Source organism: Physella acuta, unplaced genomic scaffold, assembly GCF_028476545.2.
Source record: "Physella acuta isolate Inbredline_101_S28 unplaced genomic scaffold, ASM2847654v3 ptg000674l, whole genome shotgun sequence".
NCBI classification, from domain to species: domain Eukaryota; kingdom Metazoa; phylum Mollusca; class Gastropoda; family Physidae; genus Physella; species Physella acuta.
In genome coordinates this window covers 339,646-411,734 of record NW_026732193.1, presented here as the reverse complement: position 1 = coordinate 411,734, position 72,089 = coordinate 339,646, and the positions used below count along the sequence as shown (strand labels likewise).

The 72,089-nt window shown below is 34.7% G+C and overlaps 2 protein-coding genes across 7 annotated transcripts; one reads left to right on the top strand and one right to left on the bottom strand.

Annotated features, from left to right (window-relative positions):
- The first annotated feature begins 11,644 nt into the window (after positions 1–11,644).
- Positions 11,645–25,131, top strand: LOC131949102 (uncharacterized). Its single transcript, XM_059310862.1, has 13 exons — positions 11,645–11,678; positions 12,214–12,249; positions 12,488–12,556; positions 13,620–13,629; positions 16,727–16,752; positions 17,019–17,031; positions 17,145–17,176; positions 17,865–17,892; positions 18,103–18,125; positions 19,052–19,091; positions 19,564–19,592; positions 19,857–19,885; positions 23,998–25,131. The coding sequence occupies exons 1-13, from the start codon at positions 11,645–11,647 to the stop codon at positions 24,055–24,057; spliced, it is 429 nt and encodes a 142-aa protein (XP_059166845.1). The 3' UTR covers positions 24,058–25,131.
- Positions 25,132–29,763: 4,632 nt separating this feature from the next.
- LOC131949125 (lysosomal protective protein) lies at positions 29,764–51,140 on the bottom strand. Of its 6 annotated transcripts, none has more exons than XM_059310890.1 (15): positions 50,943–51,140; positions 48,945–49,056; positions 48,523–48,573; positions 43,673–43,759; positions 40,254–40,409; positions 39,523–39,614; positions 36,964–37,066; positions 36,574–36,747; positions 35,808–35,950; positions 35,060–35,129; positions 33,924–34,010; positions 32,117–32,188; positions 31,388–31,420; positions 30,161–30,204; positions 29,764–30,109 (listed from the first exon to the last, which is right to left on the bottom strand). In XM_059310890.1, exons 1-15 carry the CDS (start codon positions 51,101–51,103, stop codon positions 30,070–30,072), a joined length of 1,425 nt encoding a protein of 474 aa, XP_059166873.1. In that variant the 5' UTR covers positions 51,104–51,140; the 3' UTR covers positions 29,764–30,069. The 6 variants fall into 6 exon arrangements, with proteins under 6 accessions (XP_059166873.1, XP_059166874.1, XP_059166870.1 ...); XM_059310891.1 differs by lacking the exon at positions 31,388–31,420 and adding an exon at positions 31,342–31,374; XM_059310887.1 differs by lacking the exon at positions 31,388–31,420 and having other exon boundaries at positions 29,765–30,109; positions 32,084–32,188.
- Between the last annotated feature and the right edge of the window lie 20,949 nt (positions 51,141–72,089).

Below are 72,089 nucleotides of genomic sequence, written 5' to 3'. Positions count from 1 at the left end.
ATGTTGAAAACAATCTTTATAATAAGTATGCTGGTGGTTGCTGTGTCTGCTCAAGTTGAAGGTAACATTCTGGTTTTTATAACATTACTGATTTACACTAACTCAGCTGTTGTTTTCCTCTGCCAATTTTATTTTCTCAGAATTTTACATAGTTGTAAATTTGTAATTAGAAGGGACATTCATTGTTATTTTAGAGTAACAGATTTTTTTTTTAAATTTAAGATATTAGCAATATAATATTAACCTATTAATTAGCATAATGGGGTATAGCATGGCCTAGTGGAAGAGATCTAGACTGCTAACCCAAAAGTCTTGAGTTCGAATACGGGTCCCTGTCAGTAGAACATCATGTAGGAAAAGTAAAGACATCTGGGCACAGTGCTGACATCACAATCCCTTCATATGCCAAAGTCACAGAAACAGGTGAACTCTACTTCACTTGCCACATAGAATGTCATGTTTAAAGGGGAACTTTAATTAATGAAGGTACTATTTAATTGTGCGAGACTTCTTTGTTTTGCAATAAAACACTTTAAGTCTGGTCCAAAAATAAAATTCTATTTTCTTTCATTGTCTGGTCACATTAATTAAATTGTATAATGAAAAAATTATAAAATTGTGTGTGCCTTTGTAAGATGACTTTGTTTTTAAATAATATCAATAGTGTTTTGCATGTCATTTAAACTGCACTTTTTTTTCTACAGAAACGTGTGATCTCACGTTTGAGAGTGTTCAGAATAATACTGATTTTGTTGTTGATGATGTCAAGGTGGTTGCTTGCAGAAGTACTGGATGTGAATCTCTGTCAGGTTATGAAAATATCTATCAAGTTGTAAAAAAGCCTGCCAACAAAACTTCTCAGATGGATGGTGTTTCATATTGCATGAAATTTGTATGTTTATCACGTCCTATAGAAGTGTGTATAAAAAGTAACAACACCATATTAAAGTGCACAAATGTTACAGGTAAAATTTTACTATTTTCACTTATACTTGATGCAACAGTATTTTAAATAATACTACTTAATCATATTATTATTCTAGCAATATTCTAACTGGTAGAAGGGTAGCCTATCTAATTTATATGTATATGTATCCCTTCTATAAAAATGTCCCCCTCTCAGACCTAAAGATCTGTAGGGCTTATGGAGTACAGTTCAAATATTCTTTGACCTCAGCATATGAAAAGATGGTCTTCTCAGCATTATGCCCATCCGCTTTTACTTTTCTTATCGCGAGTCAGGTACTTGGGTGGACATAGGATGTCCAACTGTCGTGAGTCAGGTACCTGAGTGGACACAGGATGTCCAACTGTCGTGATCTTGGACTGAGATCCAAACTCAAGACTTTCAGACTAGCAGTCAAGCACTTCACCATATTGTCCCATAAACCTTATATTAATTATAACACTATTAATTGTAACTAAACAGATTTGTATTCTATATTTATGATTATTGTCTTTCAGATGTAGCTTTATTAAGGTTTTGTACAATTGGTTAGAAATTGGTTGAGAATGTTTTTTTTTTATTATTTTTTTTTTGCTAAAACTATACATTTTTTTAATAAATGGACAAATGGGGCAAAATGTATTTTCTGTATTCTAACATGTTATATTATGTTCTTTATTACTGTTGGCTATTTGAAAGAAATTTGTGAAATCTGTTTAGTTTTGCATATATACATTCCTGTATTGAGCCTATATCCATGAACACACACACACCCAGACACATGCACACACATGTACATACACTCACACAGTGGCACCGCTAGGTCAGGCAGCAACTCATGGTGTCACCCCCTAAATGGAGTCACCTGGTGTGATCTGCTCTCCTCGCCCCCGCCTTGCGACGCCACTGCACTCACACATATATATAAGTTTGTAAAGCATTATCAAAAATGAAATGAGGAATTGGGCCATTAATAATAATAGTCCATTTCTCCCCCTTCTAACACTCCCCTTAGTTCAATAGACAACTTGAAGTATCTCGACAAAATAATTTTTTGTCGATGGTTTGTTTCTCCCACTAGATGAATATTTTTCACTCTCCACTTTCATTAAAGTTATTATTTTTTGTTATAATTTACATGTTACATTATTTCACCTTATAAATATTAATATAAATTTGAAATACGTCCAAATTGTTTTTGTTATTGAATTTTTACTCTGATTTTAAAATATTTTATTTATATTGTTTCTCCATAGATAAGAATATAACAGAAATGTAAGTATTTTTTATGTGATTGAAATTTTCTTATTATCAGTGGCGTAGCTAGGATTTTTGGGTCCCTATGAACATTTTTTATCAGACTATAATGGTGTAATAATAAGGGTGGCTTTTAATCGACCTTCCCCCCACCTTCCCCCACCACCCCCCCCCCCCCCCGAACGAATGCCACTGCTTATATGAACGGACTGGGGGCCTTTTGGCATTTTTTTATCATTCTACATTAGAAAGAACCCTGGATTTCCATTTTCTTTTTTAAAATTATTTCTATAAAATAAATGATAAATCTTCCAATATGAAAGTTTTTTAAAGAAGGAAAAGGGCTCCAATGTTAATTAAACCCCTGTGCCTTGTTTATACTAGCCTTATGGTAGCTTTGCAATGTTTTTATGTCAGATCAAAATATAGATCTAATATTTAATTTTTTAAATAGCAAAAACTGTTTAATTTTTAAAATAATATTTTAGTTTTATTAACATTTTTTTTCAGAGGAGAACATAACAATCTGTACACACATAAAACTGGTAGGTTTTCTATAGAATTTTTATATGCCCAAATCTGGTATGTAGATATGTGATTTTAAAATACTTTTAATATTGTTGCTTGACCTATTTTTTATTTAGATGCCATAAAAATGTGCTTTAATTGGCTCAGTTTTGTTCTCATTTTAAAACTAAATTTTGTATTAATTTCTACATTTCTTTAATGGATAAATTGTGTTTAAAAAATCTGCACTGATTAATATTTTGCTTGAAATTTGATGTTAGTTATTTTAGGATCGCTAGAAAATAATTAATCAGTGGTGTAGCGCAAAAAAAATGGCAAATGGTTAATTAACTACTTAAACAAAATATTGCAAATTTTAGAAACTACCCTGTGTTAGTTACCTATGATCTTCAAACATATATTATGCAATTATAATTTATATCATGGTTCTTAATCCTTTCCCCGACAACATATTTGATACCCTGTCCCCGGAAACTGGATGGATAACACCCAGACACTATTTTATAGTGGGAAATACGATTTCTTCTGATTCCCGGCAACTGGGTGGATTACACCCAAAGACTTTCTTATAGTAAATTCTTTTCTTTGTTCATTGTGGGGTGGGTAACAATACTGACACAGTTGAGGTATTCAGGGCATTGTGGCCATGGGGAACACAAGACATGTTGTTGTCAATGGGAAAGCTGTAATATGATACTAGTGGTTGATGGGATTCTCAAGCAAGAGTTAACCTGTGGGTGGACACATGTAGTGATTTATACTCTTTGCTGGAGCTCGGACGTGCAGTTAAAGACAGAACTGTAGTTTAGAATTACAATAGGTTAATGAAATGCAGGGGTAAGATTGCCTGTGGGAGGACAACTATGGTAATTTGCACTCTTTTAGGGACCTCTGGAATGTAGATAGAGACAGTCATGCAGTTTAGAGTAGCTTGACATTTTAATCAGACATTAACTTAATTAGGGGTAGGAATCCAGACAAAAAGGCAAACAACACTGTAATGCTGCTTGAAAGTTGATACTGGGCAATTAATTGATCAAACTGGGAGTGAGGTGGATGTTCTACAGGTTGTGACCCTTAGAGTAAGGTTTATAAATAGTCATAAACGTTTTTGAGAACACAACAGAAACAAGTCTTGAACGCTTTTGTCTAAACTCAAGTGCTAATGATAAAGGCATATATTTGCCAGTTTTAGTGTAACAGGGGAAAATGACCAACAAGTTTTGAGTCTGAACTATCAGTATCAGAGGTAGAAGATGAAGAATGTCAGCCATTAGTATCTGAGGTAGAAGATGAAGAATGTCAGCCATTAGTATCTGAGGTAGAAGATGAAGAGTGGCATCCATCATTACCTGAAGACAATGCTGGTTCAATTACATGCAGCTCTGATGATGAGGTCTACCCAGTATACTGCATTTCAGCTATCAATAATGTGGTTACTGATTAGATCATAGGCATGTAGAAAAATAACAGACTGTCAGAAGTAGAATATGAAAAGGTCAAAAAAGGACACACTTGACTGTTCTTATTTTCATTTTAAAGTTACGTTTGTTGTTTACTTAAGTAGTGCATTGGCAAATACCATATACCTCTACTGAATACAACCAGAATGACTGCATCATTGTTCAGTAGCATTTCTGGTCTAGCATTCACACCACCAAAACTAGGAGCTTCCCAGGAGTAGATATGGGAAGCTTAGTCATGATGATTAAATTTTCTTTTAAAAATGTCAAGAACCAGGAGTAGACTAGAATAAGATTCAATCTTGAAAAGTCAATCAGGCCATAAAAATACATGACAAGTGCCAAAGAAGCATGGATCAAAACTATGAAAAAGTTGAGGATAGCCTTAAAATGAATAATAGCAAGAAAACATTCCAAGTAGTATACGACCTGTAACGTTAACCTATCTATCAGCCAAATAGAAGGAGAACGTCCCCGGATTCTTTTTTCGGGGTCATATGCAAATGCCTTACGGCCTAAGTGGATGAACACTTAACACAATGACCACTAGGGCTCGAATTTAATGTCTAGGGAAGCTAGTGATACTATTGTAATTAACACTCATCCAATCTACATACGACCTTTTAATCAGCGAACTCAGAAGTGGCAGAACACAAGGTTGAACTAAATAAAATATTTAATGTATAAAATATCAAAAACCAACTTACACAATGTAGGAAAAAACACTATCACAGATTTCTACACTGTCTAAAGAACAGCTACAGGCCACACAACACTGCTGTAGTTTCTAGAATTACTGAGCGACAAGTAATATTAAACTAGAAGACTAAATCACTTTAAGAAAGCAAGGCACACACAGGTCTTAAGTACTCTCACGTTCAAATGGTCAGAGTCTATAGCCGGACAATATGGACGGCTGCCTGACTAAGGTAAAACTGCCTCGTAGACTGCCAGGTCAAGATAAACTGCCTCGTGTTGCGAGTGTGCAGTGCAATTATAGACTTCTGTGACAGGGGAGGTTATCCTCAACTCATGTCGCCATTGGTTGGGATAATCATCTGATCAGAATCATTCAATCAGATTTTAATGGAAAATTTCTATGTCTCAAACACCTTAATAAGTCAGTGGAAAAACCCCAGGTGTTACACCATCATTCCATATAAGGAATTATACAATGTCAAAATAAAAATGACTCGACCTAAGTAGGTCACATCCCCTCCCTTTTTGGAAGTGACAGATAGGTTCCACAAAAACATACATAGGGAACCAATCTGTCAATGAAATAACAAAAATGTTTTACAAATGTAGGCAATCAAAATCATAATACCAGATGAAAATATCCCTGAACATAAAAGGGAAGTAACTCCAACTTTTACAATTGGTGAAAGGGGAGTAACCCTTCAAAAAGTAATTATACATCAAAATCCCTCAGAAAAGGGTATTACAATATTTCCATGTGGATATTAAAAGTGGTAAACCCGCCAGGGTAAGACCTTTATTTCAATGACTAGCTACAATATCAATGGAGTCATATGAGACATATTATTAAAAAAGATTACATATAATCAAAAACCACCTTTAATTAAGGTTCACCTGAAAATAAACAAAATATTCAACAGGATTGGAATTTTGAAAAAAATTCAAAACTCACACCACTCATTTTCATATGAGTGACACTCAAACAAAACCTGTTTATGGTCCTAATGAACCACAAAGCATGTCACATGATCAATGTGTGTAACAAGATTTTACATCCTTGACAAACAATCAGCCACAACATTATCACTACCCTTAATGTGTGAAATTTCTAGATTAAAATTTTGGAAATATAAGCACCATCTCAATATTCTTTGATTTGTCTGTCCTAACTTAGAGGTAAATTTCAGGGGATCATGGTCAGAAAACACTCTGACTGGAGTGGTTGAAGAAGAGACATAGACTTCAAAATGTTGTAATGATAAAACCAAAGCTAAAGCTTCTTTTTCAATAGTAGAATAATTCTTTTGGTTCTCATTTAACTTCCTGGAAAAAAAGGCAATGGGATGGTCAATTCCCATGTTGTCTTCTTGAAATAGGACTGAGCCAATGGCTAAGTTGCTAGCATCAATGGCAAGTTTAAAGGGCATGCTAAAATTTGGTGCAGCCATAACAGGAGCATTTGATAAAAATGACTTAATGGTTAAAAAAGCTTCTTGACATTTATTGGACCATTCAAATTCAACACCCTTTTTCAATAATGCAGTAAGAGGTTCAGCAATAGCTGAAAAGTTTTGACAGAACCGCCTATAGTAACCAGCCATCCCAAGGAACTTTTTGATCTCTTTACAATTTTTGGGAGGTGGCAACTTTACAATAGCATCTACTTTAGCTTCAATGGGCCGAACTTGGTTCGTTCCCACTTGATAACCCAAATAGGTAATTGAAGCTTTACAGAAATCACTTTTATGTAAGTTTACAGTAAAATTCACTTCAGACAATTTTCTAAAAAGGTTAGTCAATTGAACAATATGTTCTTCAAAAGTATTAGAAAATACAACTATATCATCTATGTAGGCCTCACATTGGTCTATGTCAGCAATGACAGAGTTAATGACCCTCTGGAAAGTTTGACCAGCATTTCGCATACCAAAGGGCATACGTTTGTATCTATAAAAACCATTAGGGGTTACAAAAGCAGATATTTCTTTTGCACGGTCAGATAATGGGATTTGCCAGTATCCTGAAAGTAAATCAATTTTGGAAATTATCTTAGCCTGCCCAACTTTATCAATAACGTCTTCTATCCGAGGTAATGGATAGGAATCAGCTTTGGTGAGCGCATTCACCTTCCTAAAGTCGGTCACAAACCTGAAAGATCCACCGTCTTTCGGGACTAGGAGACATGGGGAACTCCAGTTGCTGAAACTGGGCTCAATGATATCATTCTTGAGCATATAATCAATTTCATCTTTTATCAAAGCAGCTTTTTCCGGGTTAACTCTATAGGGGTGTTGTTTAATGGGTTTTGCGTCACCTACGACTACATCATGAGGTGGAACCTTCGCTTCTTTGGGGACATCCCCAAAAATAGAGGGAAATGTCTCAAATAACTGAGACAATCTATGGCTTTCCTCTGTGGACAAATGCATAAGGTGGACATTCAAATTATCTAAAAAGGACGAATTTACCAATTTTGGGGGTTTCAATTTATCATGTATCACATCATCAGAAACATTTGAACATACAGGTAAAGTAATTTTAGCTGTGGAATGAAAATTGTTACAATTATCATAATACTTTTTCAGTGAGTTGACATGATACACTGTCTGTTTCTTTCTTCTGTCGGGCGTATTGACAACATAGTTCAAATCACTTAATTTTGAATGCACAGTAAAGGGTCCACAATCTCTCAAGGATAACGCATTGTTCAGATTAGGTACTAGCACAAGAACTTTGTCGCCTGGATTGAATGTTCGTTTACAAGAACTCTTATCATACAGTCCTTTCATTCTCACTTGGGCCTTTCTTAAGTTCTTGTGAGCCATTTCGCACACGGCTTTCAGTCGAACGTGAAAATCGTCGAAGTTTTCCACTGGATGATCACTGGTACCTGTCCAACGTTCGTGTATCAGCTTCAGGGGGCCACGGACAGAATGTCCAAACACAAGTTGAAAAGGCGAGTAGCCTAAAGAGTCCTGGACACAGTCCCTCGCGGCGAAAATAATCCAAGGAACAGACTCATCCCATTGGGTGTTACTGTTAGCGAATGTCCTTAGCATGGTTTTGAGGGTTTGGTGGAACCTCTCAAGTACGCCTTGAGACTGAGGGTGGTAGGCTGAGCTGGTGATGTGGGTAACGCCTAGCTTGGCTAGCGCTTCCTGAAAATGGTGACTGGTGAAGTTGCTGCCTTGATCTGTTTGCACGATTCTAGGTAATCCAAAGGTAGTGAAGAACCGGGTCATGGCTCTGACTACAGTCTTTGCCTTAATGTTCCGTAAGGGAATCGCCTCGGGAAAACGGGTACTTGAACACATAAAGGTAAGTAGGTACTCGTTGCCCGTCTTGGTTTTAGGCAAGGGACCTACACAGTCCATGACGATTTTAGAAAAAGGTTCTTCTAATACAGGAATCGGACTCAAAGGGGCCTTAGGAATTGTCTGGTTTGGCTTTCCGGCCAACTGACAGTTCGTGCAACTTCTACAGTAACGCGACACATCTTTTCTCATTTTGGGCCAAAAGAACAGTTCTTTGATCTTCGCCGTCGTTTTAGTGACACCTGGGTGCGCTGACATTGGATGGTCATGTGCCAGCTTAAGTATTTCATGCCGATAAGGTGGAGGGATCCACAGCTGGTTTTTACCCAACCATGGTTCGGCCGGTGAGGCAATCACTGGTATAGCGCGACGAAAGAAGAGGCCGTTCTCGGAGAAATATTCTCCATCGTCAGATGATAGAGATTTTTCGACCGTTGCTTTGAGTTCCGCGTCGACTTGTTGAGCTTTAATGATGTCTTCCTGAGATATCCTCAGGGGTAAGCCCAGACTTGTGTTCTCTGGAAGCATAGACTCCAGTTTGGGAGTCGAATTTCTTGACGATGATGGTAGATGTGGTTCAGACGTTGTGTCAGCCAATTGTTTGGTCTGGCTTCTTGTCACCGCACATGCAGGATACAGTTCATTATCATTATCTGGAACTGTTGACAAAGGGTCTGAAACCGTACAGGGGTATACTTTGCTTCCCGCGAGGTCATTCCCTAGAAGTAGGTGTACTCCTGGGACAGGAATACTATCTATCACACCTAAAATGACCTCACCTTCGACGAGATGATGTTTCAGGGCAAACTTGTGTAGAGGGACGACAGTAGATTTTGTCCCCACTCCCTGGATAATGGAAATCCTTCCGGTGTTCGTCTCAGGTGTAATGTCCATTGAACTTTTCAAAAGAAGTGAATGTGACGCTCCTGTGTCTCTTAGGACGGTGATATTCCGCTGAGACAACGGATCACCTGGTTTGCTAATGATGGCTTCGGCAATAAAAGATGAAAAGTCAACTTTTCTCGATCCCTCGAGATCGGTAGACTCGGAAGAAACTGGATGGTGGCGAGAACAGTCAAAATGTGACTGCACATAATGTATGGAGACTTGACTACCTTCTTGCGGACACTTAGGGTTAGAGTCCTTTTGAATTCTAGAGTTCATAGTTGAACTGGCTGCTTGAGGGGATAGAGCATAGTGCGCGGAAGTACGCACCACCTCTCTGTTATATTGACGACGTTTGTAACAGTCTTTGACAAGATGACCAGGTCTTTTGCAGAACTGGCATACTGCTCGACGATGGAGAGTTGATCTTGGTTTCTCTCTGGACTGTGATGCCTTCAAACGTTGGCCAACAGAATGATTGCTGCCAAAAAGGGGAAGAACGGGGTTGAGGCGGTTTCCTGACACTGGTGGTTTCTTATGCACCAACATATATGTGTCAGCCGACTCAGCAGCCTTCTGGATATCGGTTATCTTGTTATCCAGTATGTGTAGTCGTATCTCTTCAGGCAGGGACGATAGGAATTCTTCCCTTAGGATAAGTGACCTGAGTTTCTCAAACTCAGAAACTTCCTCCGAGTGTAGCCACCTTGAAAATATTTTCTCCTTTTCAAAGAGAAATTCCACATATGATTGTGTGGGTAACTTGCGGAGTGTTCGGAATTTTGTCCGATAGGCCTCGGGCGTCAGTGCGTAGGCCTTTAAAATGGCAGTCTTGACCAAACTATAGTTATTTTGAACGTCGTGAGAGAGTGCCTGGTATGTTTTTGCAGCTTTCCCAGTAAGGACAGAGCTCAATAAAGCAGTAATGGAAGATTCGGGCCATTCACATGTCTTCGCTAAACTCTCAAATGAGTTAAAGAAAACGACCAAATCTGTTTCATCAAATTTAGGAACTAATTTCCCAAATTTGGCAATCACTTGCCCTACCGACAACTTTTTTGGATCTACCAGAGAAGTAACATCACTAACTTGACCAAATTCTGATTCCAACCTCCTCCTATCTAAAGCAATTTTAACTTCCAACTCCTGTTCTTTTAATGCCTTCTCTAAAGCAACTTTCTCCTCGCGGAGTAACACACCAGCTAACAAACTTTCATCAAATACCCCTTCATTAATGAAATGAACAACAATTTTATCTCTCAACACCTCTGACTTCTGCGTAACAGAATAATCCAATTTCAATTCCTTAACTACACTAACCAAAACTTTTCTACTCAACTTTTCGACCTCTTCAAAAGTAGGATTGGCCAAAAAAGACTCCATAACACTAACTTTCAAATCACAACAAGCCTAGGTTCACTAACTTAACACACAGCGTTGGGCCGTGTACTTGACCTCTTCAATCTAGGACAACACGTCTGGCTATTGACCTAGATAACTCTATGCTTGCGCGCGTTGTAAGGACACTGCGCTACTGGATATAAAAACAACTAAATCCAACTAACCTTAGTATTCAACTGATATAACCAACAACTGGAACGACAGATTAAATCCCGGACGAGCCCCCACTTTGTAACGTTAACCTATCTATCAGCCAAATAGAAGGAGAACGTCCCCGGATTCTTTTTTCGGGGTCATATGCAAATGCCTTACGGCCTAAGTGGATGAACACTTAACACAATGACCACTAGGGCTCGAATTTAATGTCTAGGGAAGCTAGTGATACTATTGTAATTAACACTCATCCAATCTACATACGACCTTTTAATCAGCGAACTCAGAAGTGGCAGAACACAAGGTTGAACTAAATAAAATATTTAATGTATAAAATATCAAAAACCAACTTACACAATGTAGGAAAAAACACTATCACAGATTTCTACACTGTCTAAAGAACAGCTACAGGCCACACAACACTGCTGTAGTTTCTAGAATTACTGAGCGACAAGTAATATTAAACTAGAAGACTAAATCACTTTAAGAAAGCAAGGCACACACAGGTCTTAAGTACTCTCACGTTCAAATGGTCAGAGTCTATAGCCGGACAATATGGACGGCTGCCTGACTAAGGTAAAACTGCCTCGTAGACTGCCAGGTCAAGATAAACTGCCTCGTGTTGCGAGTGTGCAGTGCAATTATAGACTTCTGTGACAGGGGAGGTTATCCTCAACTCATGTCGCCATTGGTTGGGATAATCATCTGATCAGAATCATTCAATCAGATTTTAATGGAAAATTTCTATGTCTCAAACACCTTAATAAGTCAGTGGAAAAACCCCAGGTGTTACACCATCATTCCATATAAGGAATTATACAATGTCAAAATAAAAATGACTCGACCTAAGTAGAAAACATTCCAAGTAGTATACGACCTGACAACCTCAAAGCAAGGGTGAACCACTAATATACAGGACCAAAATAAAAAGTGCCTAACTGAAGAGCGCTGAAGTGGACTCCGCCTGGAAAGCAAAAGATAGGAAGACCACTAGGAACATGGGGAGAGAGGAAGAAGAAGTGCAGGCTACTGGCAAGACCTGGCATGAATTAAAGTGGCTCGCCCAGGACAGGGTGGAATGGCGGAGATTTGTTGCTGCCCTATACTCCACAGGGAGTGACGAGGATTAAGAAGAAGAACTGAAGAGCACGTCATCATAAAAAGGTGGACCCAGTATTGTTCAGAGTTGTACTAATTTAAAGAAATTTTATTTCAAGAATTTGTTTTGTTTAAGTTTAAGAAATTAATTTGGGTTACTGTAAAGAAAATATTTTCAATATTGGTTTGAGGATATTTAATGAAATTTTGCTAAGGAGTTGTGTTTGCTAATATTTAGGATCAGAATATAGTTTTAGTAATGCTCTTTTCAAATGTCATTTTTTAGGGGTCATTATATGCTTTTAAATTATTATTTTTCTAAAATGATTGCATGTTTATACTCATTTACTTTTTTTTATCACTGGAGCAAAGCTTAGTACATATAACTAATTGAATTTATAAACCATGTTTTATAGCATGTTAATAATTTGCATATAAAATATAACTAAATGTGGCCTTCTTTATGCAGCCAAAAATGTTTGCCCCACCTCATCAAATCAATCAAGTGAGTAAAATTTACAATCAACTATTTTTAAGGGGGTACTTGTGGTTTAACCACAACTGTGTCTTCTGCATTTTAGAACATCATTCTTGCACTACACTATTAGTCTACCACAACAAAGCAATTCCATATTCAACGTACTCTCTCCACACATACTATGTATTCTGTCTCACATATTTGTATTGATGTCATGACCATCATTGTATTTAATTTATTTAGAAAATGTATCTTTTTTTAACAGGTCTAATTGGTGGTGTTGTTGCTGCTTGTGCCATTATAGTTTCAATACTAGTAATAATAGTAATTGTCTGTAAGTATCTTTTCATGATAAAATCTATTCTGTACGATTTCTAGCTTTAAACGTTTTTAAATTAAAATAAAATTTCAGTAAATATCCTTATTTACTTCTTACAAAATTGATTGAATTTTGACAAAAAAATGTTTAACTAGCCTACATGCAGTTTTATAAAAAATACTGAAATTCAAAAACATTTTTAGTCTAAATTTTTTTAAAGTTTTATAATTTATGTATTTATCAGTGTACATTTTTATGTTAAAAAGTTTTAAACATTAATGTAAATTTATTAACCAAACTGGCAGTTTTTATTTTGTGATACATCAACATTAAAAAATACTAGGTATACCATTTTTTATGCTAGTTGCTTAAACACCACATAATTTATGGGAAAAAAATAAATAAAGCTAGATAATTTGATTAAAAACACTTTGGTTAAACCTCAGGAATGGTCTACACTATAGTTTGATGACGAGCGTTTAAAAAGAAATATAACAATTTTTATTATATTAATGCAAACAATTAGAAATGTATTTGCATGTCTTCATCTAATGTTGTTTGGAGACAGTTAATATTATATCAAATTATGTTGCTACAACTTTTGAAATAATACTTTTATTTGTGCAATTGATCTGGTTCTGGTAGTTTCAAAGTAGTACGTCTTTTACTTGTTGCATAATGCAATTAGGTTAAATCTGTTATTTTGCTATTCTGCTAAACTAACAGAATTAGCATCAAATGCAATGTTTCGTATGGGTGATATCAGAAATAAGAGAGGACTAGTGAAAGAATGTCTTTAAATCAAGTTTTTTTTAAAGAGTGTCTAATTTAAAATTCTTGGGAAAATTAGAATGCATTTTCCAAATGTAGTTGACAGTTAACAAAATTTCTTTCTTTTTAAATTTGCTGTGGTATTGACATGTATTAGTCTACAGCTAGTTTTTAAAACAAAAAAAAATAATAAAAATTATGAAACTAATTTCAAACCAAAATTCCAGCTTTATTTAAAAGTGTTACTTTTTTTACAGTGTATATGTATTCTCCAGAAACTAATACTGTGTTTTTTTTTCTTATTCAGACAAAAAAAGGTAAGTAACAGAAAATCAATAACACATTTTAACTGTAACTAAATATCATTACAAATACTAAACTAGATATTCAGCCAGTTGACGGGAAAATAAAACAGGAGTAAGGCTGATTATGTTTCTTATTTCTTCTTTCTTTCTGCCCTGACCTTACATGTTTAACAAGTAAATGATCCTTAATTATACTTAATAACATTGACATCATTGTATTTGAAGGGTTTGTTTATATGCCATAGGCCTACAGTATGTAGTGCCAATCTTACATTTTGAAAAAATATTTTTACATTCCAAGAGTTTCAATTTATAATGAATCCATAATCTAAGCTTAAACAACTGTAACTTATCTTATGGAAACTCAACTTGATTGCAAGACACATTATTTTGATATTTTTCAATTTATTATGATTATTTTGGCTCAGATGTTTAGTTTTTTGAAGCGAAATTTCCAAAACACCCTATCTAAGTTCATCACATGAACTAAAAAGTTAAAGTTGCAGTTAAGCTTTTAACTGTTACATTTTCTAAAATATATCCATCCTGAAAAAGATTAGAAGTTATTAAATTGCAAATAGTGAAAATAGATCATAATAGTTTAATTAAAGTTGAAAAAATAATCACATTGGTTTATTGAAATTGTAAAATGTAAAAAATAACTTGTTTATGAGGAAAAAAATGCTATTGATAAAACAAATATAAAAAACCTTCATGGTTACAAGTTTAAATGCACTAATTATTGTTTTCTTTCATACATTTTTTGTTGCTAAAATATGTAAATGATCTCATGAGCGACCAAACCTTTTATGAAAGAAAGCAGATTGATTTTATTTTCTTATTTTCAGAGCATTCAAAAGTTTGTTGTTACTAAAGTTTTTTTTTTACATTTGTTTTATTTTCTACTTTTTAGTGATTTCTAATTTATGACATCAATACGACTACAGATATTTGCCTTAAAACAGCATCAGTAGCTTGCAATATCTAAAAGACGATTGTCTGCCCTATATATTTTAAAGATGACAACAAGTTCTAAATCATGTACCTCCTGTTTAGTTTAAAATATTTTAAAAACTTTATTATCTGCACCTTAGCCTTGGTTAGATCAACCGGCTCAACGATTGTAAACTTTCTAGTGAACCACAGCTCACTAGACTGGTAGGGTGATCACGTCTAGCTAGTTGATATAAGTTATCTCCCCTTCTGTTATTGAATATAGTAATCTATTGAGTGGTTTAAAGTTGTTATCTCCCCTTAGTTTTGAAATCTTTTATAAATTTTTAATGACTAATAAAATATCTAATTAAATAAAATATAAAAGATATACCTGTATTGACATCAAAGTGGAATGTATCTGGAAAGTTTGAACAAAATTGCTGCATTAGAAGTGTTTCTTGCAGACTTTTTTCTGGGGGGGGGGGGGGGGAGGGGGGAAGGGGACAGGGGACACTGTTAAAAGTATATATTCTCTATATAAATTCCATTTCGTTCAGGGGGCGGTTAACCTTCTTAGACATGATTTTTAATTACTTAAACTTTCTTAGAAAAAAGAATTGCGCACTAAGTGAATGCCAAATAAAATGTGTATAATAGTGGAGAAAATTATTAGTACTTTATAAATTCGCATGCATATTTTGAGACATCAGAAATAGCATAAATTACTACTTTCGGTCAATGGAAGTTACTCAAAATTTTACAGAAGGCAGAGAATTAGATCTTTTACTAACATGTGAAATTTCATTTATCTTTCTTAGACAGGACACAAGTTATGGGCTTTTTAAAAATTGAAAGTAGAATAAGTTCCATTTCCAGATATTGGAAATCGTTGAAAAGTTGATACAGAACTACAAATTTGATATAATACTTATATATGAAATTTTATCAATCTAGCTGTAAAGGTACCCAAGTTATCGTGTTCAAAGGCACACACACACAGACATACGGACAAAATTGCAAAACTATGTTTTTCCGACTCAATGAGGTGTAAAACTCGAGACTTCTTAAAATCTCAATTTTTTTTTGCACGATACAATACTTCATCTATACTCAGTATCAGAGAAAGTAAAAATAAAGAGAAAGTGACTATACAGTTGACAGAAGGATGGAAGATAGGGCATAAAGTAGCACCAAGGGCACTCACCTTCCCCGCTTATATTATAGAAATGAGTACAAACCCAAAGATAGATTATAAGCTGCTGATTCATTTCACACATTTTTTTACATTAGTCAAATCCACGAAGAATACAGTTCATTTCAGTAATCAAAGATCAGCTGTTTGATATAGCACTTATACTTTAAAGTGCGTGAATACACAACATAAAAATCACAGCAATAATATTGGATACATTTTAATTTCTAACAGTCAAAACACATAGCTTCCCCTTGCATTTATCAAAGCAGCATTTCAAACATCCCATTTGCAAAGCTAGGCAGTATGTCTAGTACATGCATATATATATGTATATATAAGTATAAGTGTAAATATATATAAAATATAAATATATATTAAAAAAATTACGGGGGTGGGGTGGGGGTGACACCTTTAAGTGCCGCACCGGGTGACACCCAACTTTGCTACTTCACTTATCCTATTGTCAGTTTTTTATGCTCTCTAATCTTACATTGTAAAATTGATTTTAAGAAAAATTATGTAAAGCCGGTTACCATTTTCTTAAGCTCTTAAAATTTCAGCCAAACAGTATCGCCTTCCACTCAGTTTCTTCCAGGCATCTCTTCGGGGGGGGGGGGGGGGGGAGGAGGAGGTACTACTAAAAGTGTCTGATCTCACCTTTAAAGTTGAGAGAAATGTAACTTTTAACTACAGAGAATTAGTCACGTCATTTGTTAACAACACTAACAAGAAGAATAGTACATTATACACAAATATAATTGATTTCTTTTTTAAGTGTTAAGCTATTTATCTACTCACCAGTTTGATGTATATCCTTTCTATTTACATTAGCCACTAAGCATCTGGACTGCAGCATAGCAGTTCGGCTTGCTACAGCTTTATTTTTTTGTTAAGAAAACCTTTCTTAAAACAACTTACTGTAGTCTATTTTGATTCAATGGCTCATTGTAACTTTTGGAAATAAATTTCTCATTACAGAGAAAGAGATTTGTTAAGACAACTTAGTAAGTTGCTTTTTAGAATATTGTTATAACTTTTCAATAATGTACCATTAATATAATTTTGTCTTGATTTAACAATTACTTTTTGTTTCATAATTTTAAAAAGTAAATTATTGGTGTTTTTTTTTTATATAGTTTATACCTAAAAGCACACATTTTCGTATTTTTTGTCCTAAATGTGGTTCAGATAGTTTTGGTTTCATAATTTAGATTTATTTCTTTAACAAAAAAGCAGCAAAATAATTAACTTTACTTTTATTTTATAATAGGTGCAGCTAACCAGTAAGTATTTTGTTTTTCCAGTATGTCTTTTAAAATATCTTAGACTAAAACTTTTAAAATAACTTCAATTTAAAAAGTAAATTAAATTTTAATATTTTATTTGTTATTTACAGAGCAAACATTGATCAGCATCAAAAGTTTCAAGGTAAGATTTCTAAAAAAAAAATTGGATTAGTCAGATACATCTACATGATATATTTGTACTGCAACTTCTAAAAATAATCTTAACTGAATACATATTTAAACTTATCTAACACAAATGCCTCTTCTTAACAGCCGATAATCTGCCATTTTGTTTGAATTGTTTGCATCTTTGGACAATAAGTAATAAGGTCAAAAGCATAACAATACAAGAAATCCTAAATGTTAGGCATTTATATTCTGTTAACTATATATACATGGTGTAAGAGTTTGTGAAAATCATAATTGGCCTGGATATCTATATTAAATTTAAATAATGGAAAGTAATTTAAAAAAACCACATGAAATGATGACATTTTAGTTAGGTGCAGGCAGAGGGGTATCCATGCTATCCTTCTAATGGACAAAAGAGTTTTCAAAAAAGACATTGGAAGCTGCTGAATTATGCACAGTCAAAGTTAAGAAAATAGAAGGCTCAAAATCTTTACATTCTCATGCGACTTGTTTTTACATTGATTGTGCAACAGTGTAATAAAAACCCTTAAGAGTCAGTGACCCACTTTTTATATTTGGAATAAATGTATCGCCAGCTAACACTTGTTTTATTTTGCTTAAGTCAAAAACCATGACTACCCAGTGTCTTAATTCGACAATATTCTCAAATGTGTAAAAATATTTTTTTTTAATTGCAGAATATGAATCTAAAAAAGCAACACGCAAGTGAGTAATTTTTAAAATGTTTTGAATTCTTGTATTAAATAATTAGTATAAAATTTAAAAAGAAACATAACACTTAAGAGAGAAAAGTTTAATTTTCTAAATTATCTTAGATTAATTTTTTACATGATATTAATCACATGAATAATAGTGCAAGTGATTACTCTTGCTATATCTATAGCACAACAATGTATCTGTATCTATTTTTGACAGCACAACAATTGAAATAGCCGAAGGTAAGTTTGGAAATATTTAAACCTATTTTAAAATTATTAAATTTAAAGCCCTCTTTATATACAAATGTGTAATAAAGTGTTTAATTATTTGCAAGTAAATGAAATTTTGTCATTAATAATATTAGTACAGTTGTCAAAGTTACAAAATAAAATGCTCTGAATAGGTTCATAAAAAAAGTTTCTATCAGAAAACAAAAAGTAACTCATAACATGCAAGGTTACTTATACTTAACTCTTTATATTCCAGAGTCGTTTCCACCTTATTATTTCCGTGACCCAATTTTTTATACAGCCCTCACTTACTTAGACAATTATAGCTCCTATGTTTTTTCTAACCAGATTTATGTATTATACATCAAAATGAACAGAAATGAAATTTCTATAGTAGTAAATGAAGATAATTGTGAGTTATATTTAAGAATGTAAGTTGATTACATGTTAAATGACTTGTTAAAGAAACAAACACTAGCGGTGTCAAGCCGTACCTTGCGGCTCACTGGCAGCCTACGGTGAAGCTGGCCCAAACCGCATCTTGCTGCTCATGGGACAGATTGAGTTAAGAGAGTGCTGTCATGTTTGATCTGTAAACACCTACAATGATATGAGCAATCATTTATTACAGTATACTAATTTCAACTTCTGTTGCATTAGACTTTGTAAGGTTGCAAACTCCTTGTTATCATTTCTAACTATACATTAGGTGTGGAGTATATTTTCATTTACTAATAATAAATTGAGGGATTAATCAGTTTTGTCTTTCTAATTTAAAGATGATATTCAATTAAATCCTTGAGATTGTTCCAAACATATTTCATTTATGTCTCATGTGAGCAATATATTTATGTTCTGTTGACATTTAATTTAACACATGAAATTTAAACTATCTTGCTGATTAATTATAATTGTTCATTACTTTTAACTTTTAGAGGATGAGAGTACTTCTGGTTCAAAGGCAATTAGACCTATGTAAGTTATCCCTTTGTTCTTTTTTTTTAATGTATTTAATACACATAAAATTGTAAGTTGATAAACATCATTACAGGTTTTCCAAATGGTACACATACAAAATTTATACTAAAAATGAAGACAACTTAAGATTAGAAATTTAAATGCATTCTTAAATATTTTTTAATATAATAACTTATAATTAATGATAAAACAATTGAAGTGCTTAATAAACAAGTATAAATCCTGATATTATTAAAGAAAATATTATATTTTAGCTTTTCATTTTAACAAAACATACTATTCTAGATAAAATAATGTTTTATTAAATTAGTATAGACAATTTTTATTTCTTGTTGAACCTATAGTGCTAGTTGTGGATACCATAACTTGAGAGAAATTGGATTGTCTTAAATAGATACTTAGGAGTAATTATACATTTCTTTTGCTTTTATGGACATAAACGAGTTAATTTCTACTTATCTATTTACAGGAGCTCATATAAAGAGTCTACAATATCTGGTAAGTATTATGTCTACTTTAGGAAGTTTTTCAGTGTCAAAATGAATATTAAAGCCTGTAAATACAAATCTGCATAAAATTAACATAAAATATAATTTAAAAAAAAACCCATTAAAACTGAAAACATTTGCTTTAAGCAAAATTGTGTCAGTAATGTATAAATAGTTATTATTTAATGCTTTAGGTAAATTTAAACTTTTGACAGGTAATCTGTTGTGTGATTAAACATACTACTAACCAATTTTTTTCTCTCTCTCAAAATAGAAACTGATTGCCGAACAGGCCTACTCCCAGTAAGTAATATTTACAAATATTTTTGGAGGTCCAAAGATACAATGTCATCAATCTGGTTATCTATCCATCCATCCATCCCATCCCATCAATCCATCTCATCCAGGGGATGGCATGGTCTAGCAGTAGATTACGTGCCCGCTAACCCAAAAGTCATGAGTTCGGATCTTGTGCTTGCAGTCGTAGGTTGTCCTTAGACAGAACTGCTCTAATGTCCAAACCAGTTGGTGTAATGCATTGGGGGAGGAAGAAAATTTTTCGCGGAAACCCACATGTCTATCGGCTGGGAACATGGGTGAGATAAATGCTCAATCTTAACCCTGTTTCTAGTTGGCCTGGCTTATGAGCAATAGCTTGAGCCAGTAATGACCGTATACGAGAAGAGAAGATTTTTGTATCGATCTATCCATCTATTTATTTATTTATATATATGTTTATAAATATATGAACATAGCACCTGAATAAAATTATACAGAGATATAGTAAGTGGGTAGAAATTAAAACTCCTAAGAAAATAAATTAAATTAAAATAAAACTTCAAGTCAAAAAAAATTTTATAATGTAAACTAGACCAAAATAGTATGGTATTTATCGGTAATTATTAAGAGCACAGTAATTAAGACATTTTTAAAAACAGCACTAATTACCTGCTTAGGGGTCCAAATAGTACCACCGGTGAAGCAAAAAAGTACTAAAGGGTATGGAGGTAATATGTTTAGCACTAATCTGTTGGTTTGTGTACATCTATATGTCATTGTATAACCCTGCTGGTCACAAAATGATTAATTCTTCTGACATAATTGTCAAGCTTAATGTTGTAAATAACATACTTTTGGCTCTAGTGCATTTTTTCCAGGATATAGACAAAAAAGCCAGAATATGTCAGAAAAGCCATGAAGAACATCTAGCTTGAAGTGTGAGGCCCTGCCAATGCATGTAGGCTTAGCCTACTGCTTATTCAAAGCATGGTGTTTTTATCTTATAAAACTGATAGAGTTGACCAATCTTAGCCCACAATTATTTCAGTTTTAATAATAGTTAACCAAAAAGTTAACGCTAATCTGTATCATATCATTTCTTCATAATAATGACAAACTCCATCTCTATGAAACTGAACTACTTTTTAAGATCTTCGATCTGTGTACTTTTCTGTCTTCTGAAAGCAAAGATGCAAAAATCAATTTAAGATAGAAAAATGTGTGTGTATAAATTTAGTAGAAGCTTAACAATGTTAAATAGTTCTGAAGAAAAAAAAGATAATTGAAAATGGAGGTACTGGTATTTTAAAAACTATGTCTAAAGCTAGTCTAATGCTATATCTACCTGGTTGGTTAGTTAGTATCATGGTAATTTTTTCCAGATAAGCTTTAGCTAACTTTGACTACAAACTGATATTTGTTTCACAATTTTAGAAAGAGAGCCAAACACTACATCAATCAGTGACAAAACATAAAATTTACTTGATTAATGCTTTTCTTTTTATGATTGATTCCACAATTTCTTTTGTCAGCCCATAGATTTCATCATTCATAATAATTTCAAAATGGTACCATGATTTTCTGTTGGTTAGGTAAATTGAAATGATTGTCGTACGAATAGCAAACAATTATAAATATATGTGTACATAAATAAATAAATAAATAAATAAATAAATAAATAAATAAATATATATATATATATATATATATATATATATATATATATATATATATATATATATATATATATATATATATATATATATGAGTGTGTATATATATGAATGTGTGTGTATATATATATATGTATATTTTATATATATACTAGCCATCCCGGGCTGTGCCCTGCACTGGCCTCTGTGAAAAACCTATCTGTAAAGGACTGTGACTTGTATTAAGCAGTAAATACCCGCCATTGCCCTGGTTTAGGAAATATATTATTTTTCCATTTAAATGTCTGTATCCAAATGCTAATGCAAACACAAACACGGTCACAACTACAAACATAATGCAAACACAAATGCAAGCACAAACCAAATCACAAAATAAACACAAAACCCTAACCCTCACCACAACCTAAAATATGAACATAAACATAAACCAATCCTCACAACAACCTCAACCACTCTTAAATTAAGTAATGAGGTCTTAAGTAGTGATATATAATAAAAAAAAGCAGCTTTGAAGGTCTTTAAAAAAATTAAAAAGTAAAACCTGAACTATAGTAATAGCAGCATTTTAAATTATGAAAATATCTAATTTATTATATCCCCATACATGTTATTATTTCAGAATATTAAATAAATTCTAAATAGAAAAATTTAGAAGTCTATTAATAATAAACTAAAAAGTAACGGTGCTGAACGCAGAGCAAAATATTTAAATAATGAGACCTAAAAATGGCAGAAATGAGGTCGCCGATATTGTCAATATAAATATTTGAAAAAAATTTTTCATAAAAAATGTTTTTATTACAAGCTTTTATTTTATGTAATAATGCCCTAAAAAGAAGAAAATTTTAATATACGTTTCTTTAAATATATAATAATACGCTGTTATTTAAATAACAATAAAGAAAAGCTTGGGTCGCTTCCAAATTATTATTAAAAGTATCCAATATATACTATAGTGACCCACTCTTTTCTTATTATTTATATAAATAGTAGTGCATTATTATATATTTAAAGAAATTTATTTTCTACTTTTAGTGCATTGTTACATAAAAGCTTGTAAAAATTGAAAACATTTTAGAGTTTAATTTAGCCAGAAAGTTCACACAAAGAGTGTTACAAAGCACCAGTGTGTCAAAAATGAACCTGATCCTACTAAGGCAAAACCAACATCTACAACCAAGATGTATTTTCTACATTTAGATGCTAAACCTAGATAATACAGACCAATATAAATTTTCTAAACTGAAATTACACCCTATATTTTAAACTTCATGCTAGACCAGCACCTATTACTTACACTTAGTCGCTTTGTGTAGACCTAGAACTAAATGAGCATCAGAACCTTAATTTATTGTAATAATATTGATATTATAAATCTATTTTATGACATTTGTCTTGTATATACTGTTTATACTGGTACATTAGTTAAACAGACAGATCTTTGAGTTAACTCTAGTACTTTATTTTTATATACAGACAGCTAAGACGACACATCATGTCTCTGACTCTATGTTTCCTTAACTGACTACATGTACACATCAACTATGCATCAGGGAAGACACAGTGAACACTTAAGAGACGGAACCATGATATACATAATTTCATAGCCTTTAATTTCCACAGCAGCCATCTCTAACTGCTTGGCAACAGATCATATTAAAAAATAGTTGGCTTTTCCTTGACATATGGCATCATAGCTTTCCTATCTACTCTCACAAATGTATTCACAACAACATTGTTAGCTTGATTTTCCTTTGGATTTAATTTCCATTTTTATAATTACAAGTAAACAAATAGATAGGAGAGCTCATTTTTATAACACTGTATGTTATATTGTGAATAAGGGAATACACTTTACATGTTTCCCTGTTTAGCATTGTGTGGAAAGCTTAAAAGGGGACCAACAAAGCTGTTAAATACTGAGCTTAAGTATGCTTTTCCTTAAACAAATGCTAGGCTTCTAATTGTTTCTAAGATTATGTGATTTTCATAGATATCTTATTTAAGAAATCACCTGGTAGTAGCTGTGAATTAAGTAAGAGGAGGGTCATTCTTAGAAATATTGCAAAGAAAGCTGGGTTTTACAATTTGCTGTTTAAATATATATCTAATTCTATTATATCAGTTTTACAATTTATATTTTGCTTCTACCGCCCATTTTGGAAATTATTGCTATATCTTTTATTTAGCATTACCTTTCTTTTGTTGTTTGTTATTCATGTTTTTTCCTTTTCAGATATTTTGATTTTGAAAAATGTTTACAAATAGTTACATATAATTCATTTTTACTCTTTATTCATCTTTTCACATACACTTTTTAAACTTCTCTAATTCCTATTATATACTTTGCCTAGAAAAGTGCTTTCCATTTTTAAATGTGTAATAAAAAGGATATCCAAGATATTTTGTAAATTACTTTAAAATGACAGTCATATAATCTGTTTTTTGTATTGTATCTGGCAGCGTCAATCTGGGAAACCTTACCCTGGAACAACATCCACAAACGATGATCAAGACATATAGTTTTATGTGTGATTTTTGGACCTTTTAAACTAGCACTATGCATGCAAATTAAAGATGCACCATCTAGCTATATTGTATAATTGTATATGTGCAGGCTGCATTCTAGTAGAAGATAAAGTGGGATGTTTAAATGTAGACACACTGAAAAATGGATGGTAATATCTCATATAGGGAGTATAGGGTGAAGGGTTGTAATTGTGGGAAAAAAAATACTTTACACCTACATGATTTGGAAAAACCCAGTTTTGCAATCTTGGTGGCGGATGTGAACATGACAACTTGAGTATCATTTCAGTAAGATAGACAAAATTTCATATAGAAGTGTTGCATCTTATGCGTAAGTTTCTTTCGGGATTCGATAAATTTCTAGTATACAGAAGTTGTACATTATTTCTGGTTTCAAACCAGATGCAAAATTGAACAACTCTATATCATATTTTAATAAATCGTATTCAAAGAACTTTGTGCCTCTAAAAAAAGCAATTTTGTCACAAACTTATCTACCATCTGTATTACCCTGGTTCCACCAGATGTGCTGCCCCAACCCCTAAAGTTGTAGGCCTATATCAAGGTTTAGGGGAGAGATGTGCAATGAAATTATCTAGTAATTTAGATATTGCTTAAATATTAATGAATAATAAGGCTCCTTTCAATGTTTAGAAAGCTAGTTATCATTGTCAATGTTGTCATCATAAATATTTCCATGCAAGAAATGGATTACTCTTTGTCAATACAGTATATTATTTTCAGTGATATGTTACAAATTTAAAGGATATAGGCCTCTATTGTAATAACTTTTATTACAAGCTTTTATTTAACTTGCTTCCTCTATCTGTATTCATGGATCAAAATTGCCAAGAAAAATGTCAACTTCCAACCAATTTCTCTTAAACATCGCATGTTGGTTAAAAGCTTAAAACAATGCAAGTAGTCATCAAATTTAACTTAATTGGATGCTTAATTAATTTTTAAAGATTTAATTAAAATTTCCTATATTCTTAAGTACTATTTACTATGCTATAATATGTACATTATTTTTATTCATTCAATCACATTATATTAAAATTTTTAAAGTATTGAAAAAAAAAATTAAAAAAAAATGTTTTTAATGTTATAATGCACTAAAAAAAGAAAAAAAAAATGTTCTTTAAATATGTACTTTATGAGAACTAAAACTAAAAGTGTGTGTGGCTTACTAAATTCTAGTAAAAGTATTCAATACATAAAATAGTGACCCAAGCTTTTATTTTAAGTTATTTTTTATTTTATTTAACTTGCTTCCTCTATCTGTATTCATGGATCAAAATTGCCAAGAAAAATGTCAACTTCCAACCAATTTCTCTTAAACATCGCACGTTGGTTAAAAGCTTAAAACAATGCAAGTTGTCATCAAATTTAACTTAATTGGATGCTTAATTAATTTTTAAAGAATTAATTAAAATTTTTCCTATATTATTAAGTACTATTTACTATGCTATAATATGTACATTATTTTTATTCATTCAATCACATTATATTAAAATTTTTAAAGTATTGAACAAAAAATTCACAAAAAAATGTTTTTTATGTAATAATGCACTAAAAAAAGAAAATAAATGATTTTCTTTAAATATGTACTTAATGGGAACTAAAAGTGCGTGGCTTTCTAAATTCTAGTAAAAGTATTCAATACATAAAATAGTGATCCAAGCTTTTATTTTTAGATATTTAAATTATATGTTAAAAGAAAATAATTTATTTTCTCCTTATTAGTGCATTATTGCATAAAAGCTTGTTATTAAAACCTATGATTTAAAAAAAAAGTGTTATTTCCTATTCTTAATAATCAATATTCATTCATTTACATGAATAAATAAAAAAACATTAGTTGATTCCTATTCCTATAGTAAGTTTAGTAATTTACAATCTTTATGTCAGCTATATTTTTTATGGAATGATATGAGTGATTGTTACCCAGCTGCTGTGATAGGTCTGGCAGATAAAACCAGTGTGAGTTTATAGTTTTTCCAGTGTAAAACACCATCATTTAATGAAAAAGCTTAACTTTACAATTCAATCCGTGCGCAGCTACTTCATAGGTCACAATGTTCAAAACAAAAGGATCAAAATGATCCGTGGAGCTTCGGATTTATTGACAGCTCCAGCCTTACTTCAAAATTCACTCAACCTTTAAGTTTGACTTCCCAAACTGGTCTGAAACTTTTCTGATTACTCATTCACTTCTTGAATCTATAGGCATGAATAATAATCATTAAAAAAGTTTTAAAAAACCCACGTTTTCTGATTGAACTAAAAAGTAGAAAATAAACGCTATACATCACAATAATGCAAGCGATCACTCTACTATAAGCGATCAAAAACGTGGGGCGCCGAAGTAAAAGTTATATTACTATTGATTAGATAATACTATTGACTTTTATTAGGGAGCTTGTAGAGAGTCAACAGTATTAGAAACTGTAAGAAAATCACGGCGCCCCACGTTTTTGATCGCTTATAGTAGAGTGATCGCTTGCATTATTGTGATGTATAGCGTTTATTTTCTACTTTTTAGTTCAATCAGAAAACGTGGGTTTTTTAAAACTTTTTTAATGATTATTATTTTCTACTTTTTAGTCTTTGTTTGTTTGCATTAAAATCTTGCTATCGATTTTATCTTTTCACTTTTTTTGGGTAAACGAAGACAACTCGTAAAAAGACAACTCGTAAAAAGACAACTCGTAAAAAGACAACTCGTAAAAAGACAACTCGTAAAAAGACAACTCGTAAAAAGACAACTCGTAAAAAGACAACTCGTAAAAAGACAACTCGTAAAAAGACAACTCGTAAAAAGACAACTCGTAAAAAGACAACTCGTAAAAAGACAACTCGTAAAAAGACAACTCGTAAAAAGACAACTCGTAAAAAGACAACTCGTAAAAAGACAACTCGTAAAAAGACAACTCGTAAAAAGACAACTCGTAAAAACGTTGTGTTAACACATAGATTTGAACCCGTGTCGAGTGGGATAGCAATCGTGTGCCCAACCACTCGACCATATCGTCTCCCCCAAACTGGCCTACCTCCTGTAAGTTTAAACTTGGTTCAAACTAAATTATCTGCCCCTAAGCCTGTGGCGATGTGGGATCGTTCGCTTCACTGCGCGCGAGGTACGCGTCGCTTGTTTTTTTTCTAATGGCTCGCAGAGGAGAATTATATATATAGATTATATAGCGGTCTAAAATGCTCAATAAAATGTTTCCATTGATCAATTTAGTAATAATAACAATTGAATATTCAATGGTCATCCAAAAGAAAGCTTCCCTGAAAATTTCAGCGCCCCAGCTAACTGGGAAGTGCCAGAAATTTCGATCGCAAGATTTGATTGGAAAGACAAACACAGAAACACAGACACAGAGAAAGCAAGTTAAAGAAAACGTGGGAAAATACACTTCCAACATGACAAGATGGACACTTTCATACTCCGTCAATATTTGCTCCACACAAAAAACTTTCATCTTCTCATCCATTATTTAAAAATAATTTTTTGTGTGTTTTATATAATGGATGATAATGTTTTAAATGCTGTATTGAGTACTTGTAAACACACTAAAAAGTATATATATATATATATATATATATATATATATATAAAGACTATGAAATTTCAATATTTATCATTTAATTGGCAGATTTATTTAGTTTTTCGTCTTTATGTAACCAATAATTAATTTTTTAAATTAATAAATATTAGTATTGATAAATATGTTATGTACATAGTAAAGTTTATATCTTATGTAACAGGAAGATTAGAGAAATAGAACTGTTTGAATAGATGATTCTATTGTTATAGTATCTTACAGATATTAAAAGAAATTAGCATTTTTTGTGATGTTTGTTCAGATTACCTAACAAAGTTAAATTCAAATTAAATACAAATGATTTTTCCTAAAGCTGTGGCATAGCTTTATAATAAAACTTCATTTCTTTTATTTTTTTGTTCTCCACATGTTTTTCTACATTCCATTGTTGTAAGAAGCATTTATTATATATTATATCTGTAAATTAAAATTTACCTTTTAAATTGAGCAATCATTTATGGAATACCAATTATGTGATTTGTAAATGCATAATATATTTTTTCTAAATAATGTAGCAAATATTTAAAATAATACATATAATTTAATTACATACAGCCTGAAAAAGCATAAAAATAAAATAAATGTTTTTTTTAATTGTTTGGCTAGCAGTTTCAGCTGGATTTCTTCTGCTTTAATGTTGAAGTGAATTAACTTTGTTTGCGCTTTGTCAGACTAAGCAGGACAAATCTTATTCTTAAATAATACTTTTTGTTAGACATGAACATTTGTAATAGTTGAGCTTAGTTGAAGTCAAAACTCTTTTGTAACAATCTATATTGATTAGTGTATTTAATTGCATTTGCATGTTTAATAATATTTGTTAACGCATTATTTATAACTTTTTAAAAATATCACTAAGGGAATGGCATTGTTTTTTTTTTTAGATATAATTCTTAGAATTTTAGGAGAGTTCTGGAATGTATATAGGTTAGCTAAGCAGAAGAGTGAGTTGACATCTTCAAAAACATATGTGTACAATATTATGTTTTTGATGTGTGCATCCATGCTATGTAAAGGTTGGTTACTAAGCTTGAGCTTTAGTGAAGAAAGACTGTCAGCAATTAGTTTATTCTGCACACATGTCAATACTGTAGCAATTGTATATTGTATAGGCCAGGGGTCGGCAACCTTTTGAGACGGAAGAGCCAAAAATTACAATTTATAAAATTTTCCAGTTTTTAAAGAGCCACTAACATTATTTTTTTCTCAATATTTTGGTATTTGACAAGGACTAGGTAAATAAATTTGATTTTTTATTTGAAATAAGTAGTGTTAAATATGGTGCTCAAGCTGCTGTCCGTATACTTTCTACCTCACCTACTCTCAATGTTCTCTAATGAGTGTTTTTATCCTGTTTAATGTTGTTTTTCTTTACAGTATAATATTTTTATGAGTTTTGAAAATGAAATAATATAATTATTAATGTTTGTGCATGGAACTGAAGAGCCGCATCTTGACATCAAAAGAGCCGCATGCGGCTCACGAGCCGCAGGTTGCAGACCCCTGGTATAGGCCATTCCCTTTGAAGAAATTACTGTAAATTGCTTATAAGCTTAAATAAAGTTTTAAAATCTTAAGATTTTGTGGATTTTTTTTCCAAGTCACTGTATTTTGTTATATTGAGCTACAAAACCATTACACCATTCTGTGATCTGGTATATGTCACCAACGTTAGTTGACTGTAATTTACAGAAGCTCAGCATGATACAACTACAAGTCTAAAGTCTACAGGTTTGAAAATTAACTGAGTTACACTGAACAACCAAAGAAAGTAAGGCAGGAATGTAGAGCTTCTTTGTGAACATTGTCTTATAATGCAATTTGAGATATTTTTGTTTTTAAAATCAAGCAAATATGTGAGGACGACATTTTCCAGTAAAGCATATTTTGTGCTTTAAAAAACGCTTTACAAAAATATAGTTTATTAAGAGTTAAAATATAATCAGTTATTTTATTTTTATGCATCTTCGGATGAGAGCAAAAAATTTAGAAACAAATCATGTTTCACAGCCAGTCCAAGTATACAAACATTACTGTAACTAGTTAGAGATGTAAAAGACTTAAATAATTTGAAAAATTACAGATAAAATGCTTAAATTTAAATGTATTTATTTTCATATTATACATTTTGAAAATACATGATACATATCAAGTTCTGATTGAAAATTGTAATATTCTGGGTTCAGGATGGGTAAGAAAAACAAGGGGCAGTCTCTATGTTCATAATAGAAAAAAAATTGGTCTGAGAAAGTATGGTAAATAAGAGAAAGCAAAAACAGGTGAAGTTGAAGCTATAACTAAATTAGATTTCAGAGATCACATTGGTTAAAACAATGGTAGTACAGTTCAACTCTTTTGTTTTTAATATCCTCATCTACTTTTATCCCCAACATCATCAATATGGTGTGTTCTGGATGAAGTTGATAAACATTTGTCCCTAACATCATCAATATGGTGTGTTCTGGATGAAGTTGATAAACATCTGTAAAGCCTGTCTTGGTCGATCTGTGGGTACCATGTGTCCAGCACCCTGGAACATACAATTTATTCATTACTAACAGCTAAACTTGCCAACATAAAAATTATTTCATTACTAACAGCTAAACTTGTCAAGGCAAAAATTTCTTCATTACTAACAGCTAAACTTGTGAACATAAAAATTACTTAATTACTGTCATAAAATATTTCCTAAGTATAATCAATTGCCTGAGCCCACTCATTTTTAGTCAGAGTTGGTGGCTCATAGATGGTGATGACAATATGGTGAGGTTAAGGAAATAGGTGAATTCCACTTGAACTGTTATATTGGACTGAAAGGGTACTGAAAAAATGTTCCATAGCTCCAGGATTTACATTCTTTTCTATAGGGCTGAAAGGGTACTGAACAAATGGTGCATAGCTCCAGGACACATGATCTTTTCCCCATGATTATACATTTTTTCTTCACATAATCCATGTTGCCACTTATAAAATATAGTAGCAAGCCCAGTAAAGGTTCAAAGGTGTTCTAATAAAATCATTCTTGTAAATTTGATTTCTGTGTTGTTTTTCTAATTAAACATTTTGCTTATGCTACAACTTTTAAAAAATATCTTTATAATACAATGTTGGTTTAACTATGCTGCAGCACTTCTAAACAAACCAAAATGATAATTCATCAACTGAATTTAATTACACTAACAAATTTAAATGAGACCACAAATCTATGTGCAACAGGCTGACTTTATTATAAGGCAAAGTCCTTTTCAGGGGTTATAAAAAAAGGACACTAATTAAAAACACAGGTGTTATTGACTTTACATAGAGAGCTAAGATAAAACAAAGATGCAATACTTCAACAGTGACCAAAATTTAGGTACAATTTATAGGCCAACTGAAAACCCCTTTTTGCTCAATCATCAAAACGTGACAACTTCTATCTTGTAGTCACCAAACAGCCAACACCATACAACATTAAGTCAACAAAATAATCAATTTAACACACACTTTGATTTGTATACAGCCGTCAAAGTCCTTATACTATGACGCCAATAACAACTAAAAGAATACTCAATCACTCTTATAATGTTAGTAGACATCTATGTGGCTCATAGTAAGGAATGCTACCCTATCAAACAGTGGCTCACCTTTACAGTAAGGAATGCTACCCTATCAAACAGTGGCTCACCTTTACAGTAAGGAATGCTACCCTATCAAACACCTTAGTGGCTCACCTTTACAGTAAGGAATGCTACCCTATCAAACACCTTAGTGGCTCACCTTTACAGTAAGGAATGCTACCCTATCAAACAGAGGCTCAACTTTACAGTAAGGAATGCTACCCTATCAAACAGTGGCTCACCTTTACAGTAAGGAATGCTACCCTATCAAACACCTTAGTGGCTCACTTTTACAGTAAGGAATGCTACCCTATCAAACACCTTAGTGGCTCACCTTTACAGTAAGGAATGCTACCCTATCAAACAGTGACTCACCTTTACAGTAAGGAATGCTACCCTATCAAACAGTGGCTCACCTTTACAGTAAGGAATGCTACCCTATCAAACACCTTAGTGGCTCACCTTTACAGTAAGGAATGCTACCCTATCAAACACCTTAGTGGCTCACCTTTACAGTAAGGAATGCTACCCTATCAAACAGTGGCTCACCTTTACAGTAAGGAATGCTACCCTATCAAACACCTTAGTGGCTCACCTTTACAGTAAGGAATGCTACCCTATCAAACAGTGGCTCACCTTTACAGTAAGGAATGCTACCCTATCAAACAGTGGCTCACCTTTACAGTAAGGAATGCTACCCTATCAAACACCTTAGTGGCTCACCTTTACAGTAAGGAATGCTACCCTATCAAACACCTTAGTGGCTCATCTTTACAGTGAGGAATGCTACCCTATCAAACAGTGGCTCACCTTTACAGTAAGGAATGCTACCTTATCAAACACCTTGACAAACCCCCCAATCTGTTTTGTGCCATCTTCTGCTTTATAATACCATTTTCTTCTTTCTTGTGGATTCTGAAAATTAAAAAAAAAACAATTTTTCTCCAACTTTTTAGCGCAATTTCCATACTGACAATTGCAATTATTAATTCGTTATTTCTGGATGGATGGATGGATGGATGGATGTGTGTCCGCAGCTTTAAGTCGTATCTCCTCCTCAACGAAGCAATATCGAGGACTAGTTCCAAAAGCAAATATGTTAAGCAAGTTCCGAGGATGATTGCGGGCCAAATAAATTCCCGGAATTCCTTCCTGGATTTCCCGGAAAAGCCACAAAACCTCGAAAAAAAAATGCAGTTTTTGGCCCATATCTCGGCAACCAGACCACTTAGCGACTTGAAACATTTACCAATCGATTCCTGCCATAATTTAGAACAATATTGCCGAAGAAAGTTTTCAAAAATATCCTTTCGTTCGGTCACAAAAAATTAATTAAGGAAATTGCGCTTAAAGTGCCACTAGACTTTTTATTAACTTGTTTTTTCTCTATAGCCAAGCATTGTTAAAATAATTTTTAAAAAAAATCTATCCTGAGTATCCACTAAATGTTTTTATCATAGTTTTAAGACAAGTATTGGAACAAATAAAATGAATGCACTTTGACAGAAATGTTGTCAGTGAAACAATTGTCTGAAATGTTGTGTTCAGTGCAAAGTGACAGATAAAGCAGTTGTTTTTACAGAAAGTTGTTAACTCATGTTTTCAAATTAATTTTTTTTTTGGAAATTAAGTACACTTCAAGTAAAGCTACTATTTTGAACGTGGTGGTACATTGTGGCAGGTAAAGTAGAGTTTACCAGTTTTGGTGATTTTAGAATAAGAAGTGATAGTGTGGTCAGCACTATGCCCAGCTGCCTTGAACTTCCATAAGGAGGGTCAGGTACCCAACAGAGCTGAGTGGACTCAGGTATGTCCTACAGTCAGGTACCCATCAGAGCTGGGTAGACTCATGTATATCTTAGGGCTTCAAGCTTGGGATCTGAACTTGCAACTTTTAGGGCTAGCAAATCAGTTTACCAAAATTATCTTAACTTCATGAAGTATCTTAATAAATGTGATCAGCTCTTGATTCCATTTTTAATCCTCAACCTTTAACCTATTCACCTTTAGTCTGGTGTACTCGGATGGATGGGTGGAGAGCACATAAAAAAAATAAACCAACACATCACTTACTGAGGTGTGTAAGAACGATAAAGCAACACATCACTTACTGAGGCATGTAAGTCAACATAAGCCAACACATCACTTACATAGGCGTGTAAGAAAGATAAAACAACACATCACTTACTGAGGCATGTAAGTCAACATAAGCCAACACATCACTTACATAGGCGTGTAAGAAAGATAAAACAACACATCACTTACTGAGGCATGTAAGTCAACATAAGCCAACACATCACTTACATAGGCGTGTAAGAAAGATAAAACAACACATCACTTACTGAGGCATGTAAGTCAACATAAGCCAACACATCACTTACATAGGCGTGTAAGAAAGATAAAACAACACATCACTTACTGAAGTGTGTAAGAAAGATGAACCAACACATCACTTACTGATGTGTGTAAGTCAAGATAAACCAACACATCACTTACTGAGGCATGTAAGTCAATGTAAACCAAGACATCACTTACTGAGGCATGTAAGTCAACATAAGCCAACACATCACTTACATAGGCGTGTAAGAAAGATAAAACAACACATCACTTACTGAGGCGTGTAAGAAAGATGAACCAACACATCACTTACTGAGGCGTGTAGTGAGTCGACAAACCACTCATCACCCAGGAAATTGCATGCCATGTCAATGTCACCATTGTACAACAAAATACGCAGCTGTTGATATAAACATATTTCTCCCATAAATATATGCCTATGAAAGTGCAGAATAAACAAAAGATTATAAAAAGGTTGAGATTCTAGTATTCTAATTATTTCTAGACATGTAGTAGAATCTATTAAACCATGATTAATCTATCAATTTGCTAAAAATATTCAGGTAGGCCTTCTACCTTTTTTAATCATGGCTTTTTGATACTGGGGTCAGTTATACTCCTATATGAATGGCTTTTAAGTGCAATTTCCATACGGACAATTGCGATTATTAACTCGTCATTTCTGGTGATGGATGGATGGATGTGCGCAGCTTTAAGTCGTATCTCCTCCTCAATGAAGCAATATCGAGGACTAGTTCCAAAAGCTAATATGTTAAGCAAGTTCCGAGGATGATTGTGGGCCCAAAAAATTCCCGGAATTCCTTCCTGGATTTCCCGGAAAAGCCAAAAAACCTCGAAAACATGCAGTTTTTTTGCCCATATCTCGGCAACCAGACCACTTAGTGACTTGAAACATTTACCAATCGATTCCTGCCATAATTTAGAACAATATTGCCGAAGAAAGTTTTCAAAAATATCCTTTCGTTCGGTCACAAAATTTTTTTTAATATATTTTAAACTGAGCATCGTATAGGCCTAGGATATTTACTACTTTTTTAAACTGAGCATCGTATAGGCCTAGGATATTTACTACTTTTTTAAACTGAGCATCGTGTAGGCCTACTCGTTAAAATAAAACTATTTCCATTGCTAAATATATGATTTATCTTTTACTTATTAATTCAAACGTTATTTTTGTACCCTATTAATTTATTTATAATTTATATGAGAATGATAGGGAGTTACAACTACAAGGTTTTGTTTCGCTAGGCCTAATCATTTTTTCACATTTTTAAAAAAATTAATAGGCCTAATCATTTTTTCACATTTTTAAAAAAATTAATTAAGGAAATTGTGCTTAAATTGTCACTAGACTTTTTATTAACTTGTTTATACTAAGGGTTAGTACTACAATATTACTAATGGTTTCTATACTGGGGTCAGTACTACCTTTCTACTAATGGCTTTTTGATACTGTGGTCTTGTGGTGGTGTATGTCTTTGTGTAGTCTACTATAGAACTGAAACAACAAAACATGGCTTGCATTAGGGAAAAGCAATCAAAACTACTGATATAGCGTTATACTATAAGTATTTACATATTAATGAAAATTAATTTATCTAGGTATTTTGCTTTAATGTCAGATCATATTTGTCAAATGTAGTGTTTCTTTGTAAGAATGTTGAAGATGAATTTAGAGTAGGTGATATTGATGGCTATAATTTTGTCTACATAGCAACTAATGATGAACATTTCTAGTAGATGTGTTGTGAGTGGTGATTAACTAAATATTATTTAACCCTAACCACAAATGTATTTTATTTATTATTTAACTCTAACCCTCAATGTATTTTATTTATTATTTAACCCTTACCACAAATGTATTTAATTTATTTGTTTTACTCCTATAAATACAACAGCACCTTGTACTGGAACAGAAACTACAAATATGTAGAAAATGTCTGAAGATTAGGCCTACAAAACTAGAGATATTGTAATTATTATTAACCTTTGGTACTTGTATTTTATCATTTATTTTAACTTAATTAGGATATGATATAATTAATTATTAAGGCATCAAGTCTGAAGATATCATACTTTTAACTTGAGTGCTGGGGTTAAGTAATACTTGACTTTGTGACAGTTTTAAAGCACTGTGGTTAGAGATTACTGGAGTGTAAGATAAGAGTTGTCCCACCTGCAAACATCCCAGTCTTCAGCATGTCTTGAAATGTGAAGAGCCCTTTTCACAGTGGCTGTGTTTAGGTACTTGGCTACATTGGTCGCATTAGTGCATGGAGGTGTTGATGCCAGTTTGTTCAAGGGGATGGCTTTTAGCCTCTAAATACATTGGTTCATTAGTTAACATTAAAAACATTATTTAAATTTTAAGAATAAAAAAATCTTTAAGAATACATCTGATGTATGTAAATTACATGTAATCTACAATAATACAACACTAATATTTTAATATTAATAATCCTCAATGACAAAGGTAAAATAATATTTGCAGAAGCTCATAGGATATCAAAGTAGAAATTTGTAACTTATTTTAAAATTATTTATATTTAGGCCTATATATATATATATATATATATATATATATATATATATATATATATATATATATATATATATATATATATATATATATATATATATATATATATATATATATATATATATATATATATATATATATATTATTTTTTTGCAAAATTAAACTTTAAATTTTCTTTTGAAAGTAGAAAATTATAGTGTGATTCTTAAACAGTTTTTATCAGCATTTCAAAATTGTTTAGGACTAATTGAAAAACTAAAAACCAGTTAATCAAGTAACTAAGCCATAGGGGTTCATTGACTAATCCACAGGTGAATAAACAATAGAGGATAAGTGACTAAGCCATAAGGATTAAGCGTCTAAGCTATAGCTGTTTCCTATCAAGTGTCACTGAAATCTTTACCTCGTAATTCTCATTTTCCAAAAACATGAACGGCCAGCCAAAATTACTGGTGACATATTTTTTCCTGTCCTCATCATAGTGAAGAGTGTGATCTTTGACGCCACCTGCGCAGTCAGCATACAGGTTGTAGACATTCAAGCCAGAATCCCAGACCAGGTAATTTATCTTGCCCAGCTGCAGAGTTTATATAGACAGGTTTTAAAAACAAGAAATGGACTTAAAAATATGTTGTAAGGGTGACAGGACAGATTATTTCCAACAAAATATCTCACGGACAAATTATCTCAGGATAAATGATCTCAAGGACAATTAATAACGAAATATTGAGGTAATCATAAATGAAAACATTGATGAACAAATATAATAAAGAAATAATGCAAAAAAAATGACCTCATTTGTACATTTGGATGATTTTTTACTGCCAGCAACAAAGTCACAGTAGCCTCTCTCTGACGTGCCAGAACAACAGGAATCATAAATATCTATCCACTCTCTGTCACAGAAAAAACATACTACTATGTAGATGTAGGAGCTAGGGCACTTCATTTATAGATATATAAATAATGATACATATAGGCTTTATAGAGTCATGTAAATTGAGTATTGCATAGACTGGTGTCATTGAATTTCCTTTCTTCTGGGATCAAAACAGAGAGAAAATTCAAGGATACCCGTTATGATAACTGTCAATTTAAATCTTGATATTTTTATTGAAACTTATGGTTCATTTTGATATTAAAATCAGCTAAAAGTGTCATTGTTGTTCAATGTATTTCTTCAAGTGTTCATGCTTTGGCCATATACAGTTATCAATATGAGAAGCATAGAATCTACAACAAATCTAGTACACCACGCTAAAAAAATGCACCTTTTGATGAAGGCTTCATCAAAGCCTACAAATCATGTATTTTTAGTCAAGTGACCTTTTTCTAGAACTGAGTTTTCTTTAAATATGAAAATATAGATGGTATATTTCTTCAATTTCAATTGACACCAGCGAGTTGACGAGATTCCTTCCATAATGTTGTTGACATGGAATAAAAACGTGCTTTTTAGATTTAGACCGTAAAAAAAAAATAAAAAATAAAAACTTAAGCCTAAAATTAATTTAGAAATTTTATATTTTTAGAATAAATGCTATAAAAGTTGCAAATCCAGAGAAACTTGAAAATAATTTGTTGAGTTTAAGGCTACATTTCTATTTATTTTCATCAAGCCTAAGTTGTAACCGGATGTTTCACTTTCGTAAGACAAATATTGATTGGCTGTACAGTAACTTAGTGATCGATAACTATTTGTTTACAAAACTTTGCAGATCAAGTTTTTAAATAACAATGCAAATTTAAAACCCCATGACCTAGTTTTCTATTTTTAGCTTACAATGTGTACAATAAAATTTATGGCGTCCTATCCAATAGCAGGATGCCATTGTTTATCATTATGTCGCCATTAAACGTGAAAACCAAATTGTTTTTGCTTATTTTTTAATTTTTATTTAGTTACCGAAAATATTAAAAACATCAAATACATCCAATCTTTAGTAAAGTCCGAAAAAACCCAGACAGGCAGGATTTTATAACCACATTAATTGTAACTACGCTGTGCATGATTTTTAAATTAATTTATGGACCTCTCAAAGACCTTTGAGACTTTTCTCGCTGGTGTCCATTGTTGGGGTGCTAGTTTGTCTACACTTACACTACCCCTCAGACACCCTGGTGTGTGCTGTGTATACTGTATACTGTATAAAAAAAAAATACAGAATCCTTGAGCGTATGTAATAGGCCTAATATGTTCTATATGTTAGTATTAGATCTATACTGTATGTAGTATGTAGATCTAGTATGTACTAGATCTGTGTACTATATACTACTATATAGTAGTATGTAGATCTAGATTCTATGTGGATCACCCTCCAGAATGAATGGTGAGCTAGAAGAAGACACATTGACAACCACCCAGATGTCAGGATCATCACATGGTGCTCTTGTGAACCTCTGGTTATAGAATCTAGATATAGATCTAGATTAGATCAATTCATTCATTCATAAATTATAAATAAATACTACTGTGACTGAGTAAAGTTCAGTAAAGTAAGCACATCACAGGCAGAATGAGAAACACACCCGTGACAGGTAACATTCAATTTGATGAATTTACTAATTTAGTAATTTAACACCCATTCCATTTTTTGTCTACTCACCATTTTTTTGTTTTATATTATTATTAAAGCTACGTATTATGGTTACGGCAAACTATAGATCTAAATAGAATCTAGGGTAATCCCTTAGTTTAGCGTCGAAAATTATCGGGTAATGTTTGTTGAGTCTCGGTAACTAGAGTTACGGTAAACCATGGTTTATTTGACCATTGAAATATAAATAAATTGAAAGTCGATTGTAGTAAATTAATGTTTTAATTTTTTTAAGTTTAATCGACAAAAGGAAACAAGAATAAATATAATAGTAGATTTAAATTAGTAGATCTAAAAAAAAACATATATTAATATAAATATAAATAATGAAGTCAAATGTATGTAGGCTGATAATTAATTAATTTAATGTTTTTTGCTTGCAGCGGATTTGGTACCATTAATTATTAATTAATTAGATCTAGAATCTAGATCTAGCTAGATGTCTAGCTGCTAGGCCAAGTAAAAAAAATCTAGATTACGAAAATTGTAAAAATGATTACTAAATGTAAAAATGATTACGAAAATAAATCTATCTAAATTTTAAACATTCTGTATAAAAATAAAAGATGACACCAAATAAAGTATGGTTTACAGTACTTCCGGTGAATTCCGGAAGTGTGTGACAGACTTTGGCATTGTTTTACTGTTTTTTACTGCTATACGATTCCGGAATAATAACCGACGCTAAACTAAGGTATAAAGAAAATTCTTTAACCCTTAATTTAATTTTTGTTTATGTTCATTATGAAACTTACTCCTCTCCGATTAGGCCGTGGAAGTAGGCAAAGTAAACAATAGAGTTGTCGTTCATGTTATTATCGGACAAACCATTTCCAACCGCAAAACCCTGATAAAAAGTAATTTAAAAAACAAAAAATCAAATACTAATACTAATATGAATATAGATTTAGATCTATAATAAATAACAATAAATAGATCTATATTAAATATTAAGTATATGATTTATAATTTTATTTGATCTACATTTATAATTTATACAGATTTGATTGGGTTTACTTGGTAAAAAAAAAAAATTAATCGATTTTTTCCCTTTAACGAATGAGCTAACTTTCAGATTTTTACTTGAGCTAGGATTTTTGACTGTCACTGGGTAGAGTATAGATTTACGAGTTTCATTCTGTTATCGCCAACCTTTCTCAGGCATTAATGAGTAGACTAGTAGGGCTCACAAGTTTTATATGACGTCCGATATCACACAATTTAAGCTACGCATGCGAAGGGGCGGGGAGGGGGCTAATGATATAATTAAACATCGACCTAAGTATTTATCTTGTAAGTTTTTCATTTAAATGTAAATGCAAAACAAATGTTAAAAAGTTAATCTAATTTAATTAAAAGGGTTAAAGTTTAAGGGACGTGGGGAAGATGTTAATCTAATTAAACAGACACGTGACAATAATGGGTACTGGTTGGTTAATTAGGCCAATACATGGACAAATACGTACATTCTCTAACTACTTCAAACCTTGAGATTAATGGAGGAATCGTCTAGAACCAGCGAGACCAAGGTTGGAACATAAATCCCAGCATAGCTCTCGCCTGTGATGTAGAAATCATTGCTAGCCAGCTCGGGGAACTTTCTGAAGAAATCTCGAAGTGCCAGATGGTTATTTTTAGCAGTCTGAAGTTTGACGCAAATTTTTTTAATGTAATCACAAACAATGCATGAATATGAAGCAGATTGTAAAAGATAGAGGGCGATACTGGCAATAAGCTTACAGTGTTTATTATTGGAGTGCAACAATTTTGCTATAAAAAAATAGCAATAATATTGCTATCCAAAGGAATTTCTAATTTGATCTAAGCCAATAGAGTCCTTGCAAACACGTGACCTAAATCACGTGATACTTACGCCCGCCGCCACAGTGGTGTACATCAGACGTAAACACAATCAGCTGTTCGCCAGCGCTGGACGTGTTCACCAGCGCTGGACGTGTTCACCGTATGTAAAGAATCGCGCCCGCGGAAAAGGAAAAATATGTTTAAAAACTTGAACTCTTAGGATCCTTATACAGTTATTGACAGTTTCGTGGATAATATAAATATGTGGCCGAAATTTCTAAATAAAAATACTGTTAGTAATACCGTTTGCGTTTAGAGTTTAAGTAGACGAAGCTGATCAAATGCAGTAATATATTAGAGGTTATTTACTGTAGCAAACGTGAGACCACTTAACTCCTACAAAACCCACACTACAACGGCTAATATAATCCATGGGTAATAACCAATCTGGGTAGCATGTTATACAATTTAAGACCCTTATAATCCAGCAGGGAAGTAATCAGACACATTAATACTGACGTTCAACCCTCATGATGGCTGCCCCCACCTGTATCTAGCCCACAATAAAACCAAAGAGGAGTCTGCCCTGCCCTCCCCTGAAAATGTCTCACCTCCGTGATACCCAGCCCCACAGAGATAGTATTTCTGATATAATTTTGACCCTCAGGGCCCAGCAGGGAGAACAAAGGGGAAAGTCCCACTGCTCTCCCCTCAACACTTCTCACCTCGGTGTCATGTTATGTCATTTATAGCACACACGGCTTATCAGGGGAAAGCATTAAGGCATTAAGAATCTGGACAGCTACACACTAGTATACTAGCTACACACTAGGTGCCTACTGTAAACTACTAGACTGTAGGCCCTATGTAGACCTGCAATTGTATCAATTGTAGACTGGGTCCATTGTTATTATTTTAAACCATCTCACTTATAATGTTTCTAGCTTGATTTGTTTCTTTTATAAACAGTGGATTTAAAAAAAAATTTAGCCTAATCATTAACCAAATAATAATAATGTGGTTATTTGTTGTTGGCTGGTATGATCTAGATTGTACTACTAGGCTACAAAAACTTAGTAGACCAATTACTAGATATGAATTTGAATTTAATTAAACTCAGTCCAGTATCAGATACATATTGCTGTAAAAAGACAACAAAGTAGGTAGGCCTTAGTAATTTATTAAAGCCTTCTACTACAATAACATCAACTACATGCTTGTATAAAGTTTTTACAATTTAATTTAAGTAGCAGATTCTAGATCTAAGTCTAGTCATATAATCTATTTCAATTTCAGAAAATTTCGTTTGCTAAAAAAATGATTAGATAATAGAGCGAGATTTTAGATCTTAGAGACAATTAAATGCTTTATTAGGCCTATTATGACTACTTTTGATTTATTATGGGTGTATTTTGAATCGAATGTAGATCTAAAGTAATTAAATTTAAGTAAAGAAGTAGATTCTAGATTCTATGTCTACCCAGCGGAGCCAGGTATTAGGCCTACTATTAGATCTTATTATTCTTATTAGCCTATTACTTTTGACTTTGTCTTTTACTATTAGTATTTGTGAAGGTCGAGCATATTTGTTTTATTAATAGTTATCTTTTATAATTAAAATGAAGTTTATTATTTTACTGTCCTTACATGAAACAAAGTATCGAGAACTGCATTTGATCAGATTCGGCTACTTTAACTCTAAACGCAAACAGTATTACTAACAGTATTTTTATTTAGAAATTTTGTCCACATATTTATTTATACGAAACTGTCAATAACAGTATAAGGATCTTCAATTCCTAAGAGTTCAAGTTTTTTAACGTATTTTTCCTTTTCCGCGGGTGCGGTTCTTTACATACAGTGAACGCGTCCAGCGCTGGTGAACACGTCCAGCGCTGGCGAACAGCTGATTGTGTTTACGTCTTGTGTACACCACTGTGGCGGCGGGCGTAGGTATCACGAACGGACGTGACGTCATATGAAAGGACTCTATAGCATTTGCTTTTACTCCAACTATGTTCATTACAGTTATCATTATTCCGATTCTCATATATCATATTGAAATAATCGATAACAATTAAAATCTAATAAACATTTCATTAACAAAGTTTAAGCGGATCAGTTTGAAAAGAAACATAAAATAACATTTATTAAGAGCAACACTTGGATTAGGGTTTAATTAATAACGATTGCTTTGTAGGAAATACATAATAGTCGATAGAATATGTCCAATCCTCCAAAACATAACATTTCTACATTTACAACAACCAGTGTTTCTTCCAGACTTTTTTCTCCGGGGGGGGGGGCGGTAGATTTTCTTCGGTGGGGGGGGGGGGGTGCGGTAGACTTTCTTCGGGGGGGGGGGGGGGGGAGGGGGCGGACACTGTTAAAAGTATATATTTTCTTTATAAATTATTTAAATTTCATTTCGTTCGGGGGGGGGGGGGGGGGGGGGGAGGTGGCGGTAGATTTTTTTTTCGGGGGGGGGGGGGGGGCGATAGACTTTCTTTGGGGGGGGGGGGGGTGGTGGCGGAAGAGATGCCCGGAAGAAACTCTGACAACAACTACCAAAGTCCATCATCGCGTGGTAGACCTACATTCTACATCCCGCACCGCCTCGCTTTCACCCACAGTCAATAGAGACGGACAATATTCAAATCATATTGACATGAAAGCTTCAAACAGTGTTTTACATTTTAAATCAATATTTATTGAATATTTATTAAAAGAATAAGATAAATTAAAATTCTAAAATATACAGCCAGAATCGGTACACCCAGCTACGTGTCTATTAATAGCCTACTTAATATCACTGTAATGCAGTGGTTCTTAACCTCTTTGAAGGAACCGAAACCCCAGTGGCGTAGCGAGGTCGGGTGTCACCCGGTGCGGCACTTAATGGTGTCACCCTCCCAGAGGCGTAGCGACCCTTCCCGGGGACAAACTTTCAAATTTTCGATTTGCTCCCCCCCCCCCCCCGCCCAAATTTTTCTTTATATATTTAGCTATTTTTTTGCCTTGGCGTCACCCCCATAAATGGTGTCACCCGGTGCGTTCCGCACCCCCACCCCCCTTAAAGATAAAAAAAATGGCTTAGCTTACGTCATCATCGTCTGTTGAGTAGTTGCCGTCACGTGAGTAAGAGAAGCCGACACCAGCAGGTGATTCCAGGTAGATCATGTTGGCTACCTGAGGAGTAGACAGACAGGTGATTGACAGGTGATTGCAGGTAGGTCATGTTGGCTACCTGAGGAGTAGACAGACAGGTGATTGCAGGTAGATCATGTTGGCTACCTGAGGAGTAGACAGACAGGTGATTGCAGGTAGATCATGTTGGCTACCTGAGGAGTAGACAGACAGGTAGATCATGTTGGCTACCTGAGGAGCAGACAGACAGGTGATTGCAGGTAGATCATGTTGGCTACCTGAGGAGTAGACAGACAGGTAGATCATGTTGGCTACCTGAGGAGTAGACAGACAGGTAGATCATGTTGGCTACCTGAGGAGTAGACAGACAGGTAGATCATGTTGGCTACCTGAGGAGTAGACAGACAGGTGATTGCAGGTAGATCATGTTGGCTACCTGAGGAGTAGACAGACAGGTAGATCATGTTGGCTACCTGAGGAGTAGACAGACAGGTAGATCATGTTGGCTACCTGAGGAGTAGACAGACAGGTAGATCATGTTGGCTACCTGAGGAGTAGACAGACAGGTAGATCACGTTGGCTACCTGAGGAGTAGACAGACAGGTGTTTGCAGGTAGATCATGTTGGCTACCTGAGGAGTAGACAGACAGGTGATTGCAGGTAGATCATGTTGGCTACCTGAGGAGTAGACAGACAGGTGATTGCAGGTAGATCATGTTGGCTACCTGAGGAGTAGACAGACAGGTAGATCATGTTGGCTACCTGAGGAGTAGACAGACAGGTGTTTGCAGGTAGATCATGTTTGCTACCTGAGGAGTAGACAGACAGGTGATTGCAGGTAGATCATGTTGGCTACCTGAGGAGTAGACAGACAGGTGATTGCAGGTAGATCATGTTGGCTACCTGAGGAGTAGACAGACAGGTAGATCATGTTGGCTACCTGAGGAGTAGACAGACAGGTAGATCATGTTGGCTACCTGAGGAGTAGACAGACAGGTAGATCATGTTGGCTACCTGAGGGGTAGACAGACAGGTAGATCATGTTGGCTACCTGAGGAGTAGACAGACAGGTAGATCATGTTGGCTACATGAGGAGTAGAAAGACAGGTGATTTCAGGTAGATCATGTTGGCTACCTGAGGAGTAGACAGACAGGTGGAAAAGTTATTTGGCATTTTGTATGGTGGGGGAGGTGAATTTACATGGTGGGAAGTGGATCTAATTATTACGTCATAGTTTAAAAAGGAAGGGGTGAATATGTGTGTAATCTGTTTGCAAACGTTGGGGAGGGGGGAGGGGTATAATCGAGTAAAGTAATATAATTTACAAGGCCAAAATGCACGACATTACAGCTCCTATATCTGCTGAAGCGACACTCAAAGCAAGAGCAAAGCGCCGATCAAAACAAAGAGCTAGTACATTGTAGTTAATGTGGTCAAACAAACGAACGTTACTGTCCGGACGTCCGGTAGACTAGCTGAAAATGTAAGCAACCTCACTTCAGCTTGTGTGAACATTAATCTCACATATAAGGCCTACGTGTATGTTAATGGGGGCGGGGAATTGTCTTGTGTTGCCATATCAATGACCAAAGGACGTTATTACATATTTTAAAAAATCCATTAGTTAATTAGGGAATTGCCGTTTCCAATTTTACTTGCCTCCTTCGCCCGCAGACCTCCCAAGGTGAGCAGAGGCGTAGCTAGGGGAGGGCGGGGAGGGCGGCCGCCCCGGGCGCCGACCCTAGGGGGGGGGGGGGGCGCCAAATGGGGTAGAATAAAATTAAAAGCTCATTTTAAGCTGCAGTTTTGAATTATACAGTCAAAGTAAAGAAATTTAACGGCTGAGAGCCTTTGCATACTGATTTAACTGTTCTCTACCTTGATTGTGTAACTGTAAAACGTATATCCTTAAGAAATAGTGACCGGAAAAACCGCTTTCCAGCTTTCCTAGGGGGGGGGGGGGGGGCGCTTTTTCGAAGACTAAAATCGGAAAAATTCACATCGGATTAAGGAATAAATAGCCGATATCACTCAGAAAAGAAACCCATGGAACTAAAGCGTATTTTACGATTGTGTAACATAATAAACCGGGAGTGATCTCCCCTAAACTTTCTCGAATATTCTTATATAAAATAACAGGGGATGGGAACTCGGGCTATAGACACGATTTTTAATCCATTTTAAATACTTAAACTTTTAAAAATAGAATAAAATCTCCTAGACAAATTAATTGCACACCAAGTGAACGCCAAATAAAAAAGCGCATAATAGTGCGCAATATTATTAGTATTTTAAAAATTTACATTAGTTTTTTGAGAAATCGGAAGTAGCGTAAATTACTACTTCCGATCAACGGAAATTACTCAAAATTTAACAGAAGGTAGAAAATTAGATCTTTTACTTACATGTGAAATTTCATTTATCTATCTGAAATAGTACTCAAGTTATAGGCTTTTGAAAAATTCAAAGTAGAAAAAGTACCACTTCCGGTTGTCGGAAATCGCTCAAAAGTTGATACGGATCTACGATTTAGATATAATACTTATATATGAAATTTCATCAACCTAGCTGTAACGGTACTCAAGTTATCGTGTTTACACACGGACACACAGACACACAGAAACACAGACACACACACACACAGACATACGGACAAGATTGCAAAATTATGTTTTTCCGTATCAGTGAGGTGTAAAACGTTGAGATTTGTAAAAATCTCGATTTTTTTTTTTTTTTGCACGATTACAATACTTTCTCTATACTACGTATATACGAGAAAGTAAAAAAGAGTTAGCAGACTGCCGGAGCGGGTGGAACGGAAGCGACACTCTTTGCCAACATTTAAAGAGAGAAGAAAATTAGTATATTGTACTGATTATTACTTTGTTCAACCTAACTGATAATTCAAAATTGCAATATTGGCTTACTATTATCGAAGACACGACCAAAAGTAGACCAAATAAGGCTTGCACCTTCTACAAAATACACTCTAAAGCAGTGGTTCCTAACTATTTGGAGTACCGAACCCAACCAGTTTCATATGCGCAATCACCGAACCCTCCTTAATAGTTGTATCGTCCACAATGACACAATGCGATCGTGAATCTTATGAGTCAGGTGTGTGTCTTGACCTCCGCGGAAGCCCTGAGACTGAATTACCGAACCTCTCGGGTTCGATGTAGCCCACTGTTCTAAGCCCTTTTGATTTTTTACTTTTTGTTCGTTTCGGCATCCTAAGGGGAATTCAATTGACGTCTAGTGAAGTTTTAGGGAACGACAATCAGCGTAATTGTTAATTTTTTTTCCAGACTGTCGCACACACAAAAACACAAGCATATATATATATATATATATATATATATATATATATATATATATATATATATATATATATATATATATATATATATATATATATATATATATATATATATATATATATATATATATATATATATGGGGGCGCCAAACTGAAAGTTCGCCCCGGGCGCCGGGAAGGATCGCTACGCCTCTGAAGGTGAGTTCCAGAACGGAACTGACATGTTTTAAACTTGACTTTCTTTAGTTATAATTGTAAAATATCTATGTTGTGTGATTATGTAACGATTTTTAGTTTTTGAAAAATAAAAGGTTGTAAATGTTATAGATTTCAGCCTACAATTATAGTACTTTATGAGAGGGTGAAAAATATGAAAAATACCCTTAATTAATCAAATGATTAATTTTAGACATTTTTAGACATATCAGTTGCGCTATCTCATACTGTAGTGTATATCTACTAATATTAAGTATTGCAATCTACAATGGCTACAAATTTATTTGTTTTTCAACTTGATAATGCTAAAAAAACAACCTACCAAACTATTTTGTTTTGAACTTCTGCTCTATATAAATTTTACAATAGCAAATAATAACTTAAAGTTTTATTTATAAGTAAGCGGCCAATCTAAGGTGCAGGAATTTGAAGTGAATGTAGAGTAAAGAACGAATTATCTCCCCTTTTGAAATACAAATACCGACATTTTATTCAAGGGAAATAACTTTCACGAGAATAGCTAAATTAACCAAGTGTAACTAAGACATGCTTAATAAACACAATAAAACTCTTTGAATTTCATTACATAATTATTTTACCTATTTTTTATATTAATTGTGTAACCACGTCAAAACAATATATATTGCCAATTGACTACTTAGGTTGTTCGAAAGTATAAACATAGTAGCTTTATTTAAACATACTTCTATTCAGTATCGATGACATTCATTTATATTTTGCTTGTTCGACATAATCTAAGAATATGGTTTTGAGTCCCCAAAATAATGGGAATCCTTAAAAAAAAATACTTAGTAGAGTGGTGGGGGTAAATTTTCACCAACGCGACTAAATGTAGGCCTTATTTGGGGGAGAGGGCGCAAAATTAATAGTTCGTCCTGTGCGCCGAAATAGATTGCTAAGCCTTTGTATACAACAGTCTATAGTTTATAAAAGATAATCAAAGTTAGTAATTATTTGGTACTTTTCGATAATGGCGATTACACATTTTTGCGCTCCCCCCCCCCCCTAATGATGGCGCCCTAGGCGACCGCCTAGTTCGCCTTATAGGTAGCGCCGGCACTGCTTGATACACAACATTAACAACAAAAAATAAAACACTTTACATATTCTCTTTACTAAGTATGATACTGAGGCGTAGCGACCCTTCCCGGCGCCCGGGGACATATGTCCTCCCCCGCCCCCCCCCCCCCCCCCCCTCGCTACGCATCTGGTATGATACAAATAACACACGTGACCCAAGTACTTTACCTGGTTCCAAGCATAGGGAAATGGTATTAGGGTCTCCCCGCTTGTGTCAACCTAAAAAATAAAACATTTTATTTTAACGACACTTTTAAACCTTAAGGAGAGGTAACGAATTTAAAACTTTAAAGGGAGGTAACGAAGTTAAATTTTTAAAGGGAGGTAACGAGTTTAAAACTTTAAAGGGAGGTAACGAGTTTAAAACTTTAAAGGGAGGTAACGAGTTTAAAACTTTAAAGGGAGGTAACGAGTTTAAAACTTTAAAGGGAGGTAACGAGTTTTAAAAAATTTAAAGGGAAGTAACTAGTTTAAAACTTTAAAGGGAGGTAACGAGTTTAAAATTTTAAAGGTAGGTAACGAGTTTAAAACTTTTAAGGGAGATAACGGGTTACAACAAAAAAATTAATAATAATACAAGAGTAGCAGACCCTGAAGGGCCCGTGTTCTGTGAGAAAGCCATCCAAGGAGCTGCACCCTGGGCCACCGTTCAGCCACAACACAAGCGGGTCCGTCCTGGGGTTGTTGGTGGACTCGACGAACCTACGGACCAGTTACAAGCGTTTGGCTCAGTTCAGTTATTCATATTATAGGTGTGAAGTTGTGCTCGTTTCAAGTGCAGTGGCGTAGCTACCGTAAAGCTAGCTTAAGCAAGGCATAGGGGCCCAAGGCCAATAGGGGCCCCTTTTCGAAAGTTTGAGGTCGAAAGTTTGAGGTGAGGGTGCACATCGAAAGTCTGAGGGCGGGGGGGGGATGCAAATCGAAAGTCTGAGAGGGGGGTGCAAATCGAAAGTCTGAGAGGGGGGGGGGTGCAAATCGAAAGTCTGAGGGGGGGGGGGGGAGGGGGGTGCAAATCGAAAGTTTGTCCCCGGTCGCCGGGAAGGGTCGCTACGCCTCTGAGGGGCCCACTAACACTGTTCACGTGGTAGTTTTGTTAAAATTATTTAAAACTTAAATTGTTTAGAGACAACAGTTCATTAAGTCTTTTATTTAAAGAAAACAATTGTAATAAACGACATTAAAAAAGTGAAATATCATTACTAATATCAGCACTTAACCCTAACCCTTTTGATTATTTTTACCGAGTATTAACCCTAACAAAATCCAAATCTCATTCAATCCAATTGTCACTCAGATTGAATCCTACCTCTACATTTTACACTTATTCTAAATGTTTTAATATCTGAAGGACTGGTCTATTAGTTTAGGCCTACGTATTTGAATGTAGAAATTAAAACATACTTGTATAAAAGCTTTGCATTTTAGTAATACATTTTTAGTCCAGTTATTAAAGTAAAGTGTGAGGGTGCTCTTTTTACTAACTCAATAGGGACGCAGCAACATACACCAGTTGAGGTAAAATTCAGTTGAATCTGATCTATTTAACGGTTTTTAGTCACAAAAAAGCTACCCCTCACTACCAAAAGTGACCTCTAACTGCCATTCATCGCAACACACCATCTTCGTCCCGCTCACTACACGCAGCGCTGTCACTGGACCACTCGCTTACCCTCGTTCACTCTGTACAACATACACGTCTAAACCCGCTGTCACTCGACCAGTCGCATCAGCACGTAATAACAATGGCGATTCTGGCACATTCATTGCCAATGTTGTATAGAAGCAGCCCATATTAAATCCCTCGACCAAACACATAACAGTAGTGTACACTGACCATATTGAATCACCCGACTAAAGACATACCAGTAGTGTACACAGCCAATAGTGTACACAGCCCATATTAAATCACTCGACCAAAGACATAACAGTAGTGTACACAGCCAATAGTGTACACAGCCAATAGTGTACACAACCCTTATCAAATCACTCGACCAAAGACATACCAGTAGTGTACACAGCCCATATTAAATTACTCGACCAAACACATACCAGTAGTGTACACAGCCCATATTGAATCACTCGACCAAACACATACCAGTAGTGTACACAGCCCATATTCAATCACCCGACCAAATACATACCAATAGTGTACACAGCCCATATTAAATCACTCGACCAAAGACATACCAACAGTGTACACAGCCCATATTGAATCACTCGACCAAAGACATACCAGTAGTGTACACAGCCAGTAGTGTACACAGCCCATATTAAATCCCACGACCAAATACATACCAATAGTGTACACAGCCCATATTAACTCACTCGACCAAAGACATACCAATAGTGTACACAGCCCATATTGAATCACTCGACCAAAGACATACCAGTAGTGTACACAGCCAGTAGTGTACACAGCCCATATTAAATCACTCGACCAAAGACATACCAGTAGTGTACACAGTCCATAACAAAATCACTCGACCAAACACATACCAGTAGTGTACACAGCCCATATCAAATCACTCGACCAAACACATACCAGTAGTGTACACAGCCCATATCAAATCACTCGACCAAACACATACCAGTAGTGGAGCATCTTTGATCCAACACTCAGATATCCCGAATATTGTTTAAAGTTTGGCTCCCATGTTAATCCCGGCAGGTTAACGATTAAATCTTCAGACGGGGCTGATGACGTTAAGGTTAGCAAGGCGGCCAGACACATGGTTAGGGTCAAGGCCATTCTGTAAATTTGATCTAGGACGATTTTTTAAACCTGGGGATAATACATTTGTTACATAGTTGTAGATTAAATAATCGTTTGAGATGGGCTTTTAAACTTTGGTTTTGTTTGGGTAGGTAAGTAAGTTTCCCTTTCAAACCTGACGGTCTATGGGGCAAGTGAAGTAGAGTTCACTTGTTTCTGTGACCTCGGCATATGAAGTTTGGGTAGGGAGGTGTATTAAATGTAATGTAAGCCTAATTTTGGTAAGGCAAGATTTTGTCATTGCGAAGGGTGTAAGAATAACATTAGCAACGTTTCAAAAGGCTTTCACTGCGACACCGCACAGAACAAATCATTCAACAATTGGCTTATATTCTTTCTACTCGATCTTAATACGTAGCAGTGTCTTGAGCAGATGAAGTAGAGTTCTGGAAATTGGTCAGCATTATGCACGATGGCATTTATTTTCCCTATATAGGTGGACAGAAAAATGTCCTACGTTCTAAAGCCCAAGAACTGAACTCAAGACTAATATTAAGCGTGTACCTTACCATTCAACGATATCGTCTTTTCGTATGCTAAAATAGTAAAAAAAGTGTGTTTATAAAGTATTGTTTAAAACAGTTGATTAAAATTGTTTTATAGTTTTCCTGCAGACGGTGATAGAATGAAAATGTGATGTAGTGAAGTAAAGTGACTAGTAAGTTACTACATTCACTGAATTACCTGTAGTTTAGTTGATTAAATCTTCCTCTATACGCCTCAATCCACAGGTGTAATGTCTATTGTTTAATTTATAACAAAACATCTACCACGAGTTTAGCTTATCTCAATGTCAAAGTCCTGTATGGCAATTACAATTTCAGAAGACGTCCCGTGATAATTAGTTTTAGTCACTTGATGCTAGGCCAAGAGGTTTTCAAGTTCATAGTTTACAAGAAGTGCCCTCTCAGAACTAGTGGTCGCTATGTCAGGTGAAGCAGAGTTGATCTGTTTAATTTATTTTAGATATGGTGAAAATTAAAAGCCTATATTAAGAATCATCCCTCGCAGATGCAGTTTTGTAAACAAATACATGTATATAGTCATTATTTTTTGAGAATCTGTACTATTTAAGAGGTTATAAATAGAAAAATAAAAAGTAGGATATGTGTATTAAGTTAAAATTAAAGTATTCTCTTTAGACCTAGCGATCCATTGGGCAGATGAAGTAGAGTTCATGTTTCTTGACCTCTGCATATGAAAGAAAGGGTGTGGTCAGTACTTTGCTCAGCTGCCTTTACTTTTCCTAACATGAGTTAGGTACCCATTAGAGCTGGATGGACTCAGTGACGTTATACTGACTGGGTCCCGGATTCGAACTCGAGATTTCCGGGTTAGCAGCCTAGAGCTCTACTGCATAGGCCATGCCGTTCCATATATGCGTAGTGGACACTTGATTATTTTTTTGTTTAATTTCCAAAACATGGTAATCTTTATGGCGATGTGATGACACATTCCAAAATGGTAGGCGTAGTGAGATTGAAGTAAAGAGTTTTGACGTCATCAATAACGCTGTCACCATCAAGTGCCCCCCCCCCCCCCCCCCCCAAGTATTAGCGTGAGGTCATGTTTCCCTTGTTTCCCTTGCTGTTGAATCATCGAATTTTGTCGAGCTTAAAAACCGTTTTAAAACGGTTGCTTTATTCTAACGTTGTATAGGCCTACAAGACATACTTTAATAGAATTTTGCCAGCAGATTTCAGGAGAAATGTTTCCTAATGAAGTACTTTTGATGCTGATTATATTATGTTTATTTGATTCTAATTATGGTAGGTTTTTTATTTTCTCGTATACGAAGTATAGAGGGAGTATTGTAATCGTTCAACAAATTGAAATCGAGATTTTCACAAATCTTGAAGTTCTAGACCTTCCTGAGTAGGAAAAAAAAACTGAATTTTGCAATTTTGTTTGTACGTCGGTGTGTATGTGTGTGTGCCTGTGCGTCTGTGAACACGATAACTTGAGTACCGCTACAGCTAGGTTGATGAAATTTCACATTTAAGTATTCTATCAAATTTGTAGTTCTGTATCCCAATCCAAGTTCTAATCTCGAGACCTTCGTGGTAAATGTAGTCCACTCTACCATCTCACCACCCCATTCCGAATTTATAATTAGTAATAGTTTACAATATTTTCTTTATCTGTATATCAAACCAGTTAGCATATTTCGTGTTTAATAATATAAAATACATTGTTTTTCGATAACGAAATAAAACAAAATATTGATCGTACGTGTAAATTCATCAACAAGTCTTATTGATTTGGGACGGAGTGGTCTAGCGGTAGAGAGCTGAACTGCTAACCCGTTAGTCTCGAGTTTGAATCCGGGTTCAAGTCAGTAGACCGTCCCTGAGTCCACCCAACTCTGATGGGTACCTAATTCATGTTAGGGAAAGTAAAGGCGGCTGGGCATAGTGCTGACCACACTATCTCTTCATATACCGAGGTCACAGAAACAAGTGAACTCTACTTCACTTGCCCCATTGACCGTCAGGTTTGAAAGGGAACTTTACTTACTTATTGATTTACGCACTGTACATAATATTAACTTTCCTTCATGGACGGACAATAGACATATTTTTAACTGGTAACAATCTAAATCTATACATTTTCAGCGTGCAGTTCAAAGTCGGTACATGAAAACACAGGTGAGTAGTCTACATTCTCAGACTTTTGGTAACTGCTAGAACTGCATGTTGGAACTGCATATCACATCAGAGGCGTAGCGATGGGGGGGGGCGGGGAGGACATATTTCCCCGGGCGCCGACCTTAGGGGGCGCCAAAATGGGTTGGAAAAATAAATTGAAAGCTTGAGGGGGTGCATATCGAAAATTTGTGGGGGGGGGGGGGGGTGCAAATCAAAATTTTTAGGGGGGGGGGGAGGGTGCAAATCGAAATCTTGAGGGGGGGTGCAAATCGAAAAATTGTCCCCGGGCGCCGGGAAGGGTCGCTACGCCTCTTTATCACATTGACCGCTGCAAAAATTGACAACGAAAATAATCTCGTAGGTTAATTAAAAATTGTTTTGAATTTTTTTTAAATGTGTGTAATGTTTTAAAATAAAGTGGTTATAAAAACTGTATTGTAAAGTTTTTATTGGTCTTACGAAAGATTGGATGTATTAACTGTTGATGCTAGTATAATATGAAGTAAATAAACAGCATTTTTAAAAACATCAAAAGAAATTTATTTGTCGGTGAAAATGACATAATTAGATGTTGTTAAAAAAACGTAAAATGTTATTTTAAAAAGTAGGCATATCAACAAAGCTTTGAATGCGAATTACTATAAAGTGAGTTTTTTCAGAAAATCGATCACAGTTTCTATAGAGCCAATCAAAGTGTGTTACACGAAATAGTGCAACTTCCGGTTATAATTGTCAAATTTTTCTCTTCATTCACAGCTTATCTTTTCCAAAATTGTTTCATACCTACTTTTCTTTTTCCAATAAATTGTTCGTTTTGTATTTTATAATTTTCCGACAATTAATCTGACAAGATTTGCTGTTTTATTCGCTTTTATATAATTGATAAGACTTTAACTTTTAAATCATTTCCAGTATTAACAAAACTGTGGTTTATTTATAAAAAAGATTATAATCCACTTACTGTAAAGAAAAAATAAAATTACATTATCAATTATTTTGAACAGACCCAACAACGACGACGACACTCGCTATTACAACCCGTAAAGCTGATACTACAACAACTACTACAACAACTACTTCAAAAACTACTTCAACAACTACACTCCATCCGTGTCAACCTAGACCCAACTACACCTACAAGATGGCGATAGTTGACGGAAATGGCATTACACTGGCGACATCTACAGGAAAAAGTGTCAAGTTTACACTACCAGCTATAGAATGTGGCGATGACAGAGTTTATAGCTGTCAAGTCTTCTTCAGCCAAAATGAATATTTACCGCAGAAGTGTATGATTTTTCTTACCATTCTTTATATTCACTTTGTAACAATAAAATTGTAAAAATAGGAAGAGACTTAAAATAAAATACTTAAAAAAAACTTTTTAAAAAACCACGTTTTTCTTGTGGACTAAAAAGTAGAAAATAACTATTTACATACATTTGATGACAAAAAACGTGGGTACGTTCACCATCAAATTTCCCGAACCATCTGCCCGACCCACGTTTTTTGTCATCAAATGTATGTAAATAGTTATTTTCTACTTTTTAGTCCACAAGAAAAACGTGGTTTTTTAAAAAGTTTTTTTTAAGTATTTTATTTTCTCCTTTTTAGTCCGTTGCTACACATGAAAAACGTGGTTTTTAAAAAAGTGTTTATAAATACACGGACTAAAAATCTTGAGCGACCAGGATTCGAACCTGGGTTGTCGCGGCCACAACGCGAAGTACTAACCACTATACGATCACGGCCAGCGCGCTCACATCGATTGGGGCCGAAGTAACTGTGTGAATAAGCCTCCAGTCTTGTCGGTATCTTTAGAAATCATGTCCTCAATTTTATGGTCCTTGGGGCGTAATTAAATTAAGCTAATTACGGTCACTAATTGCTAGTTTTTATGATTGCATCTGAAATTGTTAGGCGAAAGTAGAATGCATGCCAAATTTCAGGTCTCTAGAGCAATCAGAAGTGGGCTAATTTTCGATGTCAATTTTAACAACAAACATCCAAACAAACAAACGCGAAGCTGAGTTAAGAAAAACGTTTTAATATGTAGTAATAGTTAAAATGTGTCTACAAAACTTTCTTTTTTAAAACAGGTATCACTAAATATTTACGACTATATTTCAAAGTAAACGAAAGAACGGACGTATCTAGCATATTAGTGGATAGAGGATCTAGTCTTGACATACAATGTGGATTAACATTTCCTTCTCGCGTAAAAAGTAGACGAGTGGGCTCAGGCCATTATGCACAGCTTGGAGCTTGTAAGGGCGACAACTCTGGGAAATGTTGGGCTACTGACAGGGTTGTGGTCCATGTTTCAAATTGTAAGTTGCTCATGTTATTTAGAGCCGATGGGCTATTGCTATGTATAGAGAACGTTTGAAGGGGGGTAAATGGGGGTGGGGGGGGGGGATGGGGGTGGTGAATGTTGCTTGTACTTTATACCCTGTCCCTTTTCAATCCTCTTGCGGTGAGTTGTCACGTGAACATATCCCAGTTTGTACATGTCTGTGTACACGTCTGTGTACACGTCTGTCTGTGTACACCTCTGCCCGTGTACACCTCTGCCCGTGTACACCTCTGCCCGTGTACACCTCTGCCCGTGTACACGTCTGCCCGTGTACACCTCTGCCCGTGTACACGTCTGCCCGTGTACACGTCTGCCCGTGTACACCTCTGCCCGTGTACACCCCTGCCCGTGTACACCCCTGCCCGTGTACACCTCTGCCCGTGTACACCTCTGCCCGTGTACACCTCTGCCCTTGTACACCTCTGTCTGTGTACACGTCTGTGTATACGTTTTTGTACGTGTATGTAAGGTGTGTGAGAACCTGTATGACCGCCTCATTCAACTCCATCTATCAGGTTAGTGTAAGCTAGTTGTCTACTTTTATATAGAGACCGTATCGTAGTTTGTGTACGTGAATGTAAGGTGTGTGAGGAAGTGTAAGATCACCTCAGTCCAGTCCATCTACCAGTTCATGGTAGGTAAGTTATGTGTACTTTTATATACTGACTGTATCGTAGTTTGCGTACTAGTTTGTGTTAGTATTTACAATAGCCTATGTTTGAGAAAATAATGTCAAACTCTTTTTTAGTGTTAACGATCATTAGTTTTATTTAGTCCTGTGTTTTGTAACCCGCTTGTGGTTGTTTCGTCTTATATGTTGAGCGACGCACTGGATCCCATGGTAAAGACGTGTCCATGTGTTGACAACAAATATATCAATTTGGAAATCAGCCGAAGTCAGAGTTCAAAGCAAGACAATAGCTATCATCATTGTCTGCTTTATTAAGTTCTATGACAATGTGGGTTCCAATTAAACCAAGTGCACTACTAAACAAATTACCATTTCACAAGATGACTATATTCCGTTCAAAGTTATGTAAAAAAAAACAATGGCTTAGCTGAATTTACATGTGCAATACTTCTTTCTTACAACAATGCCTTACAGGTAGTAGCTGTGAGCAGAACAGCTGCCAGGTCAAAGGTCACAGGTCATGTTTACATCTGGTTAAAAACGTGACGAGTTTTCACGAAGCTAAAACACATTGTGCTCAACTGGGTGGCGTTGTCGCTGGGCCTAGTGTCTACATGGATCAGGATGGATGTATACAAAGTAAGATTGTATTTGTTTGATTGTGTGTTGGCGACATGACGTGTACGTTGTCAAATATTTATGACGGATGGGGGTGGGGGACGTGCTACGTCAGGTACGATGTGAGAGTTTAGTCTTTGAGAAATATCTTTTTAATGTTAGGGCGGAGAAAGTTGGGGGGTGGTGTAGGGGTAGAGTACACGCTAGCAAGACTCAACGTCCAGAGTTCGGTTCTCAGATTCTCAAGGTGATGAGGCCCGCTAGCTCGGGACAGCAACCCGTGTAGGTGCTGAAAACTCCACAATAAAACAGATATTGCCTTGTAGTTTCTTCTGGGATGAAATAAGGCTATGGATGCAAATCCAGAAAGATAAAGTCGGAATCAACGGGCTAAACAGCGCATAACATGACGTTTAAATGTGTTTGGAGAAGATACAATGATATTGAATCTATTTGAATTGTAGTAAATGCAGTATTTAAAAACATAAAGGACTAAAACAGAAGAAAACAGATTGTTAAAATAGTCTAGTGTCTAAGAATATTTTCTATGTAGTATTAGTCACAGCCTGATCTAAGGACCCTATCCTAATATATTTATATGCGCACTTTTCTCTCTCTCTCTCTCTCTCTCTCTCTCTCTCTCTCTCTCTCTCTCTCTCTCTCTCTCTCTGTCCGCAAAATATTTTCGCCTGGTATCACATCAGAATCTTCAGCGATATATGGAGGACGTGATACGGACTTTTGTTGAAAATAATATGGTAGATGTTTTAAATGTATAAACAACATTATATTTAAAGAAGAAAAATAAAAAATAAAGGCATATCCGAATGTAGAAAAACAGTTTTAATTATGCAACAGGAAAAGTGTTTATAGTTGTGAAAAAACTCATGAAACAATGATGTCACTAATGTTTATACATCTGCCGAGTTTAGAATAAAAAGAAATGAACTACTTCATTCAAATTTGATTTAGATCTAGATCTATAGATCTACTCATCAAGACGTACGCTATGAAATATATACAATTTTATCGGTCAAACTAATACAAATTCCTTAAAAACAACATAATGACCATTGAATAGCCAGATTTTTAACGGAATCATTTAAGTCACTTAATCAGTGTGTGCCTGTGTTATGTTAAATGTGTTGGATTTTTAGCTAATTTCTTTGCTTTGTCACTAATATCGTTCAGTGTGTAGTAAAGCACATTGGGTTTTGACCAATAAATTATTTTTCTCAAACAAGTACAACATCTTAAAAAATACGGGCCTATAATTCACGTGAAACGGGTACCGATGGCTAGTCATAGGGGAGTGACGCGTTGGACAGCCTACCTTGTGAGAGACAGAAATTTCCGAATATTCTAGTCCGATTTCCCGCTTGATTTAAGAAACAATTTAAAACTTGAGTGTATGCGGAGGTGTAGCTAGGGAGGGCGGGTGGGGCGGTAGCCCATGGCGCCGACCCCAAGGGGGCGTAAAACAGGGTAAAAATAATTTAAAAGCTAATTCTTATCAGCATTAAGAAAATACACGAATGCTAGCTTCATAACAAAGCTCATCATCATCTTTTCCAGACAAATGAAGTAGAGTTCATCTGTTTCAGTGACCTCGGCGTCAGCGTTAAGCCCGGCCGCCTTTGTTTCCCTAACGTGAGTTAGGGATCCATCAGAGTTGGGTGGGCAGCAAAGTTCTACTGACTTGGACTCAGATATGAACTCGAAACTCTCGTAATAGCAGTCTAGCTCTCTATCTCTAGGCCACGCCGCCCCTCCCGAGTTCACTGTTTTTAATTTATGACATCATAATAAAATTATGAAGTGATAGTTAGCAATAGAATTTTTTAGGGTGGGGGCGTTTTTTTGGACATGTGAATAACTATTTATAAATTGTTGGGGATGGGGGGCAAATTTAATAGTTCGTCGTAGGCGCCGGAATGGGGCGCTACGCCTCTGGATGTATGCTATTTTTGTCGTACATGAATGCTAGCGCTTGATAAGAAAGTACTTAGACTCATAAGAATCAACACGACAGTAAAATGCTGCTGCAACACTTGTCAATTTGTGACGTCATTTTGTCATGATAATCTTCTGAAGGAAGTTAATAGTTTAATGCATAAAGTAAACAAATGAACTGTGTTAGAGAGTTTGGAGTGATTCGTCACGAGTCTACGATAATGTGAAAAATAGGCTTACATTGACAGAAGACAACTCAGCGTTGAAATTGTCAAGTCGTGACTTTAAACGTGTGATGGGGGGAGATAAATGATGACGTGGGTGAAGTTAGAGTTATGTTTATTTACATCACAGAGAGGTGGGTTGGAGAGGACAGGAGTATAAAAAATACGCAGTAGAATGTCCGCAGTAAATGATTTGTCAAGCAGGTCTTCGTCTAAAAATAATTAAAATAAAGAACAAACAGGAAAAGAGCGCAACATATCGGGAAAGATAAAAACACACTCGTAATGGCCAACGCCATTGCTTTCTTTGTAATCGATATTTTAAACTTTAATTAATAGTTTTTTTAAACATGTCTATGAGCAGGTCAAGCAGAGTTGATCTGTGCGTGGAGCTGCTATCATACAAACATATCTATTCTAATATGTTGCGTAGAATTACTAGTACTACACTGTGTGTAGCGCGTGTGTTTGCGTGTGTGTATATGTGTGTGTGTGTGTGTTTATGATATTAGGTTAACAAGGTATAGTATTAGTTTAACCAACTCTTAAACTGTTGTATAGTGGTGGGGGTGGGGGCGCCTGTTGAGGGACACAAGGGGTTAGGGGTCTGTCGTCACCAGTGTTTCTTCCAGGCTTTTTTCTCCGGGGGTGCACTTGAAATTTTCGGGTGGGGGGGGGGACAACGATTTTCTGGGGGTGGGGGGAAGGGCGGACACGGACACTGTCAAAAGTATATATTTTCTATATAAATTCCATTTCGTTCGGGGGGGGGGGGGGGGTAGACTTTCTTCGTGGAGGGGGGGGGGGGGGTACGGTGCCCCCCCCCCCCCCCCCGAAAGAGATGCCTGGAAGAAACTGTGGTCGTCACGTGAACAAGAAAACTGTCGGAGGGGTCGGAGGTCAAGATACATTTCTTATTGCCAATTTAGTCCTACCCTCTAGAGCAGATCGATTTACTCTTTGTTACAATCATGTTACAATCATATGTTACAATCATATGTTACAATAATATGTTACAATCATATGTTACAATCAAAAGTTACAATCATATGTTACAATCATATGTTACAATCATATGTTACAATCATATGTTACAATCATATGTTACAATAATATGTTACAATCATATGTTACAATCATATGTTACAATCATATGTTACAATCACATGTTACAATCATATGTTACAATAATATGTTACAATCATATGTTACAATCATATGTTACAATCATATGTTACAATCTCATGTTACAATCATATGTTACAATCATATGTTACAATCATATGTTACAATCACATGTTACAATCATATGTTACAATCATATGTTTAAATAATATGTTTAAATCATATGTTACAATCATATGTTACAATCATATGTTACAATCATATGTTACAACCATATTATGTTACAATCAAATGCTACTATAATGTGCTTTACTCATAGGCTACAATCATATATTACAATCATATGTTACTACCAAGTGCTAAAATCTTATGTTACAATTATGTGTTACGATTTAATGTTACAATCATATGCTACAATCATATGTTACAATCATATGTTACAATCATATGTTACAATCATATGTTACAATCATATGTTACAATCATATGTTACAATCATATGTTACAATCATATGTTACAATCATATGTTACAATCATATGTTACAATCATATGTTACAATCATATGTTACAATCATATGTTACAATCATATGTTACAATCATATGTTGCAATCATATGCTAAAACCATATGTTACAATCATATTGCAATCATAATGTTACGACCATATGTTTCATTCTTATACTACAATCATATGTTACAATTATATGTCACAATCATATGTTACAATCACCAGACCAGATGTTTGGTGTGAGGTCCATCCTTACATCAGACAACAGCACAGGGTGTCAGGTCTACTCAACACGTGACCAGCTGACCAGCCCGTGTAAGGGGGGCACAACCCTGCCGTTTGGTTGCTTGATACCGATTGGAGGTATGTGATGGGTTGTGGTGTGGTTGGATTAGAGGGTTGTCTGGGGTATGGTTGGATTAAAGGGTCGTCATAGGTTGGATTAAAGGGTTGTTAGAGGTTGGATTAAAGGGTTGTCAGAGGTAGGATTAAAGGGTTGTCAGAGGTAGGATTAAAGAGTTGTTAGAGGTTGGATTAAAGGGTTGTCTGTGGTTGGATTAAAGGGTTGTCTGTGGTTGGATTAAAGGGTTGTCTGTGGTTGGATTAAAGGGTTGTTGAAGTTAAGGTTGGTTTAAAGGGTTGTCTGGGGTGTGGTTGGATTAAAGGGTTGTTGAAGTTAAGGTTGGTTTAAAGGGTTGTCTGGGGTGTGGTTGGATTAAAGGGTTGTCTGAGGTTGGATTAAAGGGTTGTCTGTAATTGGATTAAAGGGTTGTCTGTGGTTGGACTAAAGGGTTGTCTTATGTGCCGTTGGTTTAAACGTGTTTTTTATGTGTGGTTGGATTAAAACGTTGACTACGGTATGGTTGGATTAAAAGGTTGACTAAGGTAGGGTTGGATTGAATAGTTTCAAATATTTTTCTGAGACTGTTATACATGTGGCAAGCAGTAAGATTTTTATTAACACCAGTTTTTTTTTTTATATTTGCGGAGTTAAACGCAAAGCTGTTACTATTAAGTTATCAGTTGGATTAAATATATAAATTAAAAAGTTTATAAAGATTTTAAGAACGACCAACGTTTTACCATTTAAATTTTAAAGGTAGTTTAAAAAAAAATAAAAGTTTAATTTCTTTTCAGTAGTGTTTAGTTATTGCGAAAATAACAGTTAAAAAACAGTTCGACATTATTTTTTCTATTTTATTGCCAATTAAAGTCACACTTCTACGACGTATTTACCAACTAACGTTTATTTTTTTTTTACTAAGCCTTTTACAACGACGATGATTTCTGTTGTTTATTTCTTGTAGACAACAAACCACCTACCGAGTTAGTAATATTCATGTTTGTTTGTTTGGCGATTCTCTCAGCTTTATCCGTTGGATGTCTGGTATGCTTCGCTGCGTACATAGCATTACGAGGTATGTTTTGTGTTTAGGTCTTGTTTGTTTCATTGTGCGAATAGAACATCAAAACACTAAAGTGTGTACTGTTTATTTCCAGTTTCCCCAATAGTATACATATAACTTTGTGTATTATTTTAACACGTTAATGCTTACTGTGTAAATCAATGTGATAGACTTTTCAGAATAACACCGTTTAAAAATCAAAACGTGCAAACGCAGTACAAGAATTGCGCCATGTTTTAAGAATTTTAGCAACAGTTTTACGGTAGCAATTAATTAAATATAATTACGCTGGATATAAAGGTGGAAAATCGGTAATTCGTAAATGGGTAATTCGTACCCCGTAAGTAAAAAAAAAAAACATAATTTAAAAAAAGGATCAACTCGGTTTACTTTTTTACGTTGAAGTTTTCTCTTTTGTAAACTAGACCAAAAAAATCATGGTTTTAATTTGTTATTATTGACAAGAAGAGCACAGTCATTTGAAAAAAAATAGTACCACTGATGAAGACAAAAAATACCAAAGGTTGTAAAGATAATATATATCGGGCAAGTGTCTTTCGGGCATTTGTAGCTTGTGTGCAAGTGTACATTTAGCTAAGAGTCAGTTCGGGCATTTGTAGCACTCGGGCAAGTGTCCATTCGGGCGCGTGTCGCACTTGGGAAAGCGTCTTTTGGGAATACGTCCTTCTCCCGAGTATGACCTCAAAATGAAACCGTGCCTTTTTAAAAAATGTCTGTCTAGTTCGAGTAATGACTGCTTGTTTACGATTTTACACAAGTTTAAGGAGAAAGAAATGTAAGGAGAAAGAGATGTAAAAAGATAGAGATGTAAGGAGAAAGATGTAAGGAGAAAGATGTAAGGAGATAGAGATGTAAGGAGATAGAGATGTAAGGAGAAAGATGTAAGGAGAAAGATGTAAGGAGAAAGATGTAAGGAGATAGAGATGTAAGGAGATAGAGATGTAAGGAGAAAGAGACCGTACAATGATGGACATTGTGAGACACTTGTTTTATGTGACATTGTGACACCACTATACATGACATTAGCCAAAACAAATCAAAAACATTTTTTTTTTAATTTAAAAAAAGAACAACAACATTAAAACGTCCTGGATTTTAAACCGTTATTTTTCGTTTTTGCAGCCAATCAGAGGGAAGCGTCCTGTGAGCTTGACAAGCAACTATACGACCAGATTAGCCTATCACAAACCGACTGTTCGTCCATTTACACCACAATAGAGGACGATATCTAGCGTGGCTATTTGCACGGATGCGTCCATGTATTTTGCTAATCCACTCAGCTAACGATACAAATATTTCTACGTCTGCAGTAATTTATACACCACACGTTAAAACCTGAAGTTTCATCAAAGAAAATTAGCAGGCAATTATTTTTAGATAAGTGGAGCAGACTAATTATATCACACCAGCTTGAAGATTTTAATTATAGCCGGGATGATTGGTAGGTAATCAATGGTGCGAAAAAAGTGAAAAATAAAACATTGATGTAATTATTCATTATGGGAGTAAGGGGTCGTCCATAACTGACGTCACACTCATAGGAGGGAAGGGGGGGGGGTCCGTAATTTCGTGACGGTGTGTGATGAGGGGGAGGGGGGGGGGGGGGGGGGGTTAGATGGTGCGACGTCACACTTTTGCATTTTAAAAAAGCAAAGTTATAAAACGAATTTTACACGTTATTTCGCGTTTTAGATAACTGTTTTAATAAATTGTCATAGTTTAGACAAGATTTTAGAAAAATATCGATGTTTTAAAAAAATTCAACTGCAATTTTGAGGGGAGTTGTAGGTGGAGGTGTGACGTCATTTAGGGGGGGTCTGGCTTTTTGTGACGACGTTTAACGGAGGGGAGGGGGGGGGGGAAGGTAAAAATCGTCAAAAAAGCGTGACGTCATTTATGGATGACCCCCTAACGAAAACATAAGATTTATCTTTAGACAAAATGGTAATTTTAAAACTCAGGATAAACCTTTCGATCCTTTTAATTTTTGCTGAAATGTAATGTTATTTATTATTTTGAACAGTGTTAAGAGATTGTTCCCAAAATTTTTCTTCGATAGATACATAATATGTCGCAACTATTGGTATGAAAGAGAGGGCTGATATAAAATTGTTTTTAGTAACCATTCTCTGTTTTGTTGAGCTGTCTATGGACATGGTGGAACGGTGTGATCAAGAGGCAGAGCGCTCGAGTGCTAACCGAATATTGTCGATCTCAGTTCGAACTTGAGCCTGCAGGTTGTCCCTGAGCACACCCAGCTTTAATAGGTACCTGACTCACTTTAGAGAAAATAAAGGCCGCTGGGCATGTGCTTACAGCACCAACTCACCATATGCCGGCGCCGAGAAACGAATGAATCTGCTTCGTCTACCCTATAAAACATTACTTTACTTCTGAAAGAAAAAACGAAAGAGGAACTTTTATATGTGGACATTATGCACAGTCGAAATAAATGTTTTTGTATGTTTATATTTTTATACAATACACTATTTTTTCCTAGCTCGTTTTCCTTGTTATGTTGGGCTCTGATTATGTCGTTAATACATTATGTTAGACACATTATGCTTATTAGACGATTCTTTAATTGGGCAGATGAAGTAGAGTTCATGTTTTTTTACCTCTGCATATGAAGGGATATTTTGTCCAGCACTATGCCCAGCCACCTTTACTATCCCCAAAGTATGTCAGAGCTGGGTGGGCTCAGGGCCGTTTTACAGGCACAAGTCCGAACAGAGATCCAAACTCGAAACCTACGGACTAGCAGACAAACACTCTACCATTCAACCACGCCATTCCTCCAAAAAATATCATAACAATTACATGGCATATAAAAATCTTTCTGTATCCATCTCATAATTTTGTAAACTAGATTTTCTGAGGCTTTTAAGCTGTAATATTACCCGCATATGAGCTAAGCTACTAATATTACAACACAATGTTAATTTTTAGCCGTATGAAAAAAGCAACCAGTTCACTGTCTTGTATAAATAAAAATTACTGTGAGTTTAACATCAATAAGCAACAAATTTTGTTTAGAAAATTTTAAATGTAATTTAATGAAACACACACATGAAAATGACATTTGGTCATTTAGTGAATGTGATGTGTCATTTAATGACATTTGAAAGCAATTTTGAAAACGATAAGGGTTAGTTGCTATAAAGATAACGGCACAATTTAGTGCTATCACCAATAACAAAATTTGAGAATATTTGATATTGATGTACATTAACTTTTAGAATCCGTTTTAACTGAGATATTTTGGTGCACTTCACTGCATTATTCTTTTTATAATATCACAATAAAATGGTTTGCGGTGAGTTGTTTTTGTGTCTTAGTCGAATTGCATACGTTGTTTTACTGACTAGAATGGATGATGTTAACTTTGTTTTTGATAACTAAATAAACAGATGAATTTAATCCAGTAGAACATTTCATATTCACTGTGTTTTTCCTATTAATCAGAATGACGTTTGTTACTATATTGTTGTTAAAAAACTAACTTAAAATAAAGACTTGTTTTTAAAATCTAAAAAATATTTTTAGACACAAATAAAATATTAACACGTATTCTCTTTTAATTTAAATCCATAGCTTGTTAAAAATATATTAAATAAAATAATTACAGTTACATTTTCTCCGACTTATCAATTTTAAAATATTTTCCTGATTATTTCAAAACAAACGAACACATAATTACAGGGAATAAATACAGCTCGCGCATGCTTTGATTATCGGCCTTTTTATAATTAATTCTTTGGTTATCTCGCTTTTCTGCTGCAATTAAACAATTAAATTGGTAGGCTGGGTAATGTTTACATTTGTTTGTGCAAGCATTAGGTTTACAGTTATTATTTTAATTAAAGGCTAATGAGCTACTACTGATTAAGCGATGGTGTTTGTTTTGTGAGAAATTTAATTATACCTTCTACACCACTCATTTTATTTGAAAATTTCCCTTTCACAATTAGATAAAAGGATAAATTTGATTGTTAAGTATAAAAAGGGATAAATTTGATTGTTAAGTATAAAAAGGTTGCGCCTTTCTTGTGCCGAGCATTTAGTAAATCCATGTGCATGTGTGTCTTTAGAATTATGGTAAATACTAGGAGAAAGTTATATGTAATATACCTATATGTATATATATATATATATATACATATATATTCATATACGTATTCTTACACACACACACACACACATATATATATATATATATATATATATATATATATATATATATATATATATATATATATATATATATATATATATATATATATATATATATATATATGTGGGTGTGTATACATTGTTTGTTTAGGCCTATGGGTGTGTGTTTATCTGTGTTTATAAACCTAACAAATTTCCCAGTAATTTTTTTAAATGTTCGCTTTGACCCATAACCTACTTAATATTAAGTCTAAACAAACTAAAACAATTGGTTGCCAAGTCGAAACATAGAAAATACGAAACTTATGTCTTATACAGCACATTAAGATTACGATTAGGTCTACGTTGCTAGAATGATTTAAATGCACAGTTGCTTTTAAACTGTTTGCCTTGTATAATTTGTTTTTACTCCTATTAAGTCTTAGATAAATCGATGTAAATATCTTACTTAAGAAAATTTGATGGCAGTGATAATTGTTGCTAATTTCCACCCACAGTAAAATGTTACAGAACAATTTTGGGTTCAACGAAACAAACCAAAGAGTGAACTCAAGTTCGGACTTTGACGGAAATTTTAATGTGGACAGTTCTGTCGTGTACCTGCCCCCAGAACTGATGGCATTCTTCATGACCTTTAACCTTCTCATCTGCGGGGAGGTCATCGGCATCCTGGGCATCATCGGCAACGTCATCAACATCGTCATCTTCTACAAGCAGGGCTATCACGACAGCGTGAACATCACGCTGACGGCGCTAGCGCTAAGCGACATCGGCTCGCTGGTCACGCTACAGGTTGTAAACATCATGGCCAACCCCTGGTTCCTGAGCTTAGACCTGAACATCAAAGCCTTTGACGTGGCGGCCGTCATCGCATTCTACCCCCACAACTACTTCATCCGCGTGTGTGGGTTCATCACGGCATTCGCTTCGTTCGAACGCTGTCTCTGCGTTGTTGCGCCGTTAACCGTAAAACGAATCATCACAACTAAAGTCGCGTTAATCACTAACATCGTTATTTTTGTTATAACGTCGTTAAATTTATTCCCCGCTTATTATATAGTATACTTAGATTGGACTTTTGTCCCTTATTTTAACAAAACGTTGCTTAGCGTTGTGTATCGTCAAAACCCTTACAATGTTTTCGAGATTTCGTACATAATTACCGATCTATTCGTGCCTTATTTTACTTTTTTCATCATCATCACAAGCACAGTCGTCATCGGTATAAAACTCAACAGCCGGGCTATTTGGAGGCAGGGGATCTCATCCGTGACATCCACCGTATCCACCAAGGAGAAGAAGGTCGTGCTCATGCTGACCACTGTATCCATGGTGTTCATCGTCTGCTTGATTCCCCAATCCGCGACCTTGACCGCCGTGAGCTTCGTGCCTGGACTGAGCTTCAGTGGGTCAAATTTCAACCTGGCGTTCTTGTGTTACATCATCGCGTTCTTCACGGAGACCATCAGTTCCAGCGTCAACATCCTGGTCTACTACAAGATGAGTGGCAAGTACAGGGTCACGTTCACGGAAACTTTTTTCTTCAAGAAGTAGTTGGGTACTTATGTGTGGCTACTACAGGATGAGCGGCAAGTACAGGGTCACATTCACGGAGACTTTTTTCTTCAAGAAGTAGTTGGGTACTTTAGATTTACTATTTCAGTATGAGCAGCAAGTACATAATCAAGTGCTCAACGACTTTTTTCTTCAAGAAGTAGTTGGGTACTTAAGTGTCACCTTCACTGTCGAGCCTAAATTCTAGTTTGCTGGTATGGTTACATAAACCATACCTTAACCATAACCATTTTTTATTAATCAAAACACTGATCCTTGTTTTCACTTCGTTACTGACACTAAAACTAATCCTAATCGAAATACTAGCTATGACCTTAACGGTAACGAGGTAATACAACAAACATACAATACTAGTGTGAACTCTACGACGCCTGGCATAAAACAGGTTGGAGGTGAAATCTCATATTCCCATCACAAGAATCTACGCCGTGATAAGGTTACCATCACAATATTCCCATTAACAAGAATTTACGCCGTGATAAAGCTACCATCACAATATTCCCATTAACAAGAATTTACGCCGTGATAAAGCTACCATCACAATATTCCCATTAACAAGAATTTACGCCGTGATAAAGCTACCATCACAATATTCCCATTAACAAGAATTTACGCCGTGATAAAGCTACCATCACAATATTCCCATTAACAAGAATTTACGCCGTGATAAGGTTACCATCACAATATTCCCATTAACAAGAATTTACGCCGTGATAAAGCTGCCATCACAATATTCCCATTAATAAGAATTTACGCCGTGATAAAGCTACCATCACAATATTCCCATTAATAAGAATTTACGCCGTGATAAAGCTACCATCACAATATTCCCATTAACAAGAATTTACGCCGTGATAAAGCTACCATCACAATATTCCCATTAATAAGAATTTACGCCGTGATAAAGCTACCATCACAATATTCCCATTAATAAGAATTTACGCCGTGATAAAGCTACCATCACAATATTCCCATTAATAAGAATTTACGCCGTGATAAAGCTACCATCACAATATTCCCATTAACAAGAATTTACGCCGTGATAAAGCTACCATCACAATATTCCCATTAACAAGAATTTACGCCGTGATAAGGCTACCATCATAACGTTCCCATCACAAGAATCTACGCCATGCTAAGTCCGTGTCGCTGTCATCGCACATCACGTGATAACTTTATCCATTCATAATGTTGCGACCACTTCATTGTGACCTCATACTATTTACATAACAGCTCACCAAAGAATGACACATGAAATATTTTTTAGGTATTTTTGTCAATAAAACATTTCTTTCAATAGAAACAGATACGATATAATTAACACAAATTAAAATAGCACAATGGTGTACTGATGTTAATGATGTTAATGATGTGATTTGCTAGTTATATTGTAGTGATATGATGTTTAAATTGTTATGTTGCTATATAGTTATATGTGATCTGTTATTCTAAATGTGAAATTCACATATACCAATTTTATTATAAAATTTTAATGTAAAATTATGAATATTTGTCCATATTAATTAGAAAAATCATAAATGTTCAGAAAGAGAGACATTAATTAATTGCACTTATTTTTTTTATTTATTATTGTGTTATGTGTCGTAATGATAAAATTAACGACTTAAGTGCCGGTTATGGAGACAAATGTTACAGTTTTTATATGTTTATTCTAATGTTGAATGTTATTGTACTCTTGTGTAAACGAAAACTGTTTTACTTTTTTCTAACAATTACAATAACATTGATAGACATCAGGATTTTTTGTTTCAAATTATTTTCTAAAATCAGTATTTGATGTATATTATAATTCAATAGCACGTTAATAGCTACACTATTTTTTTTAAATTTACATTTTATGTATAGAGGATAATGTGGTTAGTAATCGTGGTTATTTTCTATTGGGCAAATCTGGTACTCAACAAGACTAGATGGGCTTAGATACGTTGAGCAGTCACCGACTCAGATTTTCAGGCAGCAGTTAAGTGATATCATACTAGTTAAAGTAAAGTCGTGTTTTTCTTAACCAAGTATTCAGGATAAAGCTAATTCAGTGATTTTACGGAACAATAATTAAAACCAAAATCAATAATTTATTCCCACATATAAAATCATTTCGAAAATACAACTTAAATTTAAACATACTTCAGTCATAAAATCCATATGTTAACAACATCATAATATAATCATAGACGAAACTTTTCTCAAAACTTTCCTAAATTCTAATGTATTGAATAACAAACATCAATAATAATTAGTAATAAAAAAAAACTAAAACTAAGCAAACAAAAATTAAAAGCTAAAAGCTGAGATTATAATAAAACATGCACAAAAAATATTAATATATTAAAACATTAGTTCATTTAGAGAAAAGCTATATACACAAGCTAACTTTAATATTGATTCTAAGTCTTCATCCTAAGAGGCAATCTCAACAGAGACTGAAATTTAAGTTAAACCTGGCCATAAATAAATATTCGAACATTATCATTAAACTAATAACATAAATTTAAAACTTACAGAAGCTTAAGCACAAAGAAGCCATACCTGATCCGCGACAAAAACATATACAAGACAGAAACCTTTTTTCAAACATTCCATTATTTACATAATAATTACCTTCCAATCAAAATACCCTCTGCTAAATATTTTTTTAAATATTAATTTTCCCATTGTACCCGCAGCTCAATGCAACCCTGTAGCTAACTCTTACCGTAAAGTGACGTTAAGGTTAGGGTTCATACTGGTTTAGAGTTAAGTCTAAGTTTTAAATCTTAGAATCTGCCACATAGGTGACCCATGTAGGTGACCCATGTAGTGGTTTAAATCTTAGAATCTGCCACACAGATGACCCATATAGTGGTTAAAAAACTGGCAGCAAATCTTCGGATGATAATCCGTGTTCTCAGATGCAATGGTCATCGGCCAGGTGACCGCTAGCATCACTCTGTCCCCTAAACCCCTCAACACCCTCCTCTGTAGCTCCAGCATAAAAATTGTCTGTTTCTGCTCGTTCTGCGGCCAGCGCTGGTAAGCCGAGTGGACCGTCTGGAACACGACTAAGGCCTCTGGGTTACGTGCTACCAGTCTCTGTATGGCGGCTCGAATCAGACGCAGGTGAGTTTCCGTGACAGACAGGTGAGACGGTATCAGGTGTTGGAACTCGTGCAGGTGCACGATGTATCTACCTGTGGCTGGTATACTGTCCATGACTTGCATTGCTGAATACAGATCTTCGTTTCGTAAATCTTCGTCCTGATTAAAAATGTTATGTTTTTAGGTTCAATCGGTTAAAATAAGATAACGCGTAAAAAATTGTCGAAAATTTAATAAGCTATTCACAAGTCTGATGCCTAACTAATTAACAAATACCTTATTTCCGTAAAATGGTAACTTGTGGGGAAGGTAATTGATAGATATGCTCATGTTGTCTACGTCACATAGTAATGGTGCGTGCCATGTTAACTGTATATATATATATATATATATATAAATATATATATATATATATATATATATATATATATATATATATATATATATATATATATATATATATATATATAACATTGAATTGTAAATAGTGGACCGTTTTATAGAACTGGGGCGTCCAGCATGTGAAAAATATTTAGAAGACTCTCAAATATACAGATATTCCCAGTTATGATTTGGGACACCCAGTATAAATATTTTTAGGACGGCGTTGTTTAGAGGTAGAGAGC

Coding starts and splice junctions, on each gene's coding strand:
- LOC131949125 (XM_059310890.1), bottom strand. CDS start 51,103: ATGGCCTTGACCCTAACCATGTGTCTGGCCGCCTTGCTAACCTTAACG. Junction 35,951..36,573: donor TGGAAAATGAGAATTACGAG/GTAAAGATTTCA, acceptor CAATGTATTTAG/AGGCTAAAAGCCATCCCCTT. Junction 30,110..30,160: donor GATCGACCAAGACAGGCTTT/ACAGATGTTTAT, acceptor ATGATGTTAGGG/ACAAATGTTTATCAACTTCA.
- LOC131949102 (XM_059310862.1), top strand. CDS start 11,645: ATGGGGAGAGAGGAAGAAGAAGTGCAGGCTACTG. Junction 12,250..12,487: donor CACCTCATCAAATCAATCAA/GTGAGTAAAATT, acceptor TTTTTTTAACAG/GTCTAATTGGTGGTGTTGTT. Junction 19,886..23,997: donor GCCGAACAGGCCTACTCCCA/GTAAGTAATATT, acceptor TGTATCTGGCAG/CGTCAATCTGGGAAACCTTA.